General features: G+C 53.3%; 1 protein-coding gene across 1 annotated transcript; it reads right to left on the reverse strand.

The window, feature by feature from the left end:
- Positions 1 to 21,043: 21,043 nt before the first annotated feature.
- LMO1 (LIM domain only 1) lies at positions 21,044 to 57,521 on the reverse strand. Its single transcript, XM_065882069.1, has 4 exons — positions 56,973 to 57,521; positions 26,197 to 26,410; positions 23,212 to 23,337; positions 21,044 to 21,423 (listed from the first exon to the last, which is right to left on the reverse strand). The coding sequence occupies exons 1-4, from the start codon at positions 56,995 to 56,997 to the stop codon at positions 21,318 to 21,320; spliced, it is 471 nt and encodes a 156-aa protein (XP_065738141.1). The 5' UTR covers positions 56,998 to 57,521; the 3' UTR covers positions 21,044 to 21,317.
- Between the last annotated feature and the right edge of the window lie 13,268 nt (positions 57,522 to 70,789).

The raw sequence follows: 70,789 nt of genomic DNA on the forward strand, positions 1-70,789 counted from the left end.
ATATACAAGCACTTTGAGGGCAGGGCATGTGGGTGATTCTCCTCTCGCATCTCCCGGGACCCCGTAAGAGCAGTACATGGATGCCGAGTAGGTCATTGAATGGAACTGAATTTCTTTCTTCAGAAGACCCCTAGTAGTGACCTAGATCTAGAGGTTTTAGACCCAAAGAAGGCAAGGCTCTCCATCCTGCTATTCTCCAGGGATTAGCTGTTCCAGCTTTGGCACCCATCTACTCATCCGTCTGGGCCTCAAGGCAACAGCCTAGAATCTGAAGCCTCCCTCTTCACCAGCTGCCTCCCCTGGACTCCTGTCGTCATGGACTTCTACCGTCATCACTGTGTGCAATGTGCCTGGCGACACAAAGGGAAGGCGACGGGCAACACCAGCAACTGCTAATCGAGCTCTCCCTTTTGAAACACTACTTAGTGCGGAACCAAAAGCAACATTTCTTGTTATTCAAAGCTATTCAGTTGCATATAATTATGTGTCATTTTACAGTTTGCAATTTCTTAGCTATGTTTGACCAAAAATTGATAAATACATAAATCACAGTCCAGCCCCACTGATTCATGCCATGCATGGGACTACGGGGCCGCCTCTGGATCTGCTGTATCAATGCCCACGTGGCTTTGCCTCCCTCCACAGCTGACCACTGAGGATGCTCAACCTCAGTCCCCTGGGCACTGCCACAGGGCAATGTTAAGAGAAGCAGCTGAGGTGTAGGTGGCCGTGAGAGGGCAGATTTAATGCAAGCCCAGAGAACAGACACGGGGCTCAGAGAGAGAGGACTCCCAGTGCCCAGAGAGTGAAGGATGCAGCACAAGGACCCTCTAGTGTTCATGGACACTTTGCAGCGTTTTGCAGATCGTCCGGAGAGGGAACCCAGATCCGGGGGGGCTCTACTTCTCCCAGCTGAAGCACGTGGCTCATGGTTCTTCTCACCCTCTTCCTTTCTCTGCGACTCCAAAATGACCTCTAGCCCTAGTGCTCTGCCTTGATAGTCATGTAGCTTCTGGGTCTATCTGCCCCCCATCCCACCCCTCCAGCCATGTCTGGCCCATATTTGACTCTGGAAATGAACCTGGTGTGGGTGGTCAGATTCGGGGAAGAGAACGTGAGGAGCCTCGGCCACGTGTTCGGTGGCTTAGCAGTAGCCAACCAGCCTGTTCCCGCACACCTTTCTGATACTGGAGTCTCAGACATCCCTGCAATCAGTTCTGGATGTACTCATCCATTTATTTAATAAGCATTACCTGAGCACACAATATATACCAGGTTCATTTTGACCTTTTTTTTTTTTTTTTTTTTTTTTGCGGTACGCGGGCCTCTCACTGTTGTGGCCTCTCCCGTTGCGGAGCACAGGCTCCGGACGCGCAGGCTCAGCGGCCATGGCTCACGGGCCCAGACGCTCCGCGGCATGTGGGATCTTCCCGGACTGGGGCACGAACCCGTGTCCCCTGCATCGGCAGGCGGACTCTCAACCACTGCGCCACCAGGGAAGCCCCCCATTTTGTTGATTGAAACATGAAATACTTGTGGGAACATTTGGATAAAAGGTACAGTATCAGAGTTGGATGCCTATGGAATCAGAGCTCTTGGTCTTCCAAAGATGGCACCTGGCCCCACTTACTTGCTCTGTAATTTGGGTAACTTATTTACTTTCTCTGTGCCTCATTTTCCTACTGTGTAATATGGAGAGAGTAACAACAATGATAAGGGCGTGGTAAGAGTTAAACGAGATCTGAGGTTGAACAATGTGAAGTTGCCGCCGGCTGGCTGCTTTTGAACAACAAAAACACTCATGTCACATGGTTTTAACCCAAGTGCTTAGCGCAAGACCTGGTACAGAGCAGCTGCTTAGTAAATAGTACCTTTGCTTCTTCTTATCCAGACAGTACAAGCCTCATGGTGAGTCCCTTTACCTCGACTATTTGTCTAGAGCTGATATTTGGAGACGAAGGTCTTTCTAGCACCACCAGGAAGGTTTTGACTCAAGGTTTACACACTCAGTGGGTCAGTTTTACTTACGACTAGGGACAATCGCGGTAGAGCAGGCAGTGATTGCCACAGTTAAAAACTAGCCAAGGACCTACCTAATCGTGCCTAGAAGTTGGCATTTCTTTAGGTCTTATTCAAAGTGGTACACGTCAGTTAAGTATGAAGTTAACCACTAATGCTAATTAATACCCTCAATTATTTTAACAGAGCTGCCGTTCTAGGAAATCATAATGGAATGGGGATTGTCTCCATGCTTAACCACAGATAACATGTCCATTAATCACAAGAGCCAGGAGGAGGCAGAAGCGGGAGCAAGGTCACTGTGGGCAGAGAAGAGTGCAGGTCTCAGTCCCAGGGGGCAAAAAGGGGAGTGGGAGGTGGGATGAGAGCCAGCTTTCCAGAAAGCTTGAATCCAGGGGGAACACAGAGCCCGGCACCACGGCCATGGACAAAGCCCTCCTTTCTCTGCATCTTTTTCTCTCGAGTGAGCTACTCAGGCAACACTGTCACTGGAAACATCAAAGACCCTACCGTGCCAGAAACCAGCCCGCCTAACCTCATGCCCGGGCCTCCTCCCACGGCAGTGCTGGTCTCCGCTCTGATGCAGAGCACCTTGTCTGCAAGGCAGCCTTCTCAGGGCATCTTGGGTTTCCTCAACGCCCTAGGGCTCTCCCTGCATTTCCTCCGACCAGGGCCCAATTCCTAGTTGTCTCGGAAGCGAGGCAAGGCTGCTAGCTCCGTAGTCCCCTGGGGCTTTCCGGCTTGGAAGAGCAAAGACATACTGGTACCTGCTGCGGCTGCAGGCCCCTTCCTATTTTTCCTCACCTCCCTCCTCCAGCATGTTTCCTGTCCTTAGAGTATGACCGGGACCCTGAATTCCCTTTGGCTTTTACCAAAGAGGCTATATTTTAATTTACAGCTGAGTGGCAAACAGAAAGCAAAAATACACTGCGGTTTGCCAGTCATTGCCTTGGAGCTGGAAAGTCCCACCCCACATGTTGCACGTGAGGCAACGGAGGCTCAGAGAAGGGGAGGGGCTCGTCCAAGGTCACACAGTGAGTCTCTTTCCCTTGCTCTAATAAGCTTTTCTTTCCACAGTTCTGTATTAAGTGCCAAACTGTAGGCCACCCCCAGAGAAGAAGAAGAAGAGAACCAATCTCAAAGGCAGCATCTCAGCCATAGAGCCCTCTGTGTTACGAGGCCCTAGGGAAACGCAACCCCCCAAGTTTGAAGTGAGGAGGCCCCTTCTTGAAAAATCAGTTAAAATGCCTTCCTTTATGCACATGCCAACTTTGACTTCAAAAAGACTTTATTCCCAAGGATAAACAACCCCATGTTTGTGTAATATAATTAAGTGAAGGCATCTTTAAATGTCATACTAGCTTGTGCCCATTTTAAATTGTTACGCATCAACAGAACTTAACGAGATAGCCAAGCCTTCTCCTTGCTGTGAGACCGAGATAAGCCACAGCACTGTGGGCCCTTTAATAGATTGCCAAAATAAAGCATTTTCTATGCAAATTATTCATGAAGTGGGACAGCTAATCGCTTGCCAAGAGCCCGCCCACGCCTCTCTGCAATTAGTCTGCAAAGTTGAGGGAGCTCCAAACTCTGTAGGGGCACTCAGGGCTCCTGCTTCTCTGGCTCATTTTCAGGTGAGCTGGACTTTCTTTCCGCTGGTGGTGGGGCCTGGACTCCCCCGCCATGGAGACCGGTGAGGGGTGTGAGAGGGTGGGCAGCTGGTAGATGGGTAAAGGTGAAAGAGAAAGGGAGCTCCTGGAGTGCCATCCCAGCCCAGCACCTGACTTCATGTGTGTAGTGTGTACTTGGGCCGCCTCAGTTTCTTCATCTGTAACTTGGGGTGAACGCTGGTCTGAGGTTCCCAGTAGCCTAGTGTTTCAAGGAAAAGTGGCAAAGGGGATTGCAAGTAAGCTCAGCCTTTTTCCTGCTCTAGGAAGAACTCACTTTGGGTTTGCAGGAAGCCAGAGATTCAAGATCAGAATAGGGATTTGGAGTCAGGAAAACCTGCAGGGTCCCAGCCTGCTATAACTCACATCCTGGCAACTGTCATTGTAGACATAGGAAGTCTGTGTGGCAGCCAAAGAACAGTCCGGATAATCTAACCAATGATTAGCGCTCCCCCCAACTCTCACACAAACCAACCAGCCCTCTCTGCCCCGCCCAAGTCTGTCTCTGAGTCTCTCACTCTCTCTCTCCCACCAACAACTCGCCATGGAGGGCTCTCCAAAGGGGGCCAGCATTCAGTGACCTCTCGAAAGGTCTAGTGTTCCCAGAGTACCTTGCACCTACCAGTGCTCAAGGCACACACTTCAGTGGGAATCTGTATATTTAATTCTCCCCCCCCGCAGGTGATTCTAAGACAGCTAGCGGTGGGAACTCTTGAAACCAGAGCAGATATGATCTGGGAAAGGAAGATTGGGGTATCTTGCTCCTGCACCAGCTTGTACAGGGCAGCACCCCCGACCTGGGATCACATGTTCACTCCCCAAAGGGGATGAGGCCAAGACTCCACACCACCTTTGGCCTCCAATCCCAAGATCTGACGACATGGGTGGAACCCGAGTTGCCCAAAAGAGCAGACTTGCTCTGTGAGGGATCAAGGATAACCGTGAGGGCAAAAGTCACGGTGGGCAGCTTCAGAAGATAACTGCTCACTTGGTAGGTTAGGGCCCGGGTTAATCCACGGGTTCTCAAGTTACTGGTTTGCTCACTTAACAAAAAGTTATTTTTCTTATTAGGGTTTATTCACACATCAAAATGGCAGTCATTTAACCCAGCAGAGTGATGGACGATGGGTACTTGCCTCTGATATTCTTCGACAGCCTTTCGATGCCACCAAGAGCCGCAGAGAAGTCGCCGACGAAGGGATCATTCGGTTGAAAACTTGAGTATCAGCTGTGCTCCTTCCCTTGCTGCGTGCCGGTGACTCCCGCGCAGACGGAGCACGTCTGAGCCTCCCCAAGGCCCGGGGTGGCTCTAGAAATGCCTGTTGACCCTCCCACACAGAGGTCAAGGCCCAGAAGGCCCCGGGTTCTCAAGAAGGAAATGACCTGGGAGGAGCAGCCCTTGAGCCCTCGCTGCCGAGCCTCATTAAAGGCAAAGAGACGGCTCGGATTGGCTGCTTGCTGCTTCCCTCCCTCTCTCATCAGCCATTCGACCCCACCTGTGGCCTCTGTGGGGCCCACACTCTGGTCTCACTTCGCATCGCACCTGGTCCCTGCCTCAGGCCCCGGGGCCGATCCCTTCACTCTAACTTGTTATGAGGCTCGAGGCCCCACCGGGTCACCTGCTCATTGCTTAGAGCAGCTTCGCCCACCAGCCTGCCCATGGCTCCTGCTGCCCGCTGATGCTCAGCCCTCCTTGCACCTGGTCCTGGCTGTGAATACCTATCACCAGGCTCTGCGATGTGCAGATCACTTCTGCATTGTGTGGGATCAGGGCATTGAGCCGGAGCTGGGTTATGCCTGGTGATTGGCCCTCCCTGTGGCCTCCTGGTTCCTATTGCTTGACTAATTCTCACTCAACCCCAGAGAGAAGATGGGGTGTGATCAGGGCGGGGGGGCTCTCCCAAACTCCTCATCCTAGGAGGGCTGCAAGTCCAGGTCCCCCTAAAGTCCTTCTACCCCTGTGACTCAGACTCTTTCACACGTAGAGACATGAGCAAGCCGTCCCCTGAGTATTGTGACTCTGGACACGTGGGTCTGGGCTGGGCAGGCTGGAGAGGGGGCAGTGATAGAGGATGGGGTGAAGAGAGAAGATGGGGCAGGATGGGAATGTAGGACACAGAGGCAACTGCCCACTCAGAGAGCAGCCAAGGCCCGACTCTGTGCTGTGAACCCTGGGAAGAGAATTGACAGGTTCCTTTTCCATCCTTTGCTTCTCTTTCTCTACTTCCTTCTCTTCCTTTCCCCATCCCACGGCCCCTCCTGTTAAGGAGATGTGCTGAGACAGCTTCGCTCTGGGTCTCATGGTGTCTGGGGACTAGCCCGGGGACCCATTCTCCTACGTGGAACATCATTTCTGTAGAGAGTGCGTTCTGAATACCTAACGGCTCCCAAGTGGGTTCCTGGAGCCCAAATCCTGTATAGCCAGAGCTTGCCTACACTGTTGCAGCTTTGTTCCACACTAGACATATGCAGCCTTGTTCCACACTGGACAAGAACCCCACCCTGCCCCCTGGAGGGCCGTGACCATTGCAGCCTGTTTCCCTGCCTCTTTGCTGGCCAGCCCTAGTGTTCCCAGAGTACCTTGTACCTACCAGTGCTCAAGGCACACACTTCAGTGGGAATTTGTGTATTTAATTCTCCCTCACCGCAGGTGATTCTAAGACAGCTAGCAGTGGGAACTCTGATCTTGTTAACTGCTTCTCAAACTTTAACAAGTATCAGAGACATCTAGAGAGCTGATTAAAGCCTAGATTCCCGGGCCCCATCCCCTGATATTCAGATTCAGGAGATCTGAGATGGCACCAAGAATCTGTGTTTCTAACATGCTCCTGGACGATGAATGCTGCAGGTACATGGACCACACTTAAGAGCCGCAAGGGTCTGATCCAACCTCTGACCAGCAAAACAGGGCAGGGGATGCTGGCCAGCCACTCAAATACCCCTCTGAGGGTTCGAGTTCCCATTTGAGGAGGGCAAGAACACTCAAGCCAGACCCAGTTGGGCCACGTGTTAAGCCACTGGCCTGGCCCAGATGGCCGGGGCATCGAGTGTTAGCCGCTGCCATTGGCTGGTCCCTCATTGACGGGTTGTCATTGACGGCAGAAACTTGGCCAATGGCAATCAATCAGGGCTCCCCCCCGCCTGCCCCCCACACTGCCTTAAATACCAGCAGAGCAAACAGCCTCAGACAAAGCTGCGCCATATATCAATTACCAAGAGGCTGTGTGCTCCTCCGGGCGGAGGGAGCCGGAGCGAGCGGCCAGGGCTGCTGCCCCAGCTGATAAGGGCCCCGCATTGTTCAGGGACAGCTGGCGGCTCGATAAGGGCCTGCTCGTCCGAGATAATGGCAGTGGGCAGGCGCCTCGCGGCAGTTTAGAATTTCTTGGGTCTCCAAGAAAGGTTCTATTAAGCCCACTGACCCCAATTGAATATTAATTAGCTAATTAACGGATTTATTGTTCCACGCCATTTCTGGAGAGGCCATTTTTTTCGAGTGCCATTATTTTTGTAAATGATTTTTCACATTGTGCATAATTGAATCTTTGCAGCTGCCAGCATCTTCTGCATGATTTGGCAAAAAAAAGGAAGCAGAAGCACTTAGGGTCCCCCCCACCCCCCTCCCGCCTCTCTCTCTCTGAACAGATGTTTTCAGCCCCTCCTGCTAATGCTGCAGCGAGGGGGAAGGGGAGGGGCTGCTGGTTCTGTTTCACAGGTTTGTTTTTTAAGCTGAACTGCAACGTCCGCACTCCTTTCCTCCCTTTTATAGGCAGCTGAGGGCCGAGGTGCTCTGTGAGGTCCCGCACCAGGCCTTTGTCTAGCTGTCTTCAGACTGGCCAGACTTCGCTTTTTGCAGTCCAGACTCCTTAAAGCATTGCGCTTTATATTAGGGGTAGGTAGAGGGGATAAGATCCAAGCTTGTCCCACCCAGAACTCCCAGCAGGGAGGCCAGCTCTGACGAGCAGAGCAGCATCCCTTGTGGGCTCTACCTCGGCTCCCACCTGCCCTTCCCTAGCTGGAGCCTACCTGGGTCTGGTTGCTCTGAGGGAACAGAACCCCATCCCAGCATCTCGCTGCTGTTCTTTAATAAGCCTGCTCCAAATTCCACGCCAGGGCTGTGTGACTCCCCGGAGCCGGCATCTGCCCATAAGTTGACTCAGGCGGTCCCACAGGCCAATGGCTGATTGAATCAAACCCATTCCTCAGCAGAGGGTCTGGAATGGGGGGCGGGGTATGTGTGCTGGAGTGGGGCTTACCTGGAGGCTCAGCAGTATCGTCAGGCAGCACTGCGGGGCCCCGCTGGACATCTCAGCCCCCTTCAGAATCATCAATGAAGCCGGGGGCAGACAGAGGCTCCAGGAATATTAGTCAGGGTCCCCCCGTGGGTGGGTCTAAGGAAGGCTTATACCCAGGATCTGCCTCTGGCCACCAGGGGCTGCAGAGTTTTATTGGGATTTTTTATTAAGCCACCTCTTCCTGCCCTCGTCCCTGTCCCTATCCTGCTGCTTGTGTTCAGAAAGGGGAATTCTGAGGGCTTTCCGAGCAGAGAGATGAGTCAGGAAGAATGTCTTGCATCCGCCTGTGCAGACACTGGCTGGGATCATGCCATCTGCCCATTTCCTTTCCTCTGGGCTGGAATAAAGTCACAGCAGACAGCCTGACAGATGTCATGGGCATCCCCACCAAGTGCAAAAGTTGTGGAAGGGACCCCAAAAGTCTGTCCAAGAACTGGAGGTGGCTCTTAGAGTTGGGGAGGGGGGTCATTCAGTCTCTGTTTGAAGACCTCCAGGGAAGGGAAGCTTTAATAATAAGAGTCATCCTTGGGCTTCCCTGGTGGCGCAGTGGTTGAAGGTCCGCCTGCTGATGCAGGGGACACGGGTTCGTGCCCCGGTCCGGAAAGATCCCACATGCCGCGGAGCGTCTGGGCCCGTGAGCCATGGCTGCTGAGCCTGCGCGTCCGGAGCCTGTGCTCCGCAATGGGAGAGGCCACAGCAGTGAGAGGCCCGCGTACCGCAAAAAAAAACAAAAACAAAAAGAGTCATCCTTGTATGGCGTCTGCATGCTCCTCCCTCTAACACCCCCCCCCGAATCTCCCTGTCCGCATGACAACCATTCAGCTAATAACAGCAATAATCATAATCATATCTAACGTTAATTGAGGAACTGCTATGTGTCACACACAGTACTAGGGGCCTATTATGCACCACCTCATTTAGTCTTCCTAATATCCCTGTGAGGTAAGTGAGATTTTGAGGCACAGACGTGTGACATCACCTAGTATGAAAGTAACAGCACCAGACATCAAACCCCACTTTGCCAGACACCACTTTTGACAACTCTACTCTCCAGACAGGAACACCATGGCCCAGAGGCTGTTCTGTAGCTAACAAGCTCAGTTGCTGGGAATTCCCGGGCGGTCCAGTGGTTAGGACTCTGTGCTTCTACCACAGGGGCTCAGGTTCGATACCTGGTCGGGGAACCGAGATCCTGCAAGCCGCTTGGTGCGGCAAACAAACAAACCCACAAAAACAAAACAAACAAACAAACTCCTCATCTAGCAAGGTCTCCCTTCTCCCTGCCGTCCTGGACCTCCTTTCCGATGTCCAAAGCACAGAGGTGGTCTGGCCAGGAGACAGCAGTGTGAACCCATCACCTTCCACATTTTCGACACTATATTGTGTTAATGCAGCCTAGCTGGCAATAGGTTCTTAGCAAGGGGTCCCACTCCTCCCAACACCTCCTATCCTCCAAGGTTCAGATTCATTGTTTTGAAAAGGAGCCACAAAGAATAAAGACACCAGAGATAGGGTGGGCCCCAAGTATGTACTTCCGGCAGCTTAATGAAGCCATCAAGGACATAGGGGTTTCCATTCCTCCATTCTGCCTTCCTGCGTGTCAGCTTCATTCTAAGGCTGGTTTCCTTTGCAGTCATAAGATGCTTCCGGTGGCAAACAGAGCTTCCTCAAGACAACTTGTATACCTACTCACTCTGGGCCAATAATAGGGGCCAGGTGTACTCTTTTGATTTAGACTGATCATCTGTGGGATGGAGGTTGGGAGTCAACCAAATGTCCACCATATAGGGTGTCTCAGGGAGCTGCTCCCTTGTTCCTGTGGGAGAGAAAAAGATGTTCAAGCTTTGACTCTACTTCAGTCTCTCAATCAGACATACGCTGCTTCTTCCTGGATTTACCTAAGAGAAATTCACCACTGCAACAAAGCTGATTCTCACCAGAGGAATGCATATTCCTCCTAATAACCTGATTTTTATTTCTCTCCAATAATTATGACCTGGGATTATTGTACTAAGGAAGTGTTTGACTCATTTCTGATCCTGCTTTCACAGGCTCCTCCATTCACAGAAAATGCTCCCCCCTGAGTCATTTGGGATATTGGCACCATTCTCAATTCCTTTCTCTGTAAGCCCCAGATGTCTTCCCTAGTAACAGGGGGTTGTACTGAGGAGGTGGCCACAGTCCATCTCAACTCATAAAAAGTTGTTTACCCAATATGAACACCGTTCCTTTGGCTATTTTATTCTCTGTGCTTGCAGAAGCCCTAGGAGCAGAACATGGGTAAAAGTCTTTGGGAGGAGATACGGGAGGCTGGGTTTTCTGAAAAGGGAAAAAAGCAGACCTGAGAGGCTATGGCAGGTAGAGCACTTCACCTCTGCATCCCCAGGAGGGTTCTAGTATATGGTTTTTGAATGGGTATAAAAATAAAAAATCCCAGCAGGGGCCCATGAGGAGCAAGTTATGCAAAACTCACTTCTCACCTGGGCAATTGAAAGTGCAGGTGTCCCCACCCCTGGTGTCTGCTCCCTCTGATTCACCCTTTACATCACCCCAGAGTGATCTTTCAAAGAGTACAGATCTGATCATGTCCTTGTTCCATTTACAAAGCTGTGACATTTCCCTGTTGCTTCGAGGATAAAGGGCCATCTCCCCTGCCTGACATGAGGGCCCCTGCAAGCAGCCTGGCCACTCTCCCCTGGGGCCTCTGTGTTCTGTGTTGCAGGCACACCGAGCTCCTGGACACCCTCCACCCAAGCCCACTCTCTCCCACTTCTGGGCCTTTACCCACTGCCTGCCATGCTCATCCTCCCTTGTTTGATGGTTCAAGTGTCCTTTCCTCAGAAACTCTCCTGTTTGCCAGGCTGAGTTAGTCACCTTCTCTCCCTTCTTTCTGAAGCTCTATCATGACACCGACAACTCTGAGTTATGACTTTGTCACTGGCTGGCTCCTGACGCCCTTCCTTTCTGTGAGAGTTTCTGAGGGCAGGGACTTTGCTCCATTTCTTTTGTATCTCTCTTGCCTTATCCTATATTAGATGCTCAACATGCCTTGGATAGATAGAAAAGTGGATGGAAGGAGGAATGGAAAGAGGGAGGGATGGATGGAGGAGTTAAACCAACCTCACTCTTTTCTGCCTATGTCACTAGATAGCTATCGGGGATGATTTGCGATGTCTGTACTTCAGATAAATTCTTTCACAACCTCATCCGTGCCTGTGATGGAAAATTGTGTGACATGGTACCACTCAGCTCTTTGAAGAACTGCCCCCAAAGAGGACCAAATAACGGGAGCCTGATAGGAGGTGCCTAGTGACCAGCCACAGAACTCTGTCCTCGGCCATGTCATGCCCAATTTTTAGCCGAGAGATTGATCATCTCTTCTTGCAGTTAGCATTATTACCCCTCGGGAGAGGCAGTGTTTAAAAATATCACCCCATGGTGCTGAACTCTGCCACCTGTTGAACACTTCTGGTCTATCAGACCTCAGAGTCCTCCCCAGTCAAGGGCACCCCCTGACCCGGATCATGTGCCTTGTCCCACAAGCCAGAGACCATCCAGTATCTCTGTGAACTGCTCTCTACTTCTAGCCTACTTCCCTATGTGCCATGTGTCCTGCTCAGGGACCTATTATAGCTCTCTATTGCCTTGCACATAAAGGCTTAAACTCTTCTTAATTTCTTGTCTCCCATGTCAACTCCAAACACATTCTACCTCCCTATGTCCCGTCTTCTGTCTCAACCAGTCAACTTCCCCCTGTACCTGTAAGGGCTTCCCTCATATTTCTAGCTATTCTTTCTGTAAGAAGCAACTCTGTGTCCACCTCCTCTCAGATATTTTCTTACCACACCTCCTCTTCAGAGTTCTCACAACGTGGTACTCATTCATTCATCCTCACTGTGGATGGCTTGTATTGATGATGTATGCCTGAGGAACCACAGAGCAGGCGTCCTGCCCCAAGATACAGAAGAGCTGACTTCTATTCCCTCCTCTGCACCACTTGGCCACATTACAATGTCTTTTATTTCCTCACCTGTAAAATGGGCATATGAACCTGTGCTCTCCCAGGGAGGTTGTGAGACAAATACAGCAATGGAGGGGACATGGATTTAATAAGCAGAGACATTTCCATTATGGGGAGTTGTCATCTGCGCTGTTGGGTGGATAAGTTCCCAGAGGGTACAGGTCTGTGACCTCAGGAATGTAGACGGTCCACAGGGAACAAGGGGCTCTTGATATCCTGCCTCTAAAGTCTCTTCAGGCCTAAGGGCATTATTTTGCTGGACAAAGGGGATACTGATGAGCAGTGGGGGTAGGTAGAAATGTGAGCATTCCTTTAGGGAATAAAGGCAACCAGAAGTGTAATGGGGATCCGCTCATCACCCAGGTGGGGTCAGGAGCCCGGAATTTACATGTACTGTGGGACTCTGGGATTTGTGCCCCTTCCTCTGTGTGGAGCTTTTATCCTTGCCTGTTTTCCTGCAAAAATCAGAAGGTGAAGCTTGAAGGTGTACAGGACTGGCAGAGCAGAGGATGGGGGGTTAGGCTTGATGCTTCACTCTTCAAAGTGCTGCTGGTGGTGACGGTCACAAGAGACAAAGCCAGTGGTGGAAGGTAGAGTCTGACCCCTGCTTGGCCTGAGGTAGGGCTTGCACTGTGGAGGCTTGGGGGTCCCCAGCAGGACAGGCCATGCCACTTTTCTTCTTATATTCCCACTCTAACAGGTTATGGGCTAAACACTGGTGGACATCTACTGCTGGTGGGGCTGGGAAGACAGCATGCAGTAACAGCCTACCACCACATGTCCTTTGACAGGGGACTCAAGGGCTCCCAGAATGTGGGAGGGGAGGGACCTCTAGGATTATGTAGCAAATCCCCCAGTGAACACAGGGGAGCAGAGCCGGATGGAGTTGGGAGCCCAAGTTAGAGGCCCTAAATTAAGGAAACAATGTTAGGGCATCCCCCTATATGATTTAAAATAAATATAATATCTAAAGTGCAAAAGAAAATTGTAGTTTTGAAATGAAACAAACTTACACATATGACAAAATGAAGACTGCCCCTTGGGAATTCCCTGGCGGTCCAGTGGTTAGGACTCTGTGCTTCGACTGCAGGGGGGCCGGGTTTAATCCCTGGTCGGGGAACTAATCCCGCAAGCCACGTGGCATGGCCAAAAAAAAAAAATTGCCCTTTTTTAGTTTGGTTTTTCCACCTTGCAGGTCCCAGACAGGAGGCAGAGGGGAAGAAGACAGGTCACAACGAAGGGCGCTGTTGGCATCATTTCCTGGAGTTAGAGGGGCCTAAACAGGGGCCTCCCTTAGAATCCAGCTGCTTCTGGAGGCAGTGAGCTCCTGTCTTCCAGGCGAAGCCCACATCGTAATACTTGGAGGTGATTTCCACCACGGTTTCCACTCTGTGGCTGACTGAGGACCAAAGGGCTCGACCTCAAAAAGTTCAGGACCACGGAGAGCTCCAGGGAGCTCCACAGCCGTGATCCCATTCTCCCTTCTACAGGGCCTGTTCAAGTCTTGCCTTTAAGCAGGGAAATTCTGAAGCTCCGGAGGGGATGGTGGCCACAGTTCAGCACTGGTTTTCCCTTCACCCCTCCTCCTCAACACTGTCTCTTCATCCAACCCTACCCGTTCGGGCCCATCCTGCCCAGTCTCCTCCAAGCTCAGCCTTCCTGAACTCACTGGGGCATGTGCCTGGAGGGAACTCCCCAACAGCCGGGAGGCTTCTGCAAAAAGCCACAGCCTGAGGCTGGGTGGGAGGACAAGGTACAGGATCCCTCTACAGATGGGAAGTGGTAGTAATTAGCCTTAACAGGGAGGGAAGGGCAGCCCGCTTCATGACAGGGAAATGAGATTTTTAAATCCCATTTTAAGGGCCACATCAGCTCTAAAATGGCCTGTGGTGAGGCCTCAGAGCAGTTAGTAATTAGCTCTCTTGTTTCTACTGAGAGCAGAGGGGCGGGAGGAGGGGGTCACTTAATGAACACAGGGATTAGCTTCCAAACAGGCCCTAAATAAGAAGACAGGTGCAGGGGAGGGCGTGAAGGCCAGGCCAGGCCAGCTGGGCCCCAGGCTGAGGGGCAGCCAGCCTGTGGGAACTTGGAGAAGGGGGTCCAGGGTCTCCTGAGCCTCACGGAGCCAGTGTCAACTCCAGCCCTACTTTATGCCAAGTCCCCCTCAGTTCTTCACTGTGGGAGGGTAGGGGTGGATGGTCGCCTGGCGTCCCCAGCCTAGAAGCAGGCGGCTCTGGTGTTAGCTGGATTCTGGAAATCCATGGCCCTGCATGAAAGGCCAGGATGAAGCAGGAGGGGTGTCCACAGGAGCCAGACAAAACAACCCTTCCTCCGGGGGGCACCTGATGGGGTGCACTGTTGGCAGCAGCAGGAGTCCCCAGCCTCAGCTCCGTGATGCACAGTGAAGAGAAACCCACCTGCCTTGGCCCCTCTCTGGGCCAGGACAGTCCATTAGGAACCCTGAGGCTGAGCCTCAACCTGGACCTCCTCCCCTCAGAAGAGACCAGCCAGGCTGAGGGTGGTGAGGTCTGGAGAAGAGAAAAAGGAGGATTGGTCATGCTGGTCCCATTGTCCTGTGGCCCTCTGTGCATTGCCAATTCCTGCTTTTACAGCAAATCTTCTTTTTCCCTGGAAAACTGGTCATGCAGAGTCTGCAGAGAAACCTACTTTCTTGATGCCTCCTCTGTGGAGGGCAGTAATTCCAGGTGTTCAGAACAAGCAGGCTAGAATTCCCCAGAAGCCATGGATCCAGTCGACATGTCCCAAGTTAGTGGTATTATGGGGCAAGGAGACCTGTGATGGCAGCCAAGATCCCAAGCCCAGTTTCTTGGTATTTTAAGGAAAACTATGTCTTGTTAACCTGGAAAACAAAGGAAGAGAAGCAGCGAGCAGGCATCAGGGCTGAGTGATGCTTTCTCTCCTCCATGCACTGTGTGCCCAAGTAGGATCCTTGGCTGGAACGCAGGTCTCAGGAGGCAGGAGACAGAGCCCTGGGCCAGGCTGAGGGCCAGGAGGTCAGGCTTCCAGACCAGGCTGGCTACAGTGTGCCCTAGCCGTTGCTTCCTCTCTGGTCCTCAATTCCCCCAAAGTGAGCCCTTTGATTAAGATGGTCTATAAGAATGGGCCAGAAGAGGTCATTCCTTCTCACTCTGTCTAAAGTAGGCCGCCCTCTAGCTATTCAGAACTATATTTAGCTTGTTATTGATCTATTTGTTTATCATCTGTCTCCCCCACTTGGCTGGCTGTAAACTACACACAGAGAAGGACCCTGTCTGCCTTCTCCACTGGCATTTCCATTCCTCTGCGCCCAGCACCATGCCTGGCATGTAGCAGACACTTGATTCATGTCTGCTCACTGGCTGGCAGGCTGGTTCCGTGACAGAATGAATGATGATGCACTGGGGACTGCCTCCCTGAGAAACCTCCAGCTCAGGGACTGGATGACTGAGAAACCTCCAGCTCAGGGATTGGATGACTGAGAAACCTCCAGCTCAGGGATTGGATGACTGAGAAACCTCCAGCTCAGGGATTGGATGACTGAGAAACCTCCAGCTCAGGGATTGGATGACTGAGAAACCTCCAGCTCAGGGATTGGATGACTGAGAAACCTCCAGCTCAGGGATTGGATGACTGAGAAACCTCCAGCTCAGGGACTGGATGACTGAGAAACCTCCAGCCCGGGGACTGGATGAGCTGCCTGGAGTCCCACCACTGCTCCACCCTGCACTGCCTCTGACTCCATCATCTGGAATTGCTCATCCCACTCAGCACCCAGCATAGGCCAGGACCAGTGACAGGCTCAGTTAGGATGTGCAATAAGGGACAGAAGTGCCCAAGGGCCCTCTTTACCCAAGAAACAAGCTGTCAGTTGGGGGATGGTTTGTAGTGAGAAACAGGGGTAGGGCAGGGGGTCCAGGGGCTCTGTCATGGGTAAAAGCTACTGAGCACTCCTAGATCCTTCCACTGCACAGGGCTGCCTCTAGGTGTCCATTTCACATGAGAATTACCTGTATGGAATCTGGAGTTAGAACGGGTCTGAATTCAGATCGAGGTTCTATTACTTGCTAGAATGGCTCTTTGAGCCTCAGTTTCTTCAACGGTGAAATGGGGATGATGATAATAATAGCACCCATAGCAACAGGGGTGATAAAAATAGCACTTCCCTAATAGAGTTACAAGTGGCTCAAGTGGGTTAGGCGTGTTTTTACTTATGAAAGCCCACGGAGTTTGTCCCACACTGGTCCCAGGGTGCAGTGCCCTTTCCAGAAAGCACACACCGATGCCCAGGAACAGCCTGTGGGGTGCAGTTAGAGGCTGCTGTGGGGAGCCCAGGCCTCCTGTGGGAGGGTCCCAGGCCTCAGAACAAGTGGACCTAGACCTGGCTGTATATAGTGAATGTTCCAGCAGTGACTACATGTTCAGAGTACAGAATTTTGTAGAGTCCAGAATATTTGAATCCAGGTCTTTTTTCCTGCACTGGAAATAGGTTTTAAAAGCTAATTTCTCTCCCTCCTTTCTGAGGCCTGGCCCAGCTTCTCCCTCTTCCTGCTGCAGCAGTTTCATAGTAAAGTGCCTCTCACCTCTGCCCTGCACCCCTGATGAATGCCTTGAACAGCAATGGTGTTCCCCTTCCTAGGTGCGGCCCTGAGCCCCTAGAGAGGGTCATGAGGGTCTAACCCAGGTGGAAGGAGCCCCAGCAAGGGACGTCCCCTGATCCAAGAAGGGGGTGCAGGTGGAGAAAGGGAAAAACCACATGGTGGAAAGAAGTTTGATGTGAAACTTATTACGTGAGCCCTGGACCCAGCCCCGAGGGGAGAGTGGGTGAGGGTGGCCTCACTGGAGCCTCGGGGCTCAACATGGCAGCAGAAACAGAGAGGTGTCGCTAGGTTGCGGGCAGACCCACTGGTTGGAGGGGCTATTGCTGGGTGACGGAAAATGGCCCCAACAGGAGGGAGCTCAGGAACAATCTACTCTGGAGGTACCAAGAGCCTGAAGAGATCTGGACACCCTTCAGCCTCGTGTCTGGGGGTAGGAGGTTGCTACCTTTGCTGGGATAAAGCAGTATGAGAGTCCTCCCCAGGGGCCAGGAGCAGAGATGAGGTTTACTCATGAGGTGCGGATGAACCAGCACCCTTTTCTGGATTTTACCTGTGTGTGCACGCACGCGCGCGCGCGCGCGTGTGTGTGTGTGTGTGTGTGTGTGTGTGTGTATGTGTTTGGGTCATCTGATCATTTTTTCATGATAAACCAATCTTGAGTGAGTATTTTTCTGGACCAACTTACCTTCACATCAGCTCATCTTTATCCATTCATTTTCAGCTAATTCTAGTTTGGGAGGTAACATATAGCTAAATATTGACTTGCAGACTGACAGAATTCTCTCACTGGAATTTTCACCAAGAGTGATGCACAGCCACAGCTACAAAGCATCTTTCCTTAACCTATCCTCACCTGGTGGCAGCACCCGCCGATGGGTGGTGCTGGGGATCACTCAGTGCCAGATTTAGTCTGGCCTTGACTACCTCTGAGAGCTTTAAGGGCGAGAGCAGTTATCTCCACGTAGAGGTGAGATTTCCCAGGCAGGAATTTCACGTGGATTCCACCTGTGGCTCCTACATGTCTCATGATATGGGGCATGGTTTCTGGGACCAGGCCCAGGAGAAGAGGACCCATACGAGATTCCATGATGGGCCCTGCAGCAGTGTCAAGGTTAGAATCCAACTTCTTTCCAAACACAGACTATGCGGCCCAGCTTCAGACCAAGGAGCGGGGGCATAAGCAGGTGTCATGTTCCATGGGTCCCAGGCCCCTTGTTAGAGTATCTCTGACACCAGGGCACTAAGGAAAGCAGGTGGGGAGATGGGGTCCCAGGGGCTGGCTGGGGATGGAGGGGATTTGTGCATAGCTAGTGCAAGGCTTTCCACATCCCCACTACCCACAAGCCCCAGGCTGAGGCTTGAGCTGCTACAGCCTCTAATGGTTCACGTTCAGTGCTCCCTGGCTTCCTCAACTTCAATCCTCCGTGGTGAGCTACGGCCTCAAGGAGAACCAGGTCAGGACGATTCATGCCCTACACTTGAACAAGTTTCTCATACACAGTGGCTGGGGAGGCGGGGGAGATCAGGCTTTTCCTGGGTTTCCTCTGGGGGTTGCAAATCCTCTCCAGGTGCATAATCCCCAGCCCCCAGTAGCCATTCCAGCCCCAGCTTGGTTGCCCTGCTACAGAGGGAGATTGGTCTCCTCTCTGGCTCTCTCCCCTCCCCCCTACCATTGGTTCTACACCTGCCGAGGCAACGCCTGTGTGGCCTCTTCCTGGGGGCAGCTGTGGACTGCTCTGGGTCTTCCTGTGCAAAGGGTTTCCTACTCAGGACCTCATGATATCCAGGATGGTGACCCCAGCTCACGTAAGCACCGCACTTCACAGTGTAGATCTCAGCCTTGCGGCTGTCCCCGGCTCACGTAAGCACAGCACTTCACAGTGTAGATCTCAGCCTTGCGGCTGTCCCCAGCTCACATAAGCACCGCACTTCACAGTGTAGATCTCAGCCTTGCGGCTGTCCCCGGCTCACGTAAGCACCGCACTTCACAGTGTAGATCTCAGCCTTGCGGCTGTCCCCGGCTCACGTAAGCACAGCACTTCACAGTGTAGATCTCAGCCTTGCGGCTGTCCCCGGCTCACGTAAGCACAGCACTTCACAGTGTAGATCTCAGCCTTGCGGCTGTCCCCGGCTCACGTAAGCACCGCACTTCACAGTGTAGATCTCAGCCTTGCGGCTGTCCCCGGCTCATGTAAGCACCGTACTTCACAGTGTAGATCTCAGCCTTGCGGCTGTCCCCGGCTCACGTAAGCACAGCACTTCACAGTGTAGATCTCAGGACACAGATCATCCCCATTTCCTGGATGAGGATGGTGAGGCAGCGGTAAGCGGAGCCATGATGCCGAACTTGGAACGTTCCATGCCATGTTAGGCTGAGGAAGCACCCTGTCCAGGTATGGGGCAAGCGGAGTGGGGCTGGGGTCATCTTAGAAGGCCAGCTCTGCCCCTGGGGGCTTTCAAAGCCCAGCTGCCTGACTTTGAGTCGATCTCATTGTCAGTGAATTAATTGTTGTGCAACCTACAGTGTGAGACAAGTTAATTACATAATTACTGCAAAATGACACGTTATTTCATGGCTGCAATATGGTAACTCTGTTGGAAACAATTGTGATCGCCCAGAAACTGCATTCGAGTGGCTCCGTTATCTCTCGATAACCATGTAATTAACTTGTTACAACTTTATCTGCAGCAGACTCCGAAGTTAGGACTTGGGTCCTTGGGGTGGGCACAGCCATCCTAGACATAAGGGCCCAGGGAGGGTCTGGCATTGAGGGCTCTGCTACGGTCCAGGGAAATAATGTTCATGTTGAGCGAGAAAAAAAGCCCTCATTACAGACTCCAGCCTCAAGCTCATGTGCTCAAACCCATTCACAATCTCACATGGTCACACACAGACGACAGCTCCCTGGTCTCACCAGACCCACTCAAATATACCCACCAGACTCACTCAAATATACCCACTGCAGCCTCTCTTTTCTCTCACGTACACGGGTGCGGCTCCTTCATAGAAAGTGGAAGTCCCAAAGTAGAGAACTCCTACCCCAAGATCCTTGGCCCTAAAGATCCCTTCCCACAGACTGGGCCACTGGCCACAAAACCGTATCTTGGAGACGCAGCCTCCTCCAAGCGCCCATAAGAGCTCAGCCATCCTCCCGCTTCACTTCAAGTGGAGGAGCAGGCCCAGGGGCAGGTGACGTGAGACGGCAGCGCATCCCCGCTTCGCCCAGGCAGCCAGTTCCCTGCCCAGAAGCAGGCAGAGGATGAGGCTGTAGGCTAACTCCATCTGGGCTCTGGTCTGTGGCCAGGATAAAAACTGTCCCTGGGGAAGGAGGAGTGAGTGGCCTGATGGTCAGGGGAGCCTGTCCATATAGCCTTCTCTGTTCAGGCTTTGGACCCAAGGAGCCTCTCTTTTTAATACTGTTCAGTGATACCTTTTCAGTTCCAGGCTATGTGCTCGGCACTATGGCTTCAGCCATGACCAAGACAGCATCCCTGCTGCCCCGGGTGAGCCTAGCTCAGCCGCTGGATGTCTGGCTGCCTTCCAGCCTGAGTACCTGCCGGCGTTCTGTCTGTCCCTACCTATCTCTGCCTACACATCCATCTACTTGTGTGTCCATCTCTCCTGCTTGCCAGTACATGTATGTGTCTGACTGTGTGTCTGTTGACTTGTCTGACTCTGCAGTCGTCACAAATGGTCCCATGTCTGCTGGAGGGAACCAGCCTGTCCCAGGTCTCCCCATGGTGCTCGTCCTCACCTTGATGTGCTCTGTTTGTTTTCCTGGCTTTCCCCCTTCTCCTCAAGGGCACGGACTGTGTCCAGTCCATGATTCATCCTTGTGTCTGGTACTTTCAGCGCAGGGCTGAGACCGACAGATTTGCCGACAGAATGAACGAAAACCTCCCGCCTGCGTGGGCTGAGTTAACAGGGAAACAGAATTGTTCTCACTCATCCAGGGGAGCAGAAAGGCAGGCCCCAGGTTGGGCCCAGGCTGTAAGGAAGAGACAGCAAATGCTGTCCGTCCCCATGAAGGTTAAGAGGGGTTTAAGAATGGAGCTCCCATGGCAGGGAGCTCAGGATTTGGGGTCCTACCATGGAGGCAGACCAGAGCTGGGTCCCTGTCTGGGCAGTCTGGGGGGTTTCAATGGTGGATGTAACACAGGAGCCCAGGGAAGGGTGGTTTTCATCTCGGGGGCCAGGGTATATGCTCTGCCAGGGGAGGGGGAGGACACCCTAGCCCCACCTTCTGGCTGAGGGGGTGCTTGGGGTTGTCCCCTCCCCTCCAGCTTGTTCCCGCTAAAGCCCACCTGGAGCCGCCCTGCCGGCAACACTAGAGCCCCAGGCACGCCCCCCACAACGAAGGACCAAGGGGAGGGTCTTGTTTTACTCCCAAGCCAAGGGGAGGGGCCCCAGGTCTGTGTCAGTCATGTGATCAATGCAGAATAACCTCCCCGGAAACATTCATAAGTTTAATCCACGCCAGTAATAAAATCGCATTACATTTCTCATAAAATAAATGTTCCCATTTATATACAGAAGACAGACTGTACAGGCCCAGCCTGGCCCCAGGAGGGGTCACACACAGACGGGCGGCGCTGGAGGAAGGGCCCTTCCTCCCATCGAGGACAGAGGAGCTGTAATCGGCAGGAGAGCGGCTGGCCAGCCGGGCGGGTGGGCAGGCGGGCGGGCGGACGGACGGGCCGGGCGGCCAGGCGCCGGGCGTCACTGAACCTGGGGCTCAAAGGTGCCATTGAGTTGCCCCTCCTCATAGTCCATCTGACACAAGATCATGTTGTTCTTCAGGAAGAATTTGTCTCCCACACAAAATCTGGAAAATCCAAGCAGGAGAGAGAGGCCATGGAGGGGTCCCAGTGGACGGTGGCGGCTCCAGACAGGACCCCGCCCGGCCCAGGAAGTGGACGTGGGGGAAGTGAGGTCCCGGGGAGCCTGCTCCTTGAGCTTTCCAGAGGGGATCCCTGAAAGTCTCTCGGCCAGGCCCTGCAGCCTGGGGCGTAAGACACACAGATAAGCCTGGGCCACAGCCCTTCCACATAGTCAGAGCTCCTGTGGAGGTGGGAGTGGGGCTGGGGTCGGAGGGCAGGTGTAGAAATAATGTACCTCAGTGCCAGAGAGGGAGAAAGGGAGGAGGAACAAAGAAATAGGAAAAGACCAACGGAGGGCAGGGAAGGAGAGAGGCAGAGATGGAGCACGAGGAAGGGATAAAATGGCTGACTTTTCCAACCCTCTGCTCCCCTCCCCAGCTTAAGGAAATGGCTCAGGGAAGGGCACTCTTCCTCTAAACAGGATCTGTGGGTTTCCGGGAACATCCTTCCAGGAGGAGGTGACGCTGTCCCACCATCTTCCCTCGAACCCAAAGAAGGCCCTGCTTTGCCTCTCTGCCCCTCTCGGTCCTCCTCAAGCGCTGGAGGACTCAGCCCTTCCCCCAGAGACGTGCCCAGGGTGTCTGAGGCCTGTAGTGGGACCCCAGGGTCACAGGCTCAGTCCCAGCAGATCCCACTTCAACCACCAGGTGGCGCTGCAACTTCACCGAGCCCTCCCGGCAGTAGGTCTGCGCAGAGCCCCAGCCAAACCAGCACTCCCTGCAGGTCCCTCTGGACCTCACCCTCTGGGAACACTTGTATGAACTCCTTCCTCACCTGGGGGCTCCTGAGAAAAGGGCCTGCCTTCTGGGGCCCGGCCCCCAGCCAGGGTTGAAGCGCTCTGGCTCCTTAGGTCCCTAGGGTCTCCCATGGGGCTCGGGGCACAAAGAAGGGGCCAAAACACCAGAAACAAGGCTGGGCTGGAACCAGAATCACAGAAGTGAGTGACCGTTCCCCAAGGGGATTTCACCTTCCAGGTCTGGGAACCCTTTTTCGCTGGAATGTCCATGCGCGCTCCTGCATGTAGCACACACACACGGCACAGGACATGCATACAGAACTCTTGTGCACACACATTTAAAACATGCATGTACAATACATGCATGGGACTCCTCTGGTGGCGCAGTGGTTAAGAATCCACTTGCCAATGCAGGGGACACGGGTTCGAGCCCTGGTCCGGGAAGATCCCATATGCCGCGGAGCAACTAAGCCTGTGTGCCACAACTACTGAGTCTGCACTCTAGAGCCCGCAAGCCACAACTACTGAGCCCACATGCCACAACCACTGAAGCCCGTGTGCCTAGAGCCAGGGCTCTGCAACGAACAGAAGCCACCACAATGAGAAGACCGCGCACCACAACGAAGAGCCCCCACTCGCCACAACTAGAGAAAGCCTGTGCGCAGCAATGAAGACCCAACGCAGCCAAAAATAATAAATATATTAAAAAAATAAATGCATGGACACTACACACACTGCACACAGCTCATGCATGGCCCCGTCCATTACATTTGCACAGAGCTGTACTCCACGAACATGTACATGCGGTATCGGAGGGCACACCTTTGGCTACAGGGCTCAGGTGTACATAAAACACACGCATGAACATACATGCTCACAACATGCACACACAGGACCCGCATTTGCATGCATGCCTCCATGGCACTCCTGGTCTGTGGCAGCAGGTGTCAGTGGGGGTCTGCTGAGTGTGTTGGGTCTGTTACAGGCCAGCACTCACCTCTGGTTGCAGAGCTGGCAGGCGAAGCAGTCGAGGTGATATACGTTGTCCCGGGCCCGCATCACCATCTCGAAGGCTGGAATCAGCTTGCTGCAGGCGGCGCAGTTTCCTGTGGTGCCGAAGAGCCTGCAGAGGGAAGGGTGCAGAGGGCTCAGGCACCTGTTGGGGTGGTGTGGGGGGCAGGGGAGTCGCCTCCATCCAGGGCCCCACCTGCCCTCCCCCTGGTTCAGCAGGTGGGCCTGGGCAAGAGGCAAGGAGCACAGGTGACAGTGTCTGGATTCCGCTAAGAGAGAAGGCTTCAGAGAAATTGGCGCATTCACCCAGGAAGGAGACTCTGGGGACCCAGGCGTTGGCTGACACTGCCCGTCCCCCGGCTTCACTGACAATGCCCTCTCCCAGGCTTCCACTGGGGCCCCTCAAGCACCTGAGGTCACCAGAAGAACACTGGGCTGGGCCCTGAGCAAGGACTCCAGACTCACACAAGCCTGAATTTAGAGACAGTCTGCTGATCATGGGCTGTGTGTCCTCAGGCAAGTTACCGAGTCTCTCTGAGCCTCATTTATTTCAACGGTAAAATGGGGACCATAATACACTCTTCACAAGCTTGTTGTGAACAGTAACCTCTCAGTCACAGCTCCTTTAGTAAATGCCTATGTAGCGTTTGCTATGTGCCAGGCACTGTTCTAAGGGCTCTCCAAAGACCAACTCATTTAATCTTGACAACAACCTTATGGGGTGGTCTTTTTCTGCTACCAATTCATGGTGTGACTTGCCTAACTCTCTTTTTTTTTTAAACATCTTTATTGGGGTATAATTGCTTTACAATGGTGTGTTAGTTTCTGCTTTATAACAAAGTGAATCAGTTATACATATACATATGTTCCCATATGTCTTCCCTAACTCCCTTTTCTTTTTTCTTCTTTTTTATTTTTTGTGGTACGCGGGCCTCTCACTGTCGTGGCCTCTCCCGTTGCGGAGCACAGGCTCCGGACACGCAGGCTCAGCGGCCATGGCTCACGGGCCCAGCCGCTCCGTGGTATGTGGGATCTTCCCGGACTGGGGCACGAACCCGTGTCCCCTGCATCGGCAGGTGGACTCTCAACCACTGCGCCACCAGGGAAGCCCTAACTCCCTTTTCTTGAACCTCAGTTTATCCTTCTTTAAAATGGGAAGGCTGGACCAGATGATCCCGTTCAAAGGTGCTTCTGAAACAGGACTGATGCCAAAAGGAAGTTCCAAGGCCATCTGGCACAACGCCTCTTTGGGGTAGGCACCCCTCCTCTTAGCTGCTGGTTGCAAAGCTCTAAGGACAGGGAACTCACTCCTTCCCCATGTAGGCCAGTCCTTGCTGAATGTTCCAGGGGTCTGAGCCAGCCAGGCCTCTGCTCTGCAGACTGGCAGCGCAAGCCCCAAGTGAGGCAAGGGGGCTGAGAGGCGGGCGGGAGGCCCTCTAATCCCTGATTTGTCCAGCTCAAGCTCGGGCGCCTGCAGATGAGCTTGGCTCCATTATTCATCAGCCTGAGCTGCCTGGTGGCTCAGATTAAGGCAGACAAAGGCCGGGCCAACAGCATCTGCTCGCCAAGAGGGGCCTTTCTGGCCACCAGTCCAATGAGAAGTGACTGCAGAGAGGCAGGCTCTGGACAGCCATTCTCAGGGGCTGAGCAGCTCAAGGAAGCCCCGCACCCACGTCCACCCCGGCCCACTGGCCCACCAGGCCCCGAAGTCATTCCTGAGCCTCTGCCAGAGTCCGGGAGAATACCTTCAGGCTCCAGTAGCTGGCAGGGCCCAGGATGCTTGTGGGTGCATCAGCTCTGTAGATGAGCCCATCCTGTACTGTGGTCGTCCCTCTCCAGGTCCTGTGGACTCGTCAGATGGTCTGTCACCTCCCCTCAACCTGGTAGGTTCAGCCCCCAGGTGATGTCCTAAACCTCCAGACCTGGAGACCCCTTCCAGGTTGCCGAGGGGTGAGTCCCCAGAAGCATCCTTAACCCCTCCTCCTGGCCTCAGCATCTCTCCTCCAGCCCCAGTCAGGAGCACTGAGTCACACATCCTGGTTTATAGCACCACTTAAAAAAAAAAAAAAAGCTCCTGCAAAGGCAGAAGTTAAAAGAGAAGGTGCAGGCAGGTAAATCTTAGGCTCTTCGGGGAAATAGGGGAGCCTCTGCTGATAACCCCGCCCTCCCCCCCCTACCCACCAACATGCCCAGTCCTGAGCAGAGGGAGCCCCAAGAAGCCTGGCCATGACCTACTAATTAATGCGATGGGCCTTCCTTCCCCGCAAGGCCCTGCCGCCATCCAGTAGCCTGCATGGGAGCCAAATGCAGATGTTGGGTCTCAGCCAAGGCCCCTGCTTTGTGGCCTCCTTCCAGCCTTGCTGATGTCATAAATGGCCTAAGGGAGGGTTAACTGGGGAGGAGGAGCCCCGGGGAACAGGATCCAGGTTGTGGAGGAGGGTGGGTCAGAGCTCTGAGGAATGCCAGGAGGGGAAGCGGTAGTCTTTTCACCATTCACAGAGGGGTAACCTGAGGTGGGGGAAGAGGTTCAGGACTAGCTCAAACCCAGGTCTTTAAGTTCCAGCATCAGCAGCTCTTCTTCTAGGGTCTGGCTACCTACCAGGCTCCCCAGGCGTGGGGGTGTTTAATCCCAGGGCCCACCTGGAAGATGGGGAGCTGGGCCCTGGGGAGATTGAGAAGGAGACCGTCAGGCCAGAGGGGCCCAGGGAAGTCAGAGCTTCCCCACCTGCTCCTGGAAGCCCCTCCAGGGCGTCCCTTCCCAGATTTCAGGGACGGGGTGGGTCAAAAGCACCTGGCAAAGGCAGGGCCAGAGCCACACTGGTGCCCTCGGGAAGCTTCTCTTGGGTGCCCAATGGTAACAGATGTGCCCGCCCAGGACCCGCGCTGGGCACTGAGTCCGAGGGGCAGGGCACAGCGGTGCCAGTCTTGGAGGATGGGGCTTTCTGAGCAGAAGGGCTGGGGGGCCGCCCACCTCAGGTAGTCGCGTCGGCACAGAATGAGGTTGGCCTTGGTGTAGAGCGTGGAGCCCACCTCGCCCAGGCGGCAGTCACAGCAGGCGCACTTGAGGCAGTCCTCGTGCCAGTACTTGTCCAGCGCCTTCAGCAGGTAGCGGTCCTTGATCTTGCGGTTGCAGCCCGCGCAGCCCTTCTGCTTCCCTTTGGGCTGGACGGAGAGCATCGGCATACCTGCGGATGGACAGACAGATGGACATGGTGGGCCCTGCGGCTCCCACCTCAGGGTACATCCCTCCGCTTCTCTCTGCTGCCCCCTTCCAGGAACCCTCCCTGTCTCCCCAGCAGCTACCTCCCCTGGGCCTGGGTCCCGCCCTGTGTGGCCTGCCTGGCACGGCCTCCTCCCCTGCCCTGTGACGGTCCTCCAGAAGCTGCGGGAGCCCCGCTTCTGCTCTGCTGCAGGGCACACAGCTAGTCCTCAGGTCCGCCTCCCTGAGTTGTTCCTCTCCTTCCAGCCACTGCCCCCTGTGCCGTGGGATCCACGGTAGGCCTGAGGCCTCCTCATGCAGCCACCATCCGTTGGCTCTTTCGGCAGCCCTGAGAATGGAATCTCGGGCTTGGGGTCCACTAGAACTCCCAGATCTCTTTGCCACCTCAAGACTTCCTCACACTGCTGTGTGCTTGACCCTTTTAACCTAACACGTCAGCCCACAGCCTCTTGACTGTGGAGGCGTCAAGAAGAAAGTGAGGGCTTCCCTGGTGGCGCAGTGGTTAAGAATCTGCCTGCCAATGCAGGGGACACGGGTTCAATACCTGGTCCGGGAAGATGCCACGTGCCGCGGAGCAACTGAGCCCGTGCGCCACAACCGCTGAGCCTGCACTCTAGAGCCTGTGAGCCACAACTACTGAGCCCCCGCGCCGCAACTACTGAAGCCCGCGTGCCTAGAGCCGGTGCTCTACAACAAGAGAAGCCACTGTAATGAGAAGCCCACGCAGCGCAACGAAGAGTAGCCCCCGCTCGCTGCGACTAGAGAAAGCCTGCGCGCAGCAACGAAGACCCAATGCAGCCAAAAATAAATAAAATTTAAAAAATAAAAAAATAAAAAAAAAGAAGGAAGTGAGATGCCCCTGTGATACTCCCAGGGGGCAGCAGGAGCTCTGGAGCTCCTGGTCAATGCTTGGGGAGGTAGCTGGGCCTGGCCTAGTTGACGCTTTCCTCAGGAATGTTTCTAGCTAGATTCAAACTTCCTACCTGCCCTAGCCTGAGGAAGGGGACCATCGGTGCCCCAGCATCCTTGCTCATCCTACCAGGATAAGAATCTTGGAGACACTGGCCCTCTCCCAGGGCCCATATGAGCTTCCCGACATACAAGGAAGTGGTAAGTACAAAAGACAGGAATCGCAGCATAGCCTTGACCGGAGGGAGGGGCAGACCTCCCACCGGGCAAGCATGTACACTCACGCATACCCCGTGCACACAGGCAAGGTGTGCAGGTGTGGGCATGTGTGTGCACAGAGGCACAGGCTCCTAGCCCCCGGCCCTGAGGCCATAGGGAGGGGCAGTTGAGAAGGAGGTGGGGACAGATGTTGTCTGGGAACCTGGACATCCACGTGGAGTCCTGAGGCTCGAGCGGTGAAGACTAGGCTTGGAGGGAAGTGCGGAGAGTCTCAGAGCCCAGGTGGATGGTGGGGTTGCCTTGCACTTGTCTAACCCTCACAAGGGCTCAGATGGGTTGAGGGGTCACCGCTGGGGAAAACAGCCCACGCCCTCCTGCCTCCTCGGTTTTCCAGCAAGCCCCCGAAGACTCCCTCCCCCTGGGCCCAAGGTCTCCACAGGACCCCTGCACTCTCCAGGGCTCTGGGTTCAGCTCCCGTTCCCTGGCATTCCTCCTCTCCCTCCCTCCCCCTCACTGCCCCCAGCCTGGAGTCAGAGCTGCTTCCTTTCCCTTCCCTCTTCTGGATTGTGACTCTTCCTCAGGCTCCAGGAGAGAACCAGCTTCCAAAGAACCTCAGTCTCAGAATCCACAGATGTCAGGTGAGAGGGGCTCCCAGAGTTCGTACAGGCAAATGCTCTCATTCTACAAATGGGGGAACTGAGGCCCAGAGAGTCCAAAGGGCTAGTGTAAGCCACTGATCAAGCTGGCCTCTGGGGTTCTTCCTCCCTCCTATGCTCTGTCTCAGCCTCGCTGCCTCCTCAGACGTCTCTTGGAGAGGGGGCAGCCCCCCAGCACCCGGGAGCAGCAGGACAGGTGAGGACAGGAAGGAGGCAGTGCATCCTCCCTCCTCCAGTGCCCGCAGGGCCCATCTGTTAGCTGGGAAGTTTGCTGCCTAATTTCCTTAATGCAGCTCTACAGGTTAATTGGTCTGAGAGAGTAAGGGGGCTCAGGCCCGCCTGTGTCTCCTCTGACAGGGGCCAGCCCGGTCACAGAGCTCAGGGGAGCCCAGAGAGGCCGCTGGGGAGCAGGCCCACCCGAGAGCTAAGGCGGGGCTGAGAGGCTCCTTCCTAGGCCTGGCCTACAGGGATCAAATGGGGGAGGGGTTCAAAGAGCTGGATATGGAAAGGTCTGGGGGCTCCCAGGGTAAAACTACTGTCCCCGGGGCCTGTGGAAGGCGCAACCAGCCAGCATAGCTATGCATATACATTCCAGCTTGGAAAACTCCAGACCAAGCCTCTCTCCAGTCCCCCCACGGCTGATTTTCCCCTTGCTCCCCAGGGCTAGCAGCAGGCCTGGCTCCCTTCCCAACAGCCCTGAGCCCTCCCAGGGCTCTATACTTGTGCTATCACTGGGAGGGGGGTGAGTGGCTGGAACGTCATTACTCAGGGGATACATCTGGCCCACTAAGTTATGCCCCCAAATGAAGGGCGATCCCAGCACTAGGAGCGTCTGTCCTGCTCCATCTTCTGTCTGGCCTGGCTCCTAGGGAGGCTGAGCCTGCAGGGCTATGGACCACATGGTAGCCGGTAATTCCATCACCAGCGGGACCCAGCACCTAGAGGATGCAGGGAGGATGTGGGGAGCAAAGCCACACGCTGCCCCAGGTCCCCCGCCTGGCATACAGCAAGTGCTCTGTAAGGCCTGAGTACCCTGCTTTAGGGTTCTGGACTCTGCTTCCTGGGTCCTGGAGAACTCGTTAAGAAGCCACATGGCTTCTGCCAGTGTCTGATGTCCACTGAGACACGGAACACCAGGCCCAGCCTGGCTGAGGAGGTCCCAGAGCATCTGGGGACCATGAGCTTTCTTCGCCTGGGAAGGCTGAGGTCCTGGGAGAAGTCTGACTCACCCCTCCCTTTTTTACCGAGCACCCACACTGTTTGCCCTCATTGGGCTAGTCCAGGAGACTTGAAAACACTCCTGCAAAGGTGAAGGGCCTTTAAGGGGGGCATCTATAATCTCCTTCTCCCAAATAGAGCAAGATGTTCCCCAGAGGGTCTGGGTTCTCCCTTCCTGTCCTGCCTCCCCAGCTCCCACCCAGCCTGCCTGTCGGCCCTGCAGACACCTCTTCCCTCCCTCCCTCCCCTGCCCGGCTCTGGGAGCTGAGCCTCGGGCCATGCACTTTCCATTAAGGAGATAGCATCCCTTTGCTGAAGTCCATTTGGGATCCATTTTAGTGTTATCTAAAAATCAAATCTACATGGTAATCCTTTTAATGTACTCCTGACTTTAGAAAAAAACAGCTTTGCGCTCCTTCAGGAAAGGTTTTAAAGCATTACCCAGTAATTACTACTCACTCATGAAAACACTGACATTTTACAATGGATGATGCTTGCCCCTGCATGTGCGTGTGGGCTCACGCTCAGACACAACACACGGGACCCAGCAAAATAAACCAATTCACTCAGCCCGTGCGTTCCCCCAAATCTCAGGGTGTGAGGGGGACGACATTAGCGAGGAGATGGGCCAGACTCCTACCCCGCCTCTCCCCTGGGCGGGCTGATGGTGGAAGGAGGCAGCCTCCCAGTCTGACTCATCCGGCTGTCAGACACTTACCCTCAGCTCTTGAATCTGGGGAAAAGCCAGACAGTCCCGGTGACTGGGAGGCACTGCCAGAGGTCATTCAGCTCTTCCCGCATCCCCAAGAGTGGTCTGCCAGACCAGACCCAAGTCCTCAGCAACTCCTGCCCGCCTATCCCAGGACAGCGCGTCCCTCAGATGGGACTTCTCTAAGGTGCCAAGGCCACCGGCTCCCGGTCCCACCCATGCCTCCAGTTTGGACAGCACACTGAGCCCGGCTGTGCAGCACTTCCTCTGCTCACAGTGAGCTCCTCTGAGGCAGGTCCTCCTCCCCAGAACGCCCACCCCATCCAGCCCCACGTCAGGTCATGCCCTGCGGCTCCCCTGCTGGAAGCCACCGTGGCCACCACTGGGAACCCTACCTGACATTCAAGGCCCCCTCCCACATGCCAGCACCCCCTGCGTGGCACTGCTGGCTCTGCTCCCTGTAGAATCCCAGGAATAATGTCCCTTTCCACCCTGCAAATGGATCTCATTTGCTTCTGCCCTAGAGCCTTCCCTCCGCCATTGCTCCAGGAAGAAATGCCTTGTCCTGCCTGTCCCACTCTTCCCCAAAGGTCAGAGTCAGCAGTGGAGTTGAGGCTAAGAGCACAGACTTTGAACTCAGAGAACCTACTTTCCAATCTGGGAACTGTCCCAAGTAGCTGGAGGGCTTGGCACAAACCCCTTTACCTTTCCAACTGTCATCTGTGAAATGGGGCCATACTAGTCTCCTTCCACCAGACTATAGTGAGGGTAGAATAAGGTTCTGCAGAGGAAGCCACAGCACAGGGTCTGGCAGCCAGCCGGGACCAACAAACAGGAACTGGTATATTGTTAACATGCGCCCCGGGATGCCTCTCCTGTTCTGACACTTGTTTTTTTGCTCTTTTAACTTTTTATCTTGACATTTCAAACTTCCAGATTTTGCAAGAATTCCTGTATACCCTTTACCCTGATTCTCTAAATATGAACATGTTGCCATGTTTGCTTTATCCTTCTCTGTTTATCTAGCCATCTACCTCCCTCCCTCCCTCCCTCCCTTCCTATAATTCTTTTCCTGACTCATCTGAGAGTTGGTTTCAGACATGAAGCCCCTATACCCATAAATACTTTGGTTTGATTTCCTGAGAGCAAGGACATTCTCTCACGGAACTCCAGTACAATGATCAAAACCAGGAAATTATCACTGATCTAATACTATTATCTATCCATTCAGATTTAATCAGTTCCCCCAATATCTTTTATAGCAAAATAAAAGTCTGGATCACGCATTTCATTCAGCTGTCAAGTTCAGTCTACTTAAATCTGGAAGAATTCCTAAGCCTTTCTTTGTGTTTCAAGACACTAGCATTTTTGAAGAGTACGGGCCAGTTATTATGGAGTTTCCTTCAATTTGGGTTTATCTGACACCTTTGACTATATGACCTTAACTCCTCTGTACCTCTTTGTTATAAAATGGATATGAGAATAGCCCTCATAGAGTTTCCATGAGGGATCCAGGAGCTAATACGTGTGAAGTGCTCAGGACTAACTGAAGCTGGCAGTCAAAAGTTAGCTCTGGGGCTTCCCTGGTGGCGCAGTGGTTGAGAGTCCGCCTGCCGATGCAGGGGACACGGGTTCGTGCCCCGGTCTGGGAAGATCCCACATGCCGCGGAGCGGCTGGGCCCGTGAGCCATGGCCGCTGAGCCTGCGCGTCCGGAGCCTGTCCTCCGCAACGGGAGAGGCCACAACAGTGAGAGGCCCGCGTAACGCATAAAAAAAAAAAAAAAAAAAAAAAAAAAAAAAAAAAAAAGTTAGCTCTGATTGGTGTCACCCCATTCAGCACATGGGGAAGGATGACCCTAATTAGTCACAGCTCCATCTCAGGCCGCTACAACAGTGATGGGCACATTTGGAGGAGAATTACCTGATTTGAATGTGTAACCATGGTTCAAGTCACGCAGGCACTGGTTAGAGTCCAGCCTTACCCAAAGGATAGTCTAGTGGCCACTGCAAATGTGTGCAGGAGGTCAGCCCCATCTGTCCCACAGGCTGCTTCAGGGACCAGTCAGAGGAGAAGGGGGCTGTGGCAGCTCAGGGGGCGACAGTTCAGGGCAGGTCCCTCTGTGTGCCCTGGGAGGCCTGGGGCACAGGCAGGTGTAGGCTTGGGATTTCTCATCATCTCTCCATATGCCTCAGTACTGCTCCAAATCCGTGCCCACACGGCAAAACACAACTGCCCAGCACAGCGCTGGGGCTTCCTTTTCTCACACTGGGGGACAGGCAGGGAGCCTGGGCTGAACTCTTCTGGGGGCTAATGGCGTTCTGCAGGGAGATATCCCTGACTGAACACTGAGCAGTGCTAGCTCACAACTGCTTTATGAGACGGGTACCATGCAGGCCCCATTCCTGTCTACTGTTGACACGTTTCCCCCCCTGAGCCTGTCCTAGGCTCCGCTGCTGGTGTGGGGCACCTGCCCCTCCTGCAGGCAGATAGAGCAGAGGCTCCATGGATCAGCTCCTGTCCGGCCTCCTGTGTGGAGCCCTGTTCTTGATCCTGGATAAACCACTGTGGCCCTCAAGGCCTGTCTGTCTCCCCAGCTGCACTGTGGGAATGATTCTAGCATGTACTTCTAAGGATGTCCTCAGGCGTATGTAGGATAAGACCTTGCATTAAATGCACCTCTCTCATCACGGAAACCAGCAAATACCCTTCCAGATGAAACCTATTCCCATTTTAACAACGGGAAAACTAAGGCACAAGAAAGGTTGTGACTTGTCATGGGTCACACAGAATGAGACAGAGCTGGGATTTGAACCCTGGCAGCCTGTCTTCAGGGCCCGAGCACTGGACTCAACTGCTCTGATGCCAGGCGGAGTGCTGCTTACCCTGAGATGCTAGCAGACCGGGGAGGGAGACATCACAGAGATTAGGAGACACAGAAGGTATGCACATGCAGGTCACACGTGCAAACATACACAGCTGCACACATACTTTCACACATACGTGTAATCACACACATGCGTACAAGGTCCACGAGAGGCGGGACCGTGTCCGCTTATTCTCCCCAGAACAGCTTTATTCCAGGCTCCAGCACAGCGCTAGCATACAGTAGGTGCTCAGTAAGTCGCATGAAAAGACACACCCCTGCATCCAAGGACACGCATGCATGGGTGTCACGTAAAAATATACACACATATGCCTGAGCCGTCACATGCACATTTACTGCCTTTTAAAAAACTACACTTGCAAAAAGTGGATCGTAGCTATAAGTCAAGCTCTGATTTGAACAAAACCCACGGATGAGAAGCCTGGTGCTCTGTTTTTAATTCCACTTGCCCCAGGAAACGGAGGAGCGCAAGCCCTGAGGTTTCGCCCACGTGGACCCAGGCAAGGCAGGGGAAATTATCCAGAAGTGATCAGTCCCACAATCGTCACACCCATGTCAGCTGCTGGAGGGGTAGGGTCTGGGTCCCTGCCACCTGCAAGGTGCTTGTACCCAGCGGGGCCCACACCCGGGCCTGGAACTGCAGAGTAGGATCCCAAACAGAGCCAGCCAGCGGCCCCTCCTCGGCATCAATCCTGTTTAATAAGGAAATTTGAAAGTGTAATCTAATTTTGCAGAATCTCTTTAAATCTCGTTTTCTCAGAAGTAACTTCATTTCGCACGGACACATCCAGCCTCGTGCGAAGGCCTCCATTTCACACCAGTTTTATCTCCACAATTTCTCGTCTCACTGCACTCCTATCCCAGGGCCTTGCCACGCACCAGGCGAGGCCTGAGCTAATAGCATTTCCTACTCATTTGGAATCAAAAGCCAACGAGAACAACTGTTGAAGCGCACGGCCACAGCCACCTAGAGTATGCTCGTTACCGCCTCTGCACAACCCCTCGCCGGCAGCTGCTCATTGGATTTGATGAGGGAGGGAAGTGGGGTTCCTGTGGCCTCCAACTCCCCTAGGGGTTGGGGGGCTTGGCTCCCGGGATGGCGGTCAGCGCGGCGGCGGGACGGGCCCCTTTGACTCTAGCAGTGCCCCTCAAGGGGCTCCGAGAGAAGAGGCAGGCAGGTACACACTGACGGTGGTCCCTGCAGACAAGATGGCCTCAGCTGGAATTCTGACTCCATCACTCCCCAGCTCTGCCTCAATATACTCACCTGCTGAATGAGAACAGACTACTTTAAAGGAGTATTTGGAGGACCGAGTTAGATAATGGACGTGAACTACTTATAACAATGTTGGACACAGTAGCTCAAAAACAATCAACTAAGAAAATGTATGCACATCTGATGACCCCCCCAATTCTCTTCCTAGGTACGCGCCCAACAGAAACGAGAGCTTACATCCACCAAAAGAGATGTACGACGATGTCTGTAGCAGTTTTCTTCATAATAGCCCCAAACTGAAAACAACACAGATGTCCATCAACAGTAAAATGGATAATAAACTGTGCTATGGTCATACGATAGAATAGTACACAGCAATGAAAAAGAATGAATCACCAGTACACACCACAATATGCATTAATCAGACAGTATAATGTGGAACAAAAGAAGCCAGACACAGAAAGGTAGATACTGTATCATTCTATTTATATGTAATTCCCAAACAGAAAACCGATCCATGGTGATCAATGTCAGAATAATGGGGTGTATCATCACCCGGCAGGAGGTGTGGGGAAGGCTGCTGAGGTCCTGGAAATGTCCTTTATCTTGATCTGGGTGGTGTTTAAATGGGTGCATACGTAACAGAAAACTTCACTGAACTGAACATTTGAGACTTGTGCCTTTTACTGCATATATATGATACCTCAACAACAACAAAAAAACTAAGAAGGAGACCCCTCAGTCTCCGTCAAGACTTTATACGCTTCTTCATAAGACCCTCCATTTACCCACTGTTCACTACATCTGTTGTCTCAGTGAATCCTCATTCTAACCCTGAGGCACTAAATGATCACCGGACTCAGCAGAGGCCCAGAGAGGTTCAGGACATTACCCGAGGTCACACAGCAGACAGGTGGCAGGGGGAGGATTGGAGGAGCCCTGGCCTGCCAGAATCCAGAGTTCCGTTTCTCACCCAGAACACACCCCGTGGCCTCCCTGAACAGCCCAGGTGAAGAAGGTTTGCTGGGGCAGCATCTGTGCAGCCTGGACACAGGTGATGCTAGGGCGGGACTCCGGGGGGCAAGCTTAGAGCAGGGCCCGGACTAAGACCGGGAGGAATGACAGGCAGTGCACTGTCTCCAGGCTCTGGTGGGTCACAGGCTATTCTTCTCACCTGTTGTTCCTTCAGAAGCTACTGCCGCTGTAGGATCTTGAAAGGGCTTCTGGCAGGGCCAGAAGGGGGACACAGACCTTCCGGTCTAAGGACAAAGACAGCACAGGGGCTGGGAGGGGAGCAGGAAGGCCATGTAGAGGCAGAGCAGAGATGTTTGCATTGCAGCCTTGACAGAGATGAAGAAGCCTCACTGGGGAGAGCTGAGCTGTGAGGGGAGAGCTGGTGGCTCCAGACCCAGAGCCACAAGAGTCAGGGAGCCTCAGTCAACAGCCAGGGGCTCTGTGTGAATGAGGGGAGAGGGGAGGGTGTGGGGGGAGCTGGAGGGGGGCCCAGCTGAAGGTAAGAAATTTAAAGGGGGTCCAGCAAACGCTTGCTGTCTCTGAAGTGCCAAGTTCCTCCTGGTCTCCACAGATCACCACAGTAGAGGCCGACGGAAAGCACTGTCCAGTCCCATCCCCAGACAACTGTGGCGTTTGACCACATGACAACACCTCGCACCGAATGCCTACTACGGGCCAAGTGCTTTATATTCGTTAATATAAAGCATTTCTCATCATGACCCTGAGGTCAGGGAAATCACACAACGGGCCCAGGGGCATCCTGTGAGTGGCCAAGCAGGGCTTTGGACGGAGGCTGCTGGCCAGGAAATGCCCCACTCCCTTCCTGCTCTCTCTCGAGGTAGCATCGTGTCATTTTTTTTCCTAAGCAATGGGGTAAGTGAACTTCTTCTTGGACCCGAACTGGGCCCTGCCAGAGGAAGGCAGCTCTGAAACACACCTTACAGGGACACATCAGGGAAGGATGGGCCTCTGGTCCCCAGTATCCCCCCAGAGGACCCTTTTCCTATGCAGCAGTCCGAAGCAGCAGGCATTTCTGCAGCAGGTTCTAGCAGAGACAGACATCCTGAGGAATGGTGGGTCCAGATGCCTAAGCCCGCGGGGACCTTCCAGTGTGGAGAGGTGGAGGGGCTGAGGAGTTTCCACGCGTACCTCACGGGTCTTCCTTGCTGAGGGAAGCCGAACGCAGCACAGCCTGCTGTTGGGCAACGGCTTTAGGGGACCCAGTCGATAACTTGAAGGGGACCTGGACAATGTACCGGGAGACACGGGAGCAGCTGCAAACAGAATCTGAGGGGCGATTTGAAACATCAGAAGCTGCATGTGCTCTTTGGAGTTTGTCACAGGGAATGACGCCTACGTTAACTGCATAGTTATCTGCAACGTGTGCTCCTCCGGCACGGGTGTAGGCCTTCTCTTCTCATCCCCAGGTTGTCTCTGTAAAGCCCCAGACACATCTGGAAGGCAACAGATCCACAACAGGACTCTAGATCTCCTCCCCCGAAACCTGTACCCTTACCCAGGCTTCCCCTCACAGTCCTGACACCATCCTCCAGCCGGGTGCTCAGGCCAGAAACTCAGAGTCATCTTCAGATCTTCCATCATCCTCATCCCCTCTTCCCTGCTTGGTCCCCACCCCGTCCCACCTGCTTCTCTCCGTTTCCAGAGCCACCACTATCTCTCACTGCACTATCAGCTAGGCACCCCACCAGCTTCTTGTTTAGTATCTACAATCCAGCTTCAAACAGCAGCTGGAGAAATCTTTCAAAACAAAGTAGGTCAGGTCACTGCTCAGCTTGAAACCCTTCCTTAACTTCCAGTGGGCTGGGAATATCATCCACACTCTTCATCAAGCCCAGGATATCCTTATGTGGTCTGGCCTCTGCGCCTCCACCCGCAATGTGCTTCAGCTACACTCCAGACCTCCCTTCTGCCTCAGGGCCTTTGCACCTGCTGTTTCCCTCTCCCCAGAACACCCTTCCTTGTCTCTTCGTGTGCCTGGCTCCTTCTCATTTGGGGGCTTCAGCTTAAATACCATCTCGGAGAGGCCAGCCTTGATCTCTTTATTTCCTTATTTAAACGACTCCCTGGTCATCTCCTTCTCAGTTTTTTACCACAATCTGTAACTGTTTTACTTTTTTGTGATTTTACCTAAGAAAATGTTTAAGAATTTTATTATAAGAAGGTAAGCCCCATGAAGGCCTATTTTGGGGGCTCTGTCTTGTTCACCACTGTGTCCCCAGGGTTGAACCCCATAGCGGTCACTTTTTAACCAGTTTTTAAATCAGTTCAGTTAATGAATGAAGAGACTGAACGGAATGTATCCACATATTACTGGCAAGAGCCCGCTGGGAAGAGTGGGCTGATGCAGATAGGCAGGCTCCCCAGAGATGGGACCCTTAATCTGGCTTGGTGCTGCCCCGTGCCGCACACCTGTAGCTATGCAGCTCTAAGAAACAAATGCAGATTCAACTGTGGCAGTGCCTAGGTCCCGCCTGCCACTATCTGGAATTTGAATCGGTCCACCCCAGGGCTCCAGCCAAGAAATGACTGCTTCTGTGCAAATATAAACCCTCTACTCCTTAGATAAAGGGAGGAATCCTGTCCTTCAGCCCTGCAGACCCATAAGGAATGAAGCCCCCCTCAGTGCCTCTCGTCATGCGTAAATACTACATCCCAACTCTCGGGTTGCCGTGGAGGCCTGGAGCTCAGGCATCTGTGTAACCTTGGCAGTTCAGTCTTTCCCTTTGTACCTGTGGCCAGGGCACCACTCCTCCCTGGCATAGACCTAGCCCCTGCAACTCTCCACTTGAGGGTCCTTTTGGCTTAACGATGTAACCCACTCCCCGCCTAGTCTGAGCCTCTGAGGACCAGTAGGAGGAAAAAGCCCCTGACGTTTGCTACAGAAAATCCCCAGGTCCCAAGTCTTTCTCTATCTGTAGCCTCCTCCAAGCCCCATCCCATCCTGGGCTGTTGGAGCCAGCCCCCAGAGCCCTTGACAGGATGCTGCTTGGAGCTGCACAGCTATGGGAACTAGCGGGAAGCGTCTGGAAGCTGCATTCCCCAGACAGCAACTCAACTGCTCCCTGGGCACCCGGAAAGCCCACGTCACCCATCTAATGAAACATGGCTCCCAAGGGGCCTGCAGTCTCCACAGAGGAGGAGGGCACCGACTCTCAGACGAGTCTCAACTTCACGGCAACAGAGACGCGAGCACCAATGCGCTGAACCAGAAAACGAGAGTCTGGCAGGAGCTGCAGACACACCATGAGCGCCAGGGGATCGGAGATTAGGGCCCTTCAAAATCAATTTTGAATTCAAACTTTTAAATGTGTTCTCTAGACACAAGGAGGGGACCCTCCAGGCAGGCTTGGTCTAGCCAGCTGCTGGGTCCTGCTTGCTTCTCAAAGCAGCCAGGGCCCATCTGCTAGCCACTGGGCTGCGTGAGGGAGGGGAGGATGAGGGAGCTGGGAGAAAGACCCCGGGAGCCGCAGGGACAGGAGCGCCTCCGGCTCTTGTGGACCCAGCACGACCTTGGGGTACTTGCCTGAGGTGCCGTCCTGGGGCTTCCTGTTGAGGCCTTGGGGGCTGCTCCCCCTTGCTTTGCAGACCCGGATGAAAAGAGCCGAAGGCAAGGCCCACGTGAGCTAGATCCCCATGCACCCCCAACCTGGCTGAGGAGGCTCATGGGGCCCCAGTGGATGAAGCTGTTAAGAACATGAGCTTCGGAGTCAGACAGGTAGGGATTTGTATCCTAGAGCAGCCATGGGCTCCTAGGGAGAAGGTATTGGTTCAGAAGTGAATTTCCCTTCGAGAAACCTGGTGGGAGAAAGCCTGCTGGGAGGGTCTTGGAGTGCAGGCCCTGGGAAGTGAGAGTGGTCTGAAGCCCCCAGTGCAAAGGGAGAGAAAGCATCACAGGGGCGCCAGGCTGCTGGGAAGGCTGTGTGAGCTGAGGCATGGTATCTGTAGCCAGGGAGCTGACAGTCATGCTGCCTGTCACCTGTCAGACCATGTATGGCACACTCAGCACCAGCCCGGCCCTGCCCTGTGAGGTGGATGGGGACACATGGGGCAGCGGGCCTCAGCAGGAAGCTGAGCAGAACAGACTGCTCCAGCCAAACCTAGGAGGAGGTCCCAGGGCCCGCAGGAGGAGGGCCCTGGGACGCCTGCAGGTGGAGGATGCTCCCAGCAGCCGCTGTTCCTGCCGGGGTTCCTGCTCAGCCGCGTTGGTTCCCCTAAGCGCACGATCAGCCTACCGCTGATGCCTTCCCACCTCCCGGGTGGGGAAGCTGGTCCACGACAAGCCTGTATGACCTCAATGACTCACAGCCCCTGCCCCTCGGTTCTCCAAACCCGAGGCTAAACCCCCAACTGTAAGCCACACTCCCGAGACAAACACGATCGACTGTGAACCACTCTTCCTCTGAGAGGCACCAGGAACGTAGCCAAGGCCTTGGGCCTGCAGAGACCTCAAGGGGCCCCTTCTGGAATGAGCAGCCCTGGGAAAGAGCTGGGGTCACCAGACCACTTATGGGCGAGGAGGCGGGGACTCCCCAACCCCTCCCACCCCCCCGGCTCTGTAAGGAAATTACAACACGGGCCTGGGTAATGCTCTTTTAGTTACAGCGTAAACTGCGGCAATAAAGCGTACCTGGGGAATGTTTAGAGGAAGCACTAATGATTTCTTCCCCAGTGGTTAATAAATTCACTTCCAGATCAATTTGTTCGCGATAGAGCCCGGAGAGCGGAACCTGCGTGGCGGGCACAGCCGACTGTGTCTTTTTCAGTATAAATGATTTATCACGATGATTAGCGGTACATAAACAATTTAAAATACAACGCTAATTAGTTTGGGGAAGAAAGGAGGGGAAAAGCCACCCTGCCTCTCTCCCCATTATGTTCTACTTCCCTAAGTGTGTACTTTTTAATTAAATCCAAATGTCACAATAAATTTAAAGTGTTTTCTTACCATTTGGGTTAACTTAGGCAGTCAGGCAAGCCCCCCTCTCAGGCAGCTGTGGGCTAGGCTGGGGGTGAGGACTGCTGGTGCCAGCAGGGCCTGTCTACAAGCTCTCCTGGAGAGGGGAGGTTTTTGTGAGACCCCTGGAAACCCCTCCTGGTTTCTGGCAGCCCCAGGCTGGAGAACACTGGCACAGCCAACTATCTCTCACCTTCCCTCCCTCACACCGGCTCTGACCAGCCCAGAATCCAGCCGCTTCTCCTCAAAGGTCCCGCGGCACTCTGCAACCTCTTCCAGCCCTCCTCGGGTGTTCTATAACCTAACACATTCTCCCTGCCCGGCAGCGTGCTTGGCATTTCCTATACAACATCTTACCATGTTTCCCTTCCAGTGCTTTGAGTAATAATTACTGTTTCAATTTTGTGGATGGGGGAAAATTGAGGCTCAGGGAGGTGGAGCAACTTATCCAAAGTCACACAGGTAAAAGGGGACTTTTGCAAAGTCCTGATTCCTAGAGCACCATTCTGCCTCAGAGCCCACACCTTGCCACGTCTGGGTCCTGACTTCCCAGCACCCAGGATGGAGAATAGAACGTGATGGTTGCTCAGACAGGGATCTCCCTTGCACAATGCCCTGCTTTGCCCAGAGACACAGGTGAGACAGGAGTTCAGGCCAGGGACCTGAACTCTGATGAGTCCGGGTTCAAGTTCAGGTTCTGCCATTAACCCACAACGTAAACTCAGTCAAGTTCTTTAGCCTCTCTGAGCTTCAGCTTCCCCATCAGCAAAACTCGAGTAATAATACCCAAGTTGTGGGGCCAAAGAAGCAAAGCAGCTAAAACAAGCGGAGGGCTTTGCAATCCTTGACACGCTACGTAAGTAGTAATTACTAACAAAAGCCCCTGAGGCGAGCAGGGATCCATAAGAATCCCATTTCACTGATCAGAAAGCTGAAGCCAGCAGGGGAAAGGACTTACCCAAGGTTCCACTGACCCTTAGGAGCCCGGGGGACCAGGCTGCAGGCAACCTCCTTTCCCAAAGCTCAGACAGCCAAGGATGGTTTCTCTCCTAAACACTCTTGTACTGTTTATTTAAAGTGGAAAAACAAATATCCCTAAACATAGAATTACCATATGACTCAGCAATTCCACTCCTAAATATATACCCAAGAAAAATGAAAACATATGTCCACACAAAAACTTGTATATGAATGTTCACAGCAGCGTTATTCACAATAGCTGAAAAGGAGAAACAACTCAAATGCCCATAAACAGATGAATGAGAAAAATGCAGTATATACATACGATGGAATATTATTGGGAAATGAAAAGAAGTACTGAGACATGCCACGACATGGATGAACCTTGGAAACATTATGCTAGGGCGAAAGTCAGCCACAAAGACCACATCGTGTGTGATTCCATTTATATGACATATCCAGAGAGACAGAAAGTAAGTTAGTGGTTGCCAGGGAGGAGGGGAATGGGGAGTGATTGCTAATGAATATGGAGTCCCTTTTTAGGGTGACGAAAATGTTCTTGAATTAGATAATGGTCACACAACTCTAAATATACTAAAAACCACTGAAATGCACATTTTTAAAAGGTTCATTTGGTGGCATGCAAATTATTTTCAATAAAGTTGTTATAGAGAAAGGCAAAACAAACAAACAACAAAACAAATACTCCTTTGAGAACAGGAGAAACCAGTTCATAAAAAATTAAGTCCTGGGGTCAGGAGAGGGGTCCTGGGAGGTCCAGCAGCCAGCCCTCAGAGAGGCCGGGCCCTGGTCACCCTACCTCACCCCGGCTACTCCATAGGGAAGGGCTCCAGAGCACCCCCTTGCTTCCCTCCCCAGTCCCTCCCATCCAGAAATCTGACTGTGCCCACTCTTCCAGCCCTGTTCCTAGGCAACTCAGACCCTACTGGATCCATCACTCTTCTCTGACCCATTTGCTTCCACTACTACACTCGTGTTGTGTCTTCCTAGATCTCTGTTGAAATTTCTGCATCCTCCGAGGCCTATGCCCCACCTGCAAACTGGGCACCCTCTTGGGGAGGGTCCCTGTTTTAGACCCCAAGCTTGTCCTACATTGGGTACCACAAGTTACGGTACATGCAGTATGAATAGGATCAGAGTGAGGTCCTCCAGGCCCCCAGCCAAGGTTCCGTAAAGAGTGCTATCCTCTCCCAGGGCCTGAGAGCCCCGCCCAAGACAGGGTGTGCAAGCTCAGATCCAGGCCACGTAGGCCAGGAACGAAGGCAACAGGGCTGCCTTTGGGTCAAATGAAAACTGCTGGAGGGAGAGAGTTCAGTGCCCAGGCTAGGGCAGCACCCATTGTGGCTAATCTGAGAGGGTGACTCAAGATGAAGCATGTAGCCGGCAGAGGGAGTCAGGCCTACGCTGTGGCAGGGTGCACCCAGCTGCCCCTGAATCTGGGGTCTGGACTTGCCGTTTCCCTGCCCCAAGAGAAATCTTGGGGTTTCTCTCCTCTTGAGGGAAAGAATCCAAAGCCTACACCCTGGAAGGGAAAGCAGAGCACCTGGGAACGTGGGCCATGGGGAGAAGAGTGTGGCCAGTGTGGAATGGGCTGGGTGGCTCTTTAGGCCCTGGGCAGCCAGGCAGGAGCAGTGCTGTACAAAGATGCCCCGAGGGACAGTTCACTGCAGAGGCAGGGCCTTAGACTCAGCTCCCCGCGGAAGTGCTCTTAGACACAGGTTCTGCTCTTCTCGGGCCAGTCCTACTCACATATATAATCAGGGGGAGGACTGTATTAGACACAGATAAGGGTAGGGAGACTTAGCTCTTTCCCAGAATCAGGAGCTTTCGTGGAAGCCAGTCTGAGAAAGAAAACCGGCCCGGAGCTGGGAAGGCCACGAAACATTTCACAGACAGATCACATGAGATCACAGGAGTTCGGAAGTGGGTAGCTGGGCAGGTCTGGACTTGCCGTTTCCCTGCCCCGGTGTGCTCCCGCCTGCCTCAGGCCTACAGGCTTTGGCTCACTCCTTTGGAGTCTGGAAAGCCAGGATCTTGGTCCAGTCGCAGGGCAGCCACAGAAGAGGACGTGTAGGGGCCGCGGAAGCCTCCGGCCAAAGCTGGGCAGGGCCAGCAGGGGCCTCCGGGACAAGAGTGGGTGAGGACAGGCTTGCAGTCAGAGTCCGCCATCCCTGGGGCTCAACTCCAGAAACTCAGGCCCTGCTGCTGGTAGCTGAGACTCTCTAGCCAAGATCTTGCCCACCAGGAGACCTCAGAGGAGCCCGCCACATTCCCAAGGCCACAGCTCTAGTCATGCCCTCCACCATTTCTTTCCCGGACTTCAACTGCCTCCTCTCTGACCATCTGGACCACCATCTGCATCCCCCCGCCGCTGCCCCAGGCCCAGACTGCAAGCTTGGAAGGAAGGAAACTGCTGGAAGGAGCGGGGGTGGGGGGCAGTCTGAGGCTGGAGGTCACACTACAGTGGTCACACTATAAAGCTCCAAAGGAAGAACACTTCCCTTCTACATCATGGCTGTTTTTTATTTTTATTTTCTGCCCCTAGTTTTATCCCCTCCAATTATTCTCCACAGAGTAGATGGAGTATAATAATATATTTGGTCTTTGTTCCAGGTTCCTGGCACAGAGCTCCTAAAAACCTCGGAATTTCCTGAGTGATAGGAGTATCTTTTGTTATTCATAAGGAGTCCCTTTTGAGCACCTCTGAGTTTATGCTAATGAGGTGACTTAGGGTGAGGGCCCTAGGTAGCCTCAGGATGGGGCTGGTCGCCAGAAAGACCAGATGATTAGAGGGATAGAACTTCCTGCCTCACCCGCTCACTTCCAGGAAAGGCTGGGGAGTGGCCAGTGAAGAAGTTCTATACAAGATTTGATAAGGTCTGGGTTGGTGAACATGTCCACATGTACCCCAACTCCACAGGGACAGACGCTGCTGCTGTGCTCGGGACCCTTCCAGACCTCACCCCAGGTACCTCTTCCTCTACCTGTTCATCTGTATCCTTTATCATTTCCTTAAACAGGTAAAAGTAAGGCAATGTTTCCCTGAGCTTTGTGAGCCATTCTAGGAAACTATCTCACCTGAGGAGGGGGTGAACCCCGATTTACAGTGTGTTGGTCAGAAGTACAGGTGACAACCTGGACTTGCGCATGGCCTCTGAAGTGGAAGCAGTCTGGTGGGACTGAGCCCTTAACCTGTCATCCCTAGGTAGATGGTGTCAGAACTGAGTTAAATTTGTAGGACACTCAGTAGGTGACCATTGAGAATTGGAGAATAGCTTGGTGGTGTCGAAAAACATTCCAGAGTAGCCCAAATGATCTTAATAAAATGGAAATGTGCCCTCTCTCTGGGTTAAAGGAACTCTTATGATTCTCTCTGCTCTCCTCCCACCCTCCTTCACCTGTTAACTCATTCACTCACAGGTCACTCAACAAATATTTACTAAATATCTACTAGGGGCTAGCCCCTAACACCTTTATGTTAATAAGAATTATATCAACATTGATGATTTTTCATCAAGAAAGTAGCTCTTAGGGAGCTTCATTAAGTCAGTCCAATGCCTTGATCAACTTTCTATTCACTAGAGTTAAACCATTTCTTCCTCTTTCTCCATTTTCATTTTATTGAAATTATTTTCATTGGGATAAATTATTTTTAAATTTTTAAGTGACTATTTGGTTTATGATCAGCTTTGGGCTCAAATCAAATCTTACAAATTAGAACTTCCACTGTTGCTGAGACTTCTTTTGTAGTAATTATTTCTACCAGAAAATATTTCCTCAGCCAACTCCGGCAGATAAATTTTATCAGGAAGATTTGATTCCTCTGTCAATCTTTAGTCAATAACATATTTTGCCAGGTGCAGTCTTAGCTGTTGCCAGTTTTGCTCTGCGTTCATGATTTCAACCAACTTCAGTTTTTTCCTGGATCATTTTGTCCCTTTACATTTTCAGTAATACTAGTGAGATGTTATTTTCGTTACATAAGGCATATTTTAGCACCGCTCTGATAAAGCATTCTGAGAATCAAAGAGTAGCGTGAACACACCCTCGGGGCAAAAAGGCAGGTCAAAACATCACACTCTGTACTTGGACTGAGTACCGGGTCAGGACCTGGTGCCCGAGGTAGCCCTGCCCACCGCCCTCTGCTCCTCCGGAGCCCTAGCCCCTGCCAAGATGCCTGGCAGTTGGGAAACAGCTTCTGGCTGGGGTGAGAGCAGCCACCTGCAAGAGACAGCCTCTGACTGCCAAGCAAAGAGATGGGGTTCAGCCCTGACGTCCCACCCCAGGTTGCATGCAGCCTCTGCTGGGCCCCAGACTTTTCTACTCAGGAAGTACCTCAGCTGAGATTTCAGCTGAGTATCTCAACGTCAGCTGAGAGAGGAAATAGATGCTTCTTGGTGCCTCAGTCCCCCCACCCCCAACCCATCGATAAAAGGAGATAATTGACCAGGGTCCTCTCAGGTCCGAGGCTGTGACTCGCTCACTGGCCTCCAGGCTTTGGGCCTATTCCAAGGGTCCCCTCTGCCTCCCAGTTGAGGCTCTGCCTGGGAACAGCCAGGGATGGGACCGTCCACCTGGATTCAAATATGGCAAGACCAAGTATGGAGGGCAGGAGGCCACAAATGCTCTCACCTGGGATCTCTACTTCTCCTGACCCCAGGAGACCAAAGAAAGACACAGAAACGTCAACGGGGTGGGTTCTTTCTCCCGGCCTTGGCCTCACCCCACCCGTTCCCCACCCGTGGTCACGTCTCCATGCACGGTACCACTAGGCATCAAGCAGCCAGCGACCCTTGAAACGTCAGTGGGAAAACGTAAACCCAGAGAGGAAAAGAGGCCTGGCCAGGGACGTACTGGGACATTCCCAAGGAACGTGAGTTGGTGGCAGAGCCAGGCTGAGCATGCGTGAGTTCTGGTCCCAGCCCAAAGGAGAGCCTCCTTCAGCCCCGCTCCCATGTGAGGAACTGCTGAAGTGGCCTCTGCCCAGGCCACCTCAAAGATGCCGTCTCCACCCGGCCCGGCAACAGCCAGCGAGGGGTTGAGGCCCCCAGTCCAACAGCTGTGGGGAGGCTGGCTCAGGAAGGAAGCACCCTCACCTCCTCGGAGTCAGAGGAGAGGCCCTGGAGTAATGGAGGGCCGCTTTGCAAGCTTGCCCTCTCTGGGCATAACCTACTCCTCTGCAAAATGGGGCTAGTGTTTGATCTCCAGCCTCCCAAAGATGCTGTGAAGATGAAACGAAAGCCTTTGAGACATCTGTGGCCTTCCCTGGGGTGAGGTGATGTAGGAAACAGAGGTACCAGGCCTCCCGATACCTTGGACACCTTGGGGCCTAAGATGCTGTTCCAGAGGCTGACCTCTCACAGTATGCCAGTTCCTAAAATGGCCCTAATGATCCTCTGTTACACAGGGTCTTCATACCCTGTGTAGCTCCCCTCCCCGCCCCCACACACTTCCTTGAGTATGAGCTGGGCCTAGAGACTTGCTCCCAAGGAAGAAAATACAGCAAAACTGATGGAATGTCACATCTGTGATTACATGTGTCACATCTTATAAAAGACTGTGACTTCCTGCTTGCTAGCAGACACTCTCTCTTGATGGCTTTAGGAAGCAAGCTGCCCTAATGGGGAAGCCCACGAGGTATGGAACCGAGGGCGGCCTCTGATCAGCCGTCAGTGAGGAACAGAGGCCCTCAGTGCAGCAGCCCATGAGGAACGGAATCCCACCAGCAACCACGTGAGTGAGCTTGAAAGCTCACTCCCCTGGATGAACCTTCAGATGAGATCACAGCCCCAGCCAGTGCGTTGATCATCGTCTGTGAGAGACCCTGAGCAGAGGACCCAGCTAAGCTGTACCTGGACTCCTGACCCACAGATGCTGTGAGATTAAAAAATGGGTGTTGCTTTAAGCTGCTAACTTGTGAAATAATTCGTTACACAGCAAGAGATAACTAATACACCACCACACCGGCATACACACACAAGACAGTAGGGACCTTTCTTCAGGCCAGAGAGACAGAGCTTGTGGACAGATCTCTGCCCTACAACCCCTGCTGCTGTGAGCTTCCTTCTGGAGCCCCATCCTTGCTGTGTAGTGTTGTAAGGAGAGGACAGAGGACAGCAGACTCCCTGCTCTCCACTGGGCAGACCAGGAAAGTGGGTGGAGCTGACCCACTTCCTCGCGGAGCCATCACCCTGGGTCCTCTCCAAAGAACAGTCCTGCCAGAGCTCTGAACCCCAGGCATGTCTGGAGCAGAGTAAACGTTCCAAAGCACACCCACATCCGCTTTCTCCCTTGCTCCTCCTAAAACCCTAGGAAGGGTAGGGAGACCGCACCAACCATCTCTAAGACCAACAGGAGATGTGCTGGGTGAAGGCTCAACAGACCTAAAAGGTGTTCGTGATCATACCCATCTTACCAGTAAGAATTACTATTCAGTTTACTATCTAGAATTATTCAGTGGCCGAGGCGGGATTTGAACCCAGGCTGTCTGACTCAAAGCCCGAGCCAGTTCCACTTGTTTTACAAATGGGAAAACTGAGAAACAGAGAGTTTAAGAATTCATGATGGCACCCACAGGCAGCCCCCCCACCCCAGCCCCAAATCCTTCCTGGACAATCTGTCACCAAGGGATCAGGAATTGGAGTTTTTTTTTTGTTTTTTTTTTGTTTCTTTTTTTTGTGGTACGCGGGCCTCTCACCGTTGTGGCCCCTCCCGTTGCGGAGCACAGGCTCCGGACGCGCAGGCCCAGCGGCCATGGCTCACGGGCACAGCCGCTCCGCGACATGTGGGATCTTCCCGGACCGGGGCACGAACCCGTGTCCCCCGCATCGGCAGGCGGACTCCCAACCACTGCGCCACCAGGGAAGCCCAGGAATTGGAGTTTTTAAAGATTCAGGGGAGACGAAAGACAGGATGGAGCGGGTGCTCGTGGGAGCCATCGGAGCCCAGACCAGAGCTGCTCCCACTTACCCGAGAAGAACCGGCCTCCCTCCCCTTCTCTATCAAGTCATTGTGCCAACCAGCAAAGTTGAATTATTAAAACTCCCTTCTGGGGTACCACATGGATTTTTTTCCACTGAGACTCAGAGCAGAGGGGTGGCCGCTCCTACCACACAATATTAAAATGTCAGGGAGTTTAAGGCTTGCGTTGGTTGAGTCATAAGTTATCAGCACCCAGTGAGGGCCGACAGAATGCCTCCCTTAAATTATTAAGCAGAAAGCGTCAGACTGTAATATTTTGCTAAACCAAAGTACAGACACAAAGATGTCATTTCAATATTTGAAACCAGCAAGTTTAATTTAAAATAAGAGCAAACCAATAAGCTCAGAACATAGCGGCGTATGAGAGGAAAATTATACTGAGAGAGGAAAAAAAGTGGAAGGACTTAAGAAATTTATAAAAGTAATCTCCAAGTGGAAATTAGAAATCAAGGCCTAGAAACAGAATAACACAAAAGAAATATTACTGTCCACTTTCTAAATCAATATAACACTGCTCCACGCTGGAATTACCATGGTAACTCAAGTAAAAAGAATCAAGCAATTCTTATTATTTCAAAATAAAATCACAGCCTGAAGCCTGGGTTTTATTACAACCACTGATAGATCGCTGGCTTGTATTTATCTGAAATATTGCTTTTCAATCAGCTGGTTTATGAATGTACATGGGCCTCTCACCAGCCCACCTACTGCCCTGCTTTGAGGCAAGGGGCTAACCAATGAATAGATTCTCGCCTGGCTTCATCTGCATGTATGTCCAGGTTTCAATCAGCTCTGGGAACCACGGAGCTTCACGCCCCTTCTAACCGATGGGTGGCTTTGCAGGACAGAGGAAAAGCCAGAGAAGGCAGCGGGGACTGACCTCACTGTGGTCCCCCTCCAGGCTCGCCCATGGAGGAATGGGCCAGGGCTCTGATGTCAGTCCCCAACGAGTGCGCCAACAGCAAGCCTCCCTCACCCCCACCCCAAGTCATCCTCTTGCTGGCTCCACCCCTCTCCCATGAGCTCTCCCTACCCCGAGTGTCCTTCTCCCCCATCCCCAAGCCTGCCAGCCACAACGGGGGAGCTGGGAGCCAGCAGGGCACAGAGGAGAGCAGATGGCCTGGGTTCCCAGCCCAGCCCTGGACTTGCGAGTTGTGAGACCTGCACACGGCACCACATCTCTACCTCTTCCCCTATCCACTCCCTTTGCAATGTGACTTTTCACCTCCTTCCTTCAAGGACAGAATCTGTTTCCCCATCCCTTGAACTTGGGCTGGGCTTGTGATTTATTTTGGCCAACAGAATGTAAAGTGACAACATCCCAGAGCCAAGCCTAGGTCTCAAGAAGACTTGCGTCCATTCTCTCTCCTGGACCTGCCTCCAGCCTGAGAACAATCTGGAAGAGCCTGCTGGATGATGAGGGACATAGTCTCGTTACCCCCAGCATCCAGTTTGATCAGCCATCTCCCAGGTATGAGTGAGTCTAGCCGAGACCCGAAAAACTACTTAGCCGAGCCCAGCCTGCATCACCGACCCACAGGTTCGAAAGCCGAATAGACGCTTGTTGTTTTGAGCCTCTGAGTTTTGGGGTGGTTGGTTATGTAGCAATAACTAACTGACACAAATGCACAGTACAATGCTCACTCTTAACTAAGGGTTCACTGAAACAAGACCTGTTGTGTAAAGACTGAGAGGCCGAAGCCAAAGAGATCATCCTGTAGCTGTGTAGAGAGCACTGTCACTTCACATGGGCACGAGGCTTCCAGGTCTATCAAGTGTGTACATGGACATTAGGTGTCAGTTAGGTGTTGCTCCCACCGTAGAGATGTGAAAACTGAGGCTCAGGAAGTTGTCTGAAGTCACACAGCAGTCAGCTGGGACTAGAAGCCAGGTCTCCTGACTCATGCTAGCAGGCTACACCTGAGGACAGTAGGCCATTCAAGAAAGCCCACTTAGGAAGGGGCAGGAGGTAGAGCTAGGGGCCCAATCTGACCCAGTAGGCCTGCCGTCTGGGGCATCTGCCTCGGCTACCTGGACCAGCCTGCTTACTCTTCTCTATCATCTGCTTTTAATCTGCCCCCAGTTATGTCAGCCACTGTAGGCTCCTGCCTGAGCCAGAACACAAAATAAACATACTCCAACCACTGAGAGATGAGCTTGTTACGAGTTTGGGTGGATGTGACTCTGAGCAGGACCTGGAATGGTCTGTAAGAGGCTTTGACCTACAGGAGTCTGTAGGCTCCTACGAGGCCAACCAAAGGGGAGAGGATGTGAGCAAGGGTATAGAGGCAAACGCCAGGTCTGCACGGGACACAAAACCAGAGCGGACATATTAGACCTGCCCAGCTCAGTGTGGCAGCAGGTCTCAGGCAGAATGCCAGCGTAGCAGAGGCTGGGTCCTCTGAAAGGAGGTAGGTGGGATGGGAGAAGGGTGGTGGCAGAACAGAAAGAGCTGGGTCCAGCGTCCCAGATGAACGCAATCCAGTGGTGTGCCGACAGATAGCTCCTGACTGATTCTCTGGGGAAAAAACCCTTGATTTGTAGCGTTTGCCAGTTTCTGTGGTGTTCATACTTCCACCATGGCTGATGTCAAGCTACCCATGTGATATCACTGAACTCAGAGCTGGGAAGAGGTGTGCAAAATCAGCTCTTGCCAGCCAGTGCAAGTTGACTCCCCTGGTGTAGTCCTATCTTGAGTACAGACCTACCAGGAAAACTCACTCTAGCAGCACCACGAAAAGTTCAGCCTGAGGGGGGAAGGATGCCCTGTGTGCCTCAATGTCTTTCAACTCCAGGTAGGGCAGGCAGGCAGCAAGGGCTACAGGCCACATGCACCTCTGGGGCTTCTCCAGTCCGTGAAGGCTCAGGCCACGTTAGCAACCATCAACACCCGCCAGGAGGACCTACATCTGAGGATGGAACCATGAGCCCTGGGCTGTCAGTAGGGCCGGGAGTAGGATGCCCAGACACATGGCCTTGGCCCAACAGACATTTTTCCTCATCGGAGATTTCTACCATTCAGCCTTATCACGTTTTGGGTACAGGCAGAGGGCACGGAAGCCGGGCATGGAACACTGAAAGATGCAGAAGCTCTGGGCTCTAACTCCCTACATAACCCTGGGCAACTCTCTTGCCCACTTTGAGCCTCAACCATGCCATATAAATGGAAGGGCTTGCAAAGAGTGATTTTAGAGCCTTCTTCCCATGGTGCTACCCTCCTTGGAAATCTGGACAGTGGTGAGTAGTGAGTCTACCCTGCTTCCTGGACAGTGGTGACTGATGGCCATTACGGATAAACTAGAAGAAGGAGGGTTAGGACCCAGGGCCTGGCAGTGAGCAAGGCACTGAACTGGGCACAGGACAATTTCAGATCACCCTGTGGCTGTGTCGAGAGCACTGCCACTTCACACACGCACGAGGCTTCCTGGTTTATCAAGGGTGTACATGGACATCATCTCATTTAATCCTGATAACAGTCATGCCGGTTAGACGTGGTCGTTCTCACTGTAGAGATGAGAAGGCATAGAGGCAAAGCAATCTCAGCACTGGGTGGGCACAGGACACAGAACTACAGCGGACGTGCGGGACCTGCCCAGTTTAGCACTACAGTAGCTAAACCAGTCCCAGTCCCATGGTACTTGCCACACTGGGGTACCCAGGACCTTTTTTCTACTTTGTTCCCTAACTCCTTCCAAACTTCCTAATGTGTCTGATTGGGGTTCCTGGGAGGCCCTCTGGCCCCTGGAGGTGGACCCCAACTACAGCTTTGGCCTCCTGGCTACATGCGGGCAGCTCTGCCCTGTGTCGATGCAGCTCTGGAGGGGGCCTGCATCTGCTGAGAACCCCAGCCTGGCTTGGGCCACTCCCCCATCAGCCTCTCCATCTCTGCCTTCTGCTCAGAAGGCCCAGCCAGGACTACTTCCCAGGTCCAGCAGCCTTGCTTGCCCCAGCAGCGCAGCTGCACTGAGGCTAAACCTCATGTCTCCTTCGGCCACAGAAGGTCGGCCGCCAATGCTTGCTGGCAATCATCCATCTGTTCCATGGGGGAGAGACCAAAATAGACCTCCCCTTGGTCCTACTCTCAGATAGGGCCCGCTGAGTGGTTCCTTAAATGGAAGTGGGTGGGGCAGCTGCCCCATCTGACTCTGGGACCTGGAGTTGGGTAGGAAATCAATTCTCAGGAGGGATGAGAGGCAGGCCCCGGCTCTAGGAAAATGAACATTTCCATGTGCTAAAAGCATCATTGTGGGACGAGAGAGAGAGAGAGAGAGAGAGAGAGAGAGAGAGAGAGAGAGATAGAGAGAGAGAGGCAGCTCCTATGGCCACAGAGGCCAAGTGAGTGGCCAGGCCAGCACTGAGCCCTGGCACGCAAAGGGTGAAGCTTTTAGGCGAGCAGCGGCCAGTGATCTCAGCTTCCCCCAGTCCTAATGCTCCCAAAAGGCTCTCTCCCACTCCCTGTAATTGGGCATCAGTAGTTAATGCAGTATTGACTGCATTACACGCTCCCGTGCCTCCCCTTGCTAATGCCAATTGCATCACCTTGTACAGTCACTGGCTCGCTTAGCCAATAGCCGTTAAAAGCAATCCAAATCATGAATCATATGGGAAACTTTTAGCAAGACACTGCCATCCGAGGAGACAATTTACAGTTGAGTTAATCTGGGTACATTAGCGAGACACGGATTCTGGACGACAGACCAATTTATGTTGTTTCCCTGTCCCCCCCCCCCCCCTTAGTGCTCTGTGTGGGCAGATGAATGGAAGAGCAGGGAACAGACAGAAGCACCTGCTTTTTTACCCCAGGCTCTGGGAGCGGGCTGGGGAGACCCATCTTTACAGGCTCCCTGCCTGGCTGAGTTGAGGCAGGAAGGGGACATGGCTGTACGCGCTGCTCAGGTTTTGTGATGCCTTGCTTCCCTGTAGTGAGGAGGTGGCTGCAGCCTGGGCTGGCCTGGTAGGTGCAGATGGAGACCTTCCTCTTCTAGGCATACAGTGGGTGCCAGGCCTGGTCCCTACCCTGCCAACCTCACAAGGCCTTTACCAGCCCTCAGCAGGCAGCAGTGTCCACAGGGCTCTGCCGTCCTGCTGATGGGCTGGGATCTGTAGTGTGGACTGCATCACGGCCCACTCCCTGCCTTCCCCCCAGGGCTGTGGAGGGGTCCTGGCCACAGGAGAGGCCGCCAGTACCCTCTGTGGCCCAGAGCATGACGGGATATTCTGGGAGGTCCCGCTGGTCAGTACCCAAGCACAGCTGAGAGCCTGCCCTCGTGGATCAACGGAGTCAGCTGTGGACGCTGCACTCACAGTAGTCGCTAACAACTGGAGGTGCACTGTCTGGTCCTCCTCAGCCCAGCTCCAATATCTTTAGGTGTTTTTAACTTATTAAAAATGCCCTAGGAATTAGGTCTGATGTTTAGTTCCACAGCCTGCCTGCTGCTTCCTGTGGTCACCCCAGCCCTCCTGCTGGGCCTCTGCAGAGGCCGCTTACACCCGGACCTATCCTTCTGCAGCATGCACCTGGGGACACCCCTTGGGGGTGCCCTTGGCATCCTCCCCTGTCCCTCACAACCCAAGGCTCTCACAGTTCTTGGGGCTGCTCAGACGCCTTTTCTCCTACAGCGTGAGGGCTAATTTGACTCTCAGGACTCAGGGCTGTAACTCCCCTTGCTCCCCTGGGGCTGCAAACCTCCCCGGAGAGCCCACAGCCTGGTGCCAGCCCAAGAGCAGGTGCCGGGGGAAGAAGGGCTGTTTCTCCACAAAAGTTGGAGCTGGGCTTCTGTTGCTGACAGGCAGGCCCGACGGCGCGTAGAAAGGCAGGACCCTGAGTTCCAGTAAAGTGGAGCTGCCTAGGCCAAGAGCAAGCATCCAAATGAAAGCAATTAATCTCAAAATCTGAAGTTTAACCGTTTGCAAAACAGATCTCTCCTCTCTGTGGTGGCCCTTCACTGCTCGACCTAATGGATTACTTTATTAATAATGTACTGTGCTTAAAAGCAAAAAAAAAAAAAAGAAAAAATTTTTTCTGACGATTCAATACTTCAGAAAGTCTCTTAAACCCGTTGCTACGGCAAAGCGATTGATATTTTATTATCTTTCAGAAGTGCAACATGAAAGCCCTGCAGCCCAGCAGAGCAAGAGCTTTGGTCCTCAGCAGCTGGCGGACCTGACTTCAACCAGAGGAGCCCCGGCCGCTTCCGACAAGATGCTGTCAGGTGGAGAAAAGGCATTGGGGGTGGTTAATAGGAGCCTGAGTTCACGCCGCAGCCAGACAAAGGGTGCAGTCCGCAGCCCTGAGGAACACACCCCTTGGGGGCCCTGGGGACCAGTGCTGACTCCCAGCCCAGACGGCCACCTGCGGGGAAGGCATAAGTGCAAGGAAGGATTTAAGCAGCAGGTGTGGGGGGAGGGTGAGTACATCCAGAGCCTTTCTCCCTCCCCCCAACTGAAGGTACCACCTTCAAGGTTTCCTGGAACCGGGAGATGCTAGACTCCAATGGGGAGTGGAGGGTGGATTTTATGAGCAGAAAGGTTGCTTTTGGAAGACAGCTCTAGGCTGAGCGGGACAAGGATCAAATGGCTCCTCAGGACCTAAGCCAGCCTTCTTCCTTGTGCTGTGATGTGTCCCAGAGCTCAGTGGCATCAACAGTACAGAGCACCATATGGTTTAGACTGGACAGGGTGGGGGACTTGTGGGGCAGCGCGAGCTCTCCTCCATAGGTCTGGTGAAGACCAGGGAAAATACATATGCCCAGGATGTAGGCAGGAGATGGGCTAAAATGACCTCCAGAGAGCCATTCCGATTCAGGGCTCATCTGGAAACCTTTAGTATCACAAAGCCCGGGGCACTCTGGGTGCCTGCACAGAGTGCAAGAGCCGAGCTGGTGGTGGTGGTGGCGTCGTCTTATTGGCGGGAGACCAGTCTCCCTGCCTGAGGCCGCCCACGTATGGGGCCTGGGTCTTCTGGGTTTCTGGCTTGGGCCTGGGGAGCCAAGCATGCTAGGCAATCTCTGCTAAAGACATACCCTGATTTCCACGTGCTCCCCACGGTGGGAGTGCCTCCAAACGCCAAGGAAGGACCCTCTGCCCTGGCTCCTCATTCTACCAAGAGGGAAAGTGAAGAGATGGGCATGACTGGTCCGAGATTACACAGGGAGTTAGTGGAGAAAGGAGCTAAATCAAGGTCTCCTCCATCCTTATCTGACCTGACCCCAGACCCCTTCTTCTCTCTTTCAATCTGTACACAACTGCACCAGCCCAGCCCTCTGATGGCCCACATGGGGCTCCAGGGGAGGGGGTCCATGAAGAGAGAAAAGCATAAGGAGATGAACGTCACACCCCAGCCAGACCCTGGACAATGGATCCTTTTGGCCAGACCATTTAGTTCCCCCGACCTCTCTTTCCACACTCACACTGAGAAATGGCCTTGCGGGCCACAGGGCTCCCGCACATGCCACCCCCAGGCCAGATATTTTAAATGTCCCTCCCTGCTGGAGGTCTCAGAAGGTGGGAGGGGAGGCTAGGGGCATCAGCACATGGTGGCAGCAAAGTGAACATCCTGTGTGACCTTAAGTCACTTAACTTCAGATTTTCACCAAGTGACCATGTCAGTAACACCACTGACCTGGAGAGTAAGAGGGCACAGACCGCTACTACTCACTAGCGGAGGTCAGAAGATGTCACTCTAAGAGGATTTCCACCGACTCACAGAAAACCCACCTTCTCAGTTCCCTACCAGTAGAACCCAGGTGATGGCGTGGGTGCTAACAATTACATTCACATCTCCCTCCCGACAACACTAACAAACTTAACAAACCAGGTAACCCTCACCTACAGGGCAGGAGGGCCTGGGACAGCCCGGGGATGGCCACTCTTGACCCTGAGGGCTGCCCTTGGGTCACAGGGCACCCCTGGTTTTACCCTCAAGGGGACTGGGTTCTCCAACCCCTCCTGCACATACCAGGACAATTACTGCATGGCACTCCCAGTCAGGAAGGCTTTGGGGTGTGTGGGACCACCATGGGTCCCTCTGTTCTGACCTCTCGGGCGCAGCGAGGCTCTTGACCAGGGCAAGTCCATGCCGCTCCTGCACTCGTGCTACTGGCCAGGAGCAGGACACTTTCTTCCTCTGGGCCAAACTCTTGCCTCCGATTTCAAGAGACAGTGAGAATCACACTGGAAGACAGTGGGAATCACAGGAGGCAACGCTTTTTCTCACCAAGCTTTCGGGCAGATGTCTCCCCGAGGGTCCGGCCGGCCTTTCCCCTCGCCTGCCGGGCACCCGGCGGCCACCGTCTTTCCGCGCGCCCGCTCGCCGCAAGCTCTGGAGTCCGATTTCCCGAAGCCACTGATTTGCTCGGCGCTCAGCGCCTCTCGGGTTACGCGGGCGGCGCGAGGCTGATGGCTGCGGTGAGAGGAGCAGCCGCAAAGACGAAAACGCTCTACGTGAACCACTGCTGCGCCGAGATCGGAGGGCAGCCGGAGCCTCCACGCGGTCCCGCAGAGCATCACACGGCCGGCGCACTGCTCGCCCTCCCGCGGTTCGGTACGGCCTGTCCCGGCCCCGGGGCCCCCTCATCTCCCCACGCCAGTCCCACTCGGTCCTCCCCCCGCCCCAGGCTCCAGCCCCAGCGCCCTGTGGACCGCCCGCCCGGCAAGCCCGGCACAGCCCGGTGTGTGCGCACCGGCGTCCTGGCGTGTGTGTTCCCGCGCGCCGCGGCGGGGGGCGCGGGTGTGCGGGGAGTCGGGACCCCCGCCCGCCACCTACCGTCCTCCTTGTCCAGCACCATCATTTCGGGCGCTCCGTGTCCAGCCGCAGCTCGGCTCGGCCGGGAGAAGGGCGCCGGCTCCGGGCGCGCTTCGGCGGGGCGGCCGGTCCTCGGGCAGCGAGCGGGCTCTAATTACCCGCTTGCCCGGCTCTTAACCTAGATTGCACTCAGCTAGAATTACATTCAGGAGTGAAGCACTTCGCAGACACAAAAGCAGTCTCACCTACTTTTGTGCCTCAGAATTGCAAGGAACTATGAACTGCAATTTAGAGAGAGAAGGAGAGGGAGAGAGAAGGGGGAAGAGAGGATCAGAGCCGTTTCTTTGATTCTCACCTTCTAAATGGCTCAATTTGCCCAGTATAATCTGTCTTAATGTAATTGCATTTGATAGCTCATAACCCTGGCTCTGGCAACGACACAGCTTTCAGCCTCATAAAGTGTTTTCCCCTCGGATTTAATCTGAATCTCAATCTAAAATTATATTCAAAGAGATGGGGGAATCTCGGCGGCCGTCTCCCGCTGCCTTTCTCCCTCAATGTATGAGGTTTGCACTCCTGCTACTGAATAAATGCACACATTTCCCGAGGCCCCCCTCCCTCTCGGGTTAATGGGGAGTGGAGACGCGCGTCTGCCCGGCTCCGCAGCGCCGCCTGGAGGCCTGTCGGCCCCAACTCGGCGTGTGGCTCTGCTCAGGACCCAGGATCCTCATTCCCAGTAACTGCCTGGTGGACCACACCTGTCTGTCACTCCCAGCCCCTCAGCCTTGATTTTGCCCCCCTCCCACGGGGCAATGTTTCTCTGACCTCGTGCCCTCCCTTCCTACTTCCTCTTCCCGAGGTTTCTGGTTGCTCCCTGGATTGTTTGGCAAAATTAACCCTCTGCAGGGCACAAATTTTCCCACTGTGTGTCTTACAGCACCACCTTTACCCCAGAAGCCCCTCCCAAGAGCATCCTGATTTCATAGAGAACGGGATCCTGTCTCAAATTCTCTCTGAGCAAGCACAGCATGGCCTTAAAGGTTTTTTTTTTCATTCCACAACTATTTATTGAGCATATACTATGCACCAAGCACTATTTTAAGGCCCTGGGGATACAGCAGTGAAAACAAAGATTCCTGCTATTGCAGAGTTGACAATTCTTGCTCTGTAACTCAGGAGGCAGGAAGGGAGACAGTGTTCATCTCCTCTCCCTCTGAACCCTGCTTCTCTCCCAGAGCCCTGGGTCTGGTGCCCAGACTGCCTACTCCAGGAAGGCCACCCTTCAATATCAAGAGCATTATTTCCTTGACAGTACAGAGTTCCAGGATGACGTGAAAATCTTAATGGCTTTTCTCCAGACAGATGTGTCAGAGGCTCATCCCCGCAGTCACTTCTGAGGACTAGACCCAGGCAAGGAGAAGGAAGCTGGAGTCCCTGGAGGGGCAAAGGGCCACCAGTTGAGACTTCATCCCATCTCTGCCTATTACCAACAGTGGACCTTAGCAAGTCATTCTCTCTCCCCAGGCCTCAGTTTCCCCGTTTGTGAAGTGGGAGACCTGCTCTGCTATCTCCAAGGTTGCTGCGGGGATCAGGGGAGATAATGCACGTGAATGTGCTTTGTGAACTGTGGCACCCCAGACAATGGAAGGGGACGTAGTGGGTACAAAGGAGACTTGGAGGCCAGGTCATGCCCCGTAAGCCCTGGGAGGCCCCAGTGCAGGGTGCTTGACTGGGGAGGGGGAGGGGGGGAGTGGTGCTGCAGTCTATGGTCCTCTATCGTAGGCAGCAAAGTCAAGCTTTGAGAAAACAGAAGAGAGGCTGCTTCTAATGAGCTGCTTCCTCCGCAGCTGAGAGTTTCGCTCTCCCCTTCATCCTGAATACTTAATCCTAACAGTCCTTGAGTATATTTGACGTTAAATGTATCATTTTGCTCAGACTCACCATCCCTCAGGACTGCGAGCTTGATCTCTCCCCCGTCACTGCAGCTGAACTGTGTGCCCTGCGGATCTGAGGGAGGCTTTGGCACCGCTGCCGCCGGCACATTTAGTGGCAGCCCCTCACCCCAGCCTGAGTGAGGGGGCCAGGCAGTGTAGCAAGCACAGGGCCCGACAGGCTGGCAAGGGGTAAGCTTCTTGCCGTAGACACCTCTGTGCTACCTGGAGGTATTCACTCCACAAGGGCTGCAGCCCTACTCCTGACCTCCAGGGCTGCTTCTCCTGACTTTCAGGGTCCGGCCCTGACCCGCACACCTGGACTCCATCAGCCGGGGTCACTTGCTCACTCTTTCATCCATGTGTTGTGCTCAGGACTCTGTCCCAACACCAGCTCTCCCCAGCCCCCACGGTGCCCAGTCAGCAGCCACACAGCCAGCCTCCCTCTAGGGAGTCAGAGGCCTTGCATGCCACCCCAGGGACTGGTGCGGCCTTGGGGTACTGAGCAGGGGATCGGTGCTGGGTGTGAAGGGCTGGCTGCTTGTGCCCACAGGCAGCTCTCTCTGCAGCCCCAGTGGTGAGCACTGAGTTCCCACACTCACCTGGAGAAGTGCCTCTGCAGAGGCCTTCTGCTTCACAGAGCTACCTGGCAAGCCTTGGACAGTCTGGGTGACTTGAGCTCCCAGCCAGGAAGAGGCCTGCTGGGTTTACAAACCCAGACACGAGCCTGGCTCATCTAGCGGCCTCCCTCTCAGCTTATGGGTAATTGCTGTGCAGGCAGGTAACTCCCGCGCCCATGCTCACTCCTACGCCTCCAGGTCCAGGGGCACGCCCACAACACCAGGGTGCAGTCCTCAGGATCCCCTGGGGCTGGGGGAGGTTGTCTGCACCTGACACATTCCACAGGTGATGAGCATATACTCTCACTTCCATACTGCCAAGAGTGCTCCAAAATGCCCTTGAAATGCCTCTGGGGACGGCAGGGGGAGGCCATTTGATCAGTCCCCTAGGTTACGGTGAGGGAAGAGGGGTTGCTCCTGGCTGCTTTACAAAGTTTTGGGCAGGTCCTAGCAGTTTGTCTTGTACCTGGCAGTAAAGTCCTGAGGAAGGATTCCTGCATCGGGGTTGGGGGTTGGGGGGGACGTTGGAGACTTGGTGCCCGAGGGCCCAGGCAGACCAGATATTCCAGAACCCTTCAGTAGAGCCTGTCAGATGGGCCTCAGCCTGACTGAGGGCCCTGCTCCCAACACGGCGCAGCTATCTCCAAGATGGGGTTACAAGCTGGCCTCACAGGTGACACTCAAAGGGGTATTTGGAGTGACAAAGGCCATTTCCCTGTGGCCGCCACAGTTGACTGGACAGGGTAAATCTACAGACTTTGCAGAACAATCAGGATACCTGCTGGCCAAGTTCAGACGCCCTGCCCTGCCCTGCCCCCTACTCACACAAAAGCAGCCCATGCACAGAGATTTGCAACCAGCTAGAGTGGAGAAGTACACGGTTGGCAAACTTTTCCTCTTTTGGTTTCTGGAGGCCCTGGACAGGCCTTCTAGGAAGCTGCAGTTATAACTTATTAGGCTTTGTGGGTGCCTAGACAGAATCTGCACTCCAGAAAACAAGTCTCCCCACTCACTTGATGAAGTCCAATCCACCCCGGAACAACAGCCCAGAGAAGGTTGTCGATACAGGCTGTCGACCAAATGTCCTAGTTTGCCCTGGGACCGAGGGGTTTCCAGGATCCAGGACTGTCAGTGATAAAACAGGGACGGTCCTGGGCAAACCAAGACAGTTAATCACCCTAGTGGGATGTGGTAGGGTGGGACAAGGGACTAGTGGGGCCGGAGAGAAAGGCCAGGCAGCCAGACCCTTCCCTGCAGACCAGGAGCTGCCTCCCAACGCCAAATTTCCCAGCCTCCTGCCTCAGGGCTCCATCTCCTGGGCACCAAATAACTGCCCTAGCAACTGGCAGTGCTCCTTGGGCCAGCAGCACTGTGAGCCCTGCTGAGAGACTGGCAGTTAGAATGGGAAGGGTGTGGGTTTGATCCAGGGGTGGTCCAGATTTTGGGAGAGCCAAGCTTCCTTATGCAACTGGGGTGGGGGGTTTTTAAGAAAGGAACAGTAGATCACTAATACAAATTACAACAGAAGGACTCTGAAGCTTATAATTCATTAGCTTCAAGGTGAATCCGGCCCTGATATCTTGGATATATGGCCCATCCGCGGGCCCTAGCTAGCGGAGCACCTCCCAACACGCTGGACTGGGGGAGCTGATGGTGAGAGTCCTCCCCAGCCCTGCCAGGGGTGAAGCAATGTCACCCATCCCGCAGCTATGAAGTTCCAGGCCGGAGGGACCCCAGGACAGTGCCGGGTTCTCTGGGCATCCCCCTGGGGGAGCCGTTCTGCAGTCGGTGCAGAAGGGGGAGGGCGTGCTGATACCCAAGTGGGAGGCGGGGAGACTGGGGCCAGCGGGCACTGCGGGGAAGCCCGCGGCGCGGATCGGAGAGGCGCTCCCGTGTCTGCGAGGCGACAAGAGCCAGTGAGAAAGTTCCCGGCCCGAGCGTGCGGGGCTGGCGGGCTCGGGGTGGCCCGTGTGACTTCCTAATCCCCCTGAGAAGCCTCGGGGGCTGAGCCCGGCACCCCGACACACACCCGCGCGCACCTCCACCGCCCGGCTTCCAGGAAGCAGCCCAGCGGCCCGAGGCAGCCGGGAGCCGGGGGCGCTGCCGCCGCCGCGCGGGGTGGCCTCGGCCGGGCCCGCGCCGCCGCCCCCACCCTGCGGCCCGCGGGTCCCCGGGCACCTACCGTCCTCCTGGTCCAACACCATGGTTCCCCCCCCGGGCCGAGGACGCGGAGGGGCGGGCGGCTCGGACTCCGCTGCCGCCCGCCTGCGCTGCTCCAGTCGGCCCCGCGCGGGCTCCGCGCCCGGCTAGCGCTGCCGCGGACGGGGGCGGGCGGACGGGGGCGGACGGACGGGCGCCGGGAGCTGAGCCCAGCGGACAGGGAGCTCGCGCGGGCGGGCGCAACCCGGGGGCGGGGCGGGGCGGGGCGGGGCTGGGGCGCATCAGCCGGGCCGGGATCGCCTAGCCGATCCGGCAGCCGCTTCCCGAGCCGGGCCGCCGCCGCCGCCGCCGCGCGTCCTTCTCTGCGCGCTGGCAGCGCTCGCGCAGCCGAGTGAAGCCTGCGTTTCCCAGGGCCCCTCAGATTCCCCTGTTAATTAAATCAATTCATTATGCTCAGATCTGATTAGCGGCCCTTCCCCCCTTTGAATCAATTATTCAATACACAAACATAATTGCTTGGGCCAGAGGTGCACGCCATTAGCTTATTTAACTCCAAGGACACTAATTACCCGCAGGGCACGGGAACTTTTCTCATTAATTCTGACAAAACACAAAAGCACAGCCAGAGTGTGTGCGTGTGAGGACTCGTGTGTGTGTGTGTGTGTGTGTGTGTGTGTGATCACATGCCGGAGTGTGGGCTGTGTGGGGTGGTGAGCCACTGTGTGAGCTTCAGCTGGGACTTGGGGGTGGCGGAATGTGTGTGATTTCGGGTGGGAGTGTGTGGGGTGTCGTTTTGAGCCTGTGACCCTGTCCTCGTGAGTGTGGGACTCTACGTGTGCGACGGTCGGTGCATCGGGCTGGGTGTGGCTCTGAGTCTGGGGGCTGAGGGCGAGGGTCCGAGCCCCAACGCAGGAATGTACGAGATTGTGCGAGTGCTTCTGTGTGGCTGTGAAGGTGACTCCCTGGCTACTGTGGTAGGCACCCATACCCTTTCTTTTTCGCCTAATTGCCTGGCCATTGCCCACTGCACGCTCAGACCCACAAGGGCAAGTGCAGACCACACAAGAGAAACCGGAAGAATCAGGAGGCGGTGCCCAGGTTGGGGCAGTGTCCCCCTCCCCCCATCACCGGTTTGTGCACCGACTGGACTATGCTCCCCCTCCCCCCAGTTATAAACCTCAGGTTCCCATCATCCCCTTCCCTCGCCCTCTCACTGCACACCCCTATACTTCCCCCATTCTCCAGCGTTTATTCCAAAGCCCTCCTGAGTCCACGCTTGCCCCCTTCCATTTCCACAAGTGCTTGATATCTAGGCACACTCCCCCACCCAATTCCACAAACCTTACTTCTTTGCCTTCTGTCTGTAAGGTTGAACGGAGGGTGTGCCTATGGTCGACCAACTTCTCCACATTTTACCTCCCAGGAAATCTCTATTGAGAGAGAGCCAGTGAGAGAGCCCACAGAGGCAGGGACACAGAGGGTAATTGATTCCCCCAAATTAGGTTTCTGCTTTCTAAAGACGGGTATTGTTCCTGTTCTCAATGTGCACAGAGGTATTGAAGATTTCCTTTTTGTTTCCTCAGGCAATGAATGAGCTTAATCCATTTGGCTTTATAAATCAGGAAACTAATATTCACTCCTTCCATAGCCGCTTTTTAAAAAATTTAATTGGTGGGGGAGGCACAGCTTGTCACCTTTATGCTGTCCCCAAGCCCCCACTTATCAAAACACATTCTGATTGAGGGGTGGAGAGAGGGCTGGGGGGAAGGGAGGGCTCATCCTGATTCCTCCTGCCCTCCTCCATCCTTGCCCACGGACCCACATAGTTCATATTGGGAAAAGTTTGTGAAATGACTGAATTAATCATATTCAGTTCAGTAAAGAAAAGCGGACTGTTCAGAGGTGCCCTTCAGGATGATCTCCCACATCTGCTGCTCTTGGTCTCCCATGAGCACTGAACATGGCCTTGCCATGACTGGGTCTGGCAAATCCTCATCCTCGCCATCCAGCACAAGCTGCTAGAGTCATCTTCCTGGTGCCAAGACCTGAGCCTGCTACTCTCCTGCTCAATGTACCAAAATGCTCACTGCAGCTCTATTTCCAATAGCCCAGAGATGGAAGCAACCTAAGTGCCCATCATCGGATGAATGGATAAAGAAGACGTGGCACATATATACAATGGAACATTACTCAGCCATAAAAAGGAACGAAATTGAGCTATTTGTAATGAGGTGGATAGACCTAGAGTCTGTCATACAGAGTGACGTAAGTCAGAAAGAGAAAGACAAATACCGTATGCTAACACATATATATGGAATGTAAGAAAAAAATGTCATGAAGAACCTAGGGGTAAGACAGGAATAAAGACACAGACTTACTAGAGAATGGACTTGAGGATATGGGGAGGGGGAAGGGTAAGCTGTGACAAAGCGAGAGAGAGGCATGGGCATATATACACTACCAAACATAAGGTAGATAGCTAGTGGGAAGCAGCCGCATAGCACAGGGAGATCAGCTCGGTGCTTTGTGACTGCCTGGAGAGGTGGGATAGGGAGGGTGGGAGGGAGGGAGACGCAAGAGGGAAGAGATATGGGAACATATGTATATGTATAACTGATTCACTTTGTTATAAAGCAGAAACAAAAAATAAAATTAAAAAGAAAAGAAGCTTCCATGGCTCCCCTTTGTCCATAAAACAAAGCCCCAACTACTTATCCTATCATCTCAGGCCCTTCGGGAGATCCGGGGAAGCCTTTGTAACAACCACTGCCCTTCACTTCAATTCAATTGCTATCTATTGATCTCCAACAACAATCCCACACTCCAGCCCCTCTGGACTGCTTTACTGTAACTGAACACACCCTGCAGGTTCTTGCTCTAGTGATTCTTCTCATGGCATCCCTCTGCTTAGAAAGCCCTTGCCCACCTCTCAAAGCCCTCTAAGGAAACATCTCCCCTACGTTTCTCTAAGTGAGTGTCTCTATGTGAAGTCTGGATTACTGAGTGGTATGTGGATTATTCCATTGAGCCCTGGAGTATAAGGTCAGCCCTTGAGGGCAGAGTTTCAGCTCTCCTCTGGAGTGGAAGGACAGATATCATATGAAGAGTCTACACTGGGTCACTGGAGAAAATGGGAGCTGCAGAAGCAGGGGAAGGATTCAGATATAAGAATGGAGGCTCAGAAGGAGGGAGCCTTGGGTACCATCTTTCCTCCCTCCCCAGGATCTCAGATGGCATGGGACCAGGACCCAGAGGCATGCTTCCTCTGGATCTAATATTTGGATCTCCATGCTTCTCTGTGTTGCTGGGCATGGCCACTGCCTGGATTGGTGCCGGCTGTTCCTGGCACTAGGGCATCTGGCCAACAGGACAAGAGGGGGCTGAAATTCTGCCCTCTCTCTGCTCTCCAAGCCATGTGCTTGACATGGGCTGCACCCACCGAAAGAGGGTACTTTTTGCTAATTTGCACAGAAGTACTATGTGGACTCGCGTGGCCCCGGAATTGAGTGATCTGCTTGGCCAGATCTGACACTCAAGGAGGCCGGCCTGAAGGGTTGAGCACCCAGCCTCCTCTGCCCCCACCCTCACTCACACCAAGGGCCTGTGTGAGCTCTTAGAAGACCAGCCTCCTGGTTTTCATAGAGGAAGAGAAAATTCAGAGAGTTTAACCATAATGGGGGGTCAGGGATACTGAAACGGATGCCCAGCCCATCTTTGAATTTATATGGGCCCCAAGCACTGGTGAAGGACACTGAACTCAGTCCATCCCTGAGATTCAGACATGGACAGACCTACTGTAAGGATCAAGGTCCCCAGCGGAAACCACGCTGGAGGAGAGACGGTGAGCTTCCTGAAAGGAGATCCTCATGGGCATCTAGACTGAGTAGAAAGGCCTGGAGCTTGGAGGGGCAACAATTCCAGGTATGGCGCAAAGCTAGGCCTGACCCACTTCCACCTGGCACTCCCATAGGAAGTGGGCAGTGGTGCAGTTGAGGACGCATATCACTAACGGCTTTACTATTGAAGCCTCCTCTGAAAGAGCTGGTCACTAGGGACAAAAGGTAACTGTAGAGAGGGACAAGAGCAACCGGGTCAGCAGCTCGGTGGCATTGGTGGTGGCACAAGCATGCAATGGACGACAAGATGGCAAGAGTATTGGGAAGCAGCTCTCGTTATATGGGAGGCATCTGTATCCCTAGCCCATCAACCCTACCTCCCAACCCTGGGACTGTTAGAGAGAAAATGGCTTTATCCAGAACTCCAAATCTCATAGTGTCCAGAGGGCACTTGGATAACACATGTAAGCATTCCTAGAAGGTCTTACACCTTTTTGGAGAGGAGGATCCAGAAGAAGAGAATCAGAGCATGAGAATTTCGGGCTAATTGTTGTAAATGTGTAAGATCTGGTACCCGGCATATGTATGGGCTCCATATTCCAAGCTGCTTTAGCTGTGTGACTGGCGTGAAGGGAGAGGCTGTGGGAGCAGGAATGGGCCAGAACAGCCCCGACTGCCAGCTTTGCCTGATGGCAGTGGAGATCAGCAGGACACGCAAAGGGCATCATTAACACCAGGCCAACCAAAGGCTTTGTTCCCACGGCCCCTCGCTGCCCGGAAGGTCTCCTGAAGCCACACAGGCTCTCCCATGCTCCTGAACTTCTGTTTCATTTCTCTTCTTGTCTCCCCAACTGTCTGATTCATCCCCCTGCTCCTCTGAAGTCTCAGCAGATGATGTCACCTCCTACCTTATGAGATGAGAGGTGTTAGACAGAAAGGCCCGCCTCCCCCTGCCGAACACCTTCCCCTGGGGTGCTGTCCACGGCTGTTGGGGTGTGTAGCCCTTACTCGGGATTTCTCCTTTGAGTCCTACTCCAGTATTTCCAAATGCCCCCTTGATATTTCCACTTGGCTGTTCCAAAGTTATCTTAAAATTTAAAATCCAAATTGAGCTCACGATTTTCTCCCCAAATCTTTCTTCATCTTGTTCCGGTAAACCTGCCACTCAGTTCTTAATACCAGAAATCTGGACAGCAAATATATGGAATAAGATGGAATAAGTAAGGTATATCAGTATATTACACTAAATGTGAAGAGACTGGATTTCCCTATCAAAAAACAGTTTGTCTAAGTTAAAACATAAAAGATAGCCAAATGCTGTTTACAAGAAATATTCCCAAAACAAGAAATTCCTCTATGAAAACCAGACCCATTAATTCCACTTCTAGGTATACAGACAAGAGAACTGAAAACATGGCCACACAAAAATTTGTACAGTGATGTTTATAGCAGCATTATTTATAATAGCCAAAAGGTGGGAAAAAACCAAATGTCCATCAACTGACAAATGGACATTACTGGGCCATAATAAGGAATGAAGTACTGATACACGCCACAAAATGGATGAGCCTTTAAAATGTTATGCTGTGTGAAAGAAGGCAGTCACAAAAGTCTACATGTTATATGAGTCCATTCATCCAAAATGTCAAGCGTAGGCAAGTTAGTAGAGACAGAAAGCAGATGAGTGGGGTTAATAGTGGGATGACAGCTAAAAGGCACAGGGTTTCTTTTTGAGGTAATGAAAGGTTCTAAAGTTGACTGTGGTGATTCACCCATCTATAAATATACTAACATGCATTATATTGTACACTTTAAATGGATAAATTGTATGGTATGTAAATTATATCTCAATAAAGCTATTTTTTAAAATGGTGCTACCATAATTGGTTATCCGTCTGGAAGAAATAAATGGGATCCCTACCCACACCCATAAAGATTATGTTCCAAATGGGTTAGAGATTTTAATACAAAAATGAAACAATGAAAATATTAGAAGAAATTTAAAGGAAAAATGGAATAGATTTGGATAATGAAAACATGAGTAAATTTGGTGGGGGATATCTGCAAGAGTAGCAAAAGAAAGGACAGACATTATGCTAAGTTAATTTTTAAAACTTTGATGGCGGGCTTCCCTGGTGGCGCAGTGGTTGAGAGTCCGCCTGCCGATGCAGGAGACACGGGTTCGTGCCCCGGTCCGGGAAGATCCCACATGCCGCCGAGCGGCTGGGCCCGTGAGCCATGGCCACTGGGCTTGCGCATCCAGAGCCTGTGCTCCGCAACGGGAGAGGCCACAACAGTGAGAGGCCCGCGTACCGCAAAAAAAAAAAAAAAAAAAAAAAACTTTGATGGCAAAAGATACCGTAAACAAAGAAAAAAGACAAATGATTTACCAGAAAATATACGCAAAATATAAAACAGTAAAAGGGAAAATGTTGTATATACAAAGAGTTTCTATAAATTGTAAAGAAAAAGACAAATGCCCAAAAGAAAAATGGAAATAGGGTATGAACAGGCTGTTGCGGGAGGAGGAAATCTAAATGGCCAATAAAATGCTTACCCTCATTATTGTTTAGGAAAATGCAAATTAAAGCAAAATAAGTTTTCATTACTTTAATTCATCAGATTGGAAAAAAAAATTAAGAGTAAATTTAAGGTCTGTTAGAAATGTGAGAAAATGGGCGCTCTCATTTGTTGCCGAGCAAGTAATCGGGCACTATCTGTTACAATGTGGGGCAAGTAACATGGTGCTATTGATTCAAATTAGAAATGCACATACCTTTTTTTTTTTTTAACATCTTCATTGGAGTACAACTGCTTTACAATGGTGCGTTAATTTCTGCTTTACAACAAGGTGAATCAGTTATACATATACATATGTTCCCATATCTCTTCCCTCTTGCGTCTCCCTCCCTCCCACCCTCCCTATCCCACCCGCACATACCTTTTGACCCAGAAATTCTCCTTCCGGGAATATATCTTATGGAGGAAAATCACCCGTATTTAAGGGTAGCCTTATAATTTCAGCATTGTTTGTGGTGGCAGGAAACTGGAAACTATCTGATATCAATGTCACTCAATGATCAAATAAACTGTCGTACAGCCCAGCTGTAGAACATCACGCAGCTGTTAAAACGGGAGTTAGACCTACAGCTATGGAATCGCGAAGGGTGTCTGTGATGTACTGTTAAGCGAGAAAAGTAGGTTGCAGAGTAAGTAGCAAGTAATATCCCATTTAAAAGAAAACCTCTCTCTGCTTCGATGAACACAAAGGCAAGATGTGCAAGGCTGTTCCTGTTCAGGCTGTCAGCAGGGTGGCCTTAGCAGGTGAGAGTGGAAGGCGGGAGTTAAGGGCAAAGTACCAACTTTCTTCATTGTGTACCTTTAGAATATTTTCATTACTTATAATAAGTAAGTAACTTGTAATTTTAAAAAATTTAGAAATAAATTGGAGTCATTTTTGACACTCCCTCCAATCACACAGTCACCACGACTGCGCTAGTCTGAGGGACCATTATCTTTTGCACGCTGCTGCAAGAGCTTCCTGCTAGCCTCCCTGCATCCACCCTGAGGCCCGCTAATGCAGCCTCCATACCGCGTATGCAGCCAGGAGATGTCTTCAAAATGCAGATCAGATTTTGTCAACCAACCGTCAGAGCTGTAATGGCTCCCCGTTGCTCTCCGCAGAAAGCCCCCTCCCCAGCCTGTCCCTTGGCTCTGCACAAGTAGGGTCTCCTGAAGCATCTCCCATCACGGGCACCCACCACTTGCTCCCACCTGCAGTCGTTGCCCTTGTCATTGTCTGCACCACTGCTTGCCTCAGGGCCTGCAGGCTTGCTGTTTCGTCTACATGGAACGTTCTTCATTTGGACCCCCTCTAGCTCACCCTGTGGGTCTGGGATTTAATGTCACTCTCTTCGTCAGGGTGGCCTCTCCCCTCCAGACTAGGTTAGATCTCCCTCTTACAGTCTGGCGGGGGGGGGGGGGGGGGCCCTCTGCTTTTCCTCCATAGTTCTTATCACAACAATCTAGTTAATTACATAGTTACTTGTATACTTATTTGTGTGATGGGGATCAAAGAAAAACTGTTAAGTTGTAAGTGTTTGCATCTTCTCTTCCAACCCCCTGCTTTGGGGGAGAAATGGGTCAGACAAGAAGGCCCAGGGGTCTAACCCAACTCTGAGATTCTGAACTTGTCCTTGCCCTCCTCACAGCCAACACCCTAACCACAGTTGGGAGAATTTGTCTCCTCACATATCTCCCTCCACTCTTGTATTTATCTAGTCATCTAGCTTGTTCTGAGAACTGGTGATGACAGGGCCCTCTGTGGTGCTGGTGAGCTTGCAGGCTTCCCCGGCAGTTCGAGAGCGGCACACTCAGTCTCCAAATGGCTTTCTTCTGCCCCTCCCACCCATCAGAGACCCTCACCACGGGGGCGTCTTGGAGCCCCACTGTGCCCTCTGAGGCCACAGCCACCCCAGCAACCAGGCTCCAGAATCCCAATCCCATGGGCTTCCCTGCTGGCTTAATGGTTGAGAATCCGCCTGCCAATGCATGGGACACGGGTTCGAGCCCTGGTCTGGGAAGATCCCACATGCCACGGAGCAACTAAGCCCGTGCACCACAACTACTGAGCCTGCGCTCTAAAGCCCGCACGCCACAACTACAGAGCCCGAGTGCCACAACTACTGAAGCCCGCACGCCTAGAGCCTGTGCTCTGCAACAAGAGAAGCCACCGCAATGAGAAGCCCGCGCACCGCAACGATGAGCAGCCCCCGCTTGCCGCAACTAGAGAAAGCCTGCGCACAGCAACAAAGACCCAACACAGCCAAAAATAAATAAATTATTAAAAAAAAAAAAAAAAAGAATCCCAATCCCAATCAGAATCCTGAATAATCATCCTGCATGATTAGGGTCCTCTGCTCCCTTTCCCGTCCTCCTAATCACCTGTCCACCGAGGACTGAAGACCTGGAGTGATCCTGGGCTGGGTCTCTGAAGCCGGGCATTCCCACGTACTCATGGGGCTGGGGCTGGTCCCAGAGCTTCATGGACTCCTGCCGACCGGCCCGTGGGCTGGGCACCGTGACTCAGTCCCCGAGAACAGACAGTGTCCTGACAAGCTTACCAGAGTGAACATGCCCACGTGCAGGTGGTCCCCTTGGAGCTATAGCCGCATGTCCCAACAGCACACACATCCCAGAAGCCATCCTCCCGATGCTGCAGGCAGGGCCCAAGGTACGTGAGGCTGATGGGGAAGCGCTCCTGGTCTGCTTCCTCCAGGCTCTATCTAGTG

This window comes from Phocoena phocoena, chromosome 8 (genome assembly GCF_963924675.1).
Source record: "Phocoena phocoena chromosome 8, mPhoPho1.1, whole genome shotgun sequence".
In the NCBI taxonomy this organism is placed as follows: Eukaryota; Metazoa; Chordata; class Mammalia; order Artiodactyla; family Phocoenidae; genus Phocoena; species Phocoena phocoena.

Coding starts and splice junctions, on each gene's coding strand:
- LMO1 (XM_065882069.1), bottom strand. CDS start 56,997: ATGATGGTGCTGGACAAGGAGGACG. Junction 26,411..56,972: donor GGTGCTGGACAAGGAGGACG/GTAGGTGGCGGG, acceptor GTCCATCCGCAG/GTATGCCGATGCTCTCCGTC. Junction 21,424..23,211: donor TGCCAGCTCTGCAACCAGAG/GTGAGTGCTGGC, acceptor TGGATTTTCCAG/ATTTTGTGTGGGAGACAAAT.